General features: G+C 40.4%; 1 pseudogene; it reads left to right on the plus strand.

Annotated features, from left to right (window-relative positions):
- Positions 1-31,884: 31,884 nt before the first annotated feature.
- On the plus strand, positions 31,885-59,275 carry LOC146661634 (outer dynein arm-docking complex subunit 2-like; annotated as a pseudogene).
- Positions 59,276-62,816: the final 3,541 nt, after the last annotated feature.

Below are 62,816 nucleotides of genomic sequence, written 5' to 3' on the forward strand. Positions count from 1 at the left end.
ATGATCGCTCCTAATTGAACTGTAATTTGTACAAAGCTACTCAGGTAGAGTCAAGAATAAAAATGTGCAACTGGAAATGAGCAGAATAGCTTCAGCTTTAATTTTGACGATCGCAGGAAACCACAGTCATCGGGTACTCAAGCTGATTATCTCATACTGGATTGTTTCTAATCGGTATTCAGATTAGATGAATATAATTAAATTAGAAAAGAGGGATACAAACATGAATGCAGTGGAGGTTAAATGTAGTTTCTGTGGCCAAAAAAGTGTGAACGCTGAATCTGAAGATGACAGAAGATGTTGGCATTTGTACATAGTGAGCCAGCTTGAAATGAGATGGTGTTATACTATATAAAACAAATGGATTTGCAATAAGATCATTTAAAAAAAATAAGAAGAATGCAGTCTGTGTGCTTCTTGTGAGTGTGTGTGAGAGAGAGAGAGGGAGAGAGAGAGAGGGAGATGAGGTCATTCTTTATATGCCTTTATCCCTGCCCAGTAGAAAGACACATGTAATAAATTAGCTGGTGTTCGGTGCTGCTGTGAAGTTGACGGGTTGGGGGGTGGAGGTGTGAATGTGGATGATGGTTTTCCCAGCAGCATTGGCCTGGGGTTTTCTTGCTCGCGTGTCTCACTCACCACGGGTAACACGCCCGGGTCAGCCTGATGGGATACAGGAGGTGAGAAACATAAGGAGCAAGGAGAGCAGAGAAAGGGTCAGCAAAGAGATGGAGACTGACTGATGGCAACACTGGGGGTGTGAACCAGAGCTTGCAGAAGTATGACACTTTATGCAGCTGTAGCATCAAACTTTTGGGTTTGTTTTTTTTTAGACTATATATAAAGCAGGGCAGCACAGTGGCACGGTGGTTAGCACTGTTGCCGCACAGCAAGAAGGTCCTCAGTTCAGTTCCACCATCAGGCCGGGGTCTTTCTGTGTGAAATTTGCATGTTCTCCCCGTGTTTGCGTGGGTTCCCTCCGGGTACTCCGGCTTCCTCCCACGGTCCAAAGACATGCAGTTTGTGGGGAAAGGTTAATTGATTAATCCAAAATTGCCCATAGGTGTGAATGTGAGCGCGAATGGTTGTCTGTCTCTGTGTGTTAGCCCTGCGACTGGCGACCTGTCCAGGGTCTACCCCGCCTCTCGCTCTATGACAGCTGGGATAGGCTCCAGCGCCCCCCGCGACCCTGAAAAGGATAAGATGGACGCACAATCGAAATATACCAGCAGACATCTGAGCTAAAGGGGTCATTGTTTAGGAATGTAGAAATAATTTGAAAGCTAATAAAAAGCTAAAACTGACGTACTGATAGTTAGTCAAGTCACATCAACACAAAATATAATAGGATCCGACTTATTGAGGCATAATTTAGTGCATTTATGGGTAATAAGTGTTGAGGAAAATGCTAGAGTACAATACACTTTCACCTAGAACATGCAGTGAATTTATGGTTGAAGGTCAGCTTGTTAAACCTTGATACAGACACAGCATCAGCTTATATTATTCACACAGGTAAACATAATTCTGTCTCAGTCCGCTCCTTATTTCCCAGCTGGGTCTTGAGAACAATAAGCTTTAGTTGTCAGAAGCAATCTGGTTGTGAACAGTCTGTTGCAGTTTTAACATCCCTTTATTAGCTTCTGTTATTCTCTCATGTAATACAAATATACTTCTATAAAGCTGTGTGACAGCGGGCTGTATTTCAACCAGCTAACAAACAAAGTCTCTGTGTAAATGTTCATGTACACTGACAGAACCAAACCCATCTTATATTTACTATTAAATGAAGGGAAGCTGTTGTTGGGCAAGTCGTCCCAGACATTTTCAATCCAACGCTAGCTGTATTTTTCTTTGCAAGAGACAGGTCTGCTTTAATGATAAAGGCCAAGGAACAGTCGTCTCATTGTTTCAGTCGAGCTGGCTGGAAGCGTGATGTGAATACAAGCAAAACAATCTGATGTAATGCAAAATCCCAGCTGTAATGTGGTTAGCATAGAAACTGGCACCCAATCTGAAAGAACCACAGGCATTTCAAAGTGATTTGAGGAAATCTCTTTGGTTTCTGACACTTTTTTAAAACGCAAAGACAGGTGGGTTTTATTGGCACAACAAAGCAGGTGTCCAGCAGAGAACGTGGTTGCTTGTAAAAGAGGATACTGAGGCTGACACGTGCTGCTTCATGCCACTGAAATGCGTAAAGATTTATAGTCCTGTAAGGTAAAAGCAACAAATGTATAAAGGCTACAAATAAAAGAATTACAATAAAAACAGAGGGAACGTTCACCTAAACTGTGACTCAGTATTTAGTTGCTGTGCAATGAAATTTATCTATGCTGTTACAAAGTACTTAAAAAGGCACAAGATGCTACATAACTTCTTGTGGAAATTAGGCCACCTAATGGAAATAAACGAGTCCCGGGTGTGCTTTTTCTCAAGTTTGGTCCCCCAGAAGAGGCATCAGTTCAATCTCCTCTTTGAGGAGTGACCTGGAATTCAGTGCCAGACAATAACCTCGCTGAAGTTTCTGTTCACTCTCATTTTATTTATCTCTTCACCCCTTTCTTCCCAAACTAGTCTTTTCTTGTTAAGGTCTCTATTTTCTTTCCATCTCTCAAACTCAGCTTGCTGTCCCTAAAACAGCTTCCTGCTGTGATTAATGTTCTTTTTACCTGGAGGCAGGGACAGGAATGCATATAACCTGCACACCGTTTCCCAGGTTTGTTTAGGACAGGTCAAGGGGGTTGTATTTCTGGCACTGGACACAGTGGTCATCTGTAAGACTCCCTTCAACAGTGAAAGTCCTGTGGATGCTTCAGTACAGATTACCGTAGCTGCACTGTGGAACACATTGCTCCACAGGCCCACAAATCTTCTACGCGGGATGATAAAACCATCACATCTTTCTCACCAAGGACAACAGAGTGTAGGATAGTGTGTGGGTTTGTGTTTGTAAGGTAGATACATGGTAGACATCTGGGCAGAAAAAACAGACAAGGCTTTGCTGAATGTCACAGCGACTGAGGGTTTATATTTAGCTGCGCAGCTAATCCATTATGAAGCGGAAAACCACCAGAAACATTCTGAAGGAACTGCTGGCTGGAAGAAGCATCTCCAAAAACTGAGCCATTTAGGATTTTGAAACTTTTACGAGCCCGTGTTTATGTGTGTACACATCACATGTGCACACTCAGCTTGATCCTGCAAGCGCGCGTTTGTGTGTGTGAGAGAGGTTTTGAGCATGAATGTGCATCTGTGTATTTATAATTGTCTGTTTGGCAAAGGGGTTCACTATAAAACCCATATCTGTCCTGAAATCTAAGGTTGAGTGTTCCCAGTAAAAACATAAAGCTAAATCAGTGCAGCCACTTTAGACTGAGAGCAGAATCAGCCAGGACCCACACAGCTGAAACCAAAACGTCTCCAAGTGACTACCGCAGAGAGATACCTGAGCTCTTTCAGAACCCTCTATCTATGAATACAGGAGCCCCTGGTAGGCCATATTTACTCCCAGCCAGATAAAAATATGTTATTTTGCTGTTCCACACAGTTAGCACGTGGTTTTATTCTTTACACTGCATAGCTGATTTGCATATTGACTTGGAAAACTCTACATGCCCTTAAAGACCTCTGTGGAAGACTCCATGTTAGGAAGCAAAGATTTTAATACCGATACCTACAGTGTTTTGTTTGCTTTTTAAAGTTGTCACGTGCCCTCAACCTTACAATAAAGTCATTTAATGTAGTTTTTGTTGCAGTGTTGACTCTTAACAGTCTTTGTATCTACTCTTAGCAACCAAAATAAGAGTTTTTTAATGTGGGATAAAAAAAACAAAAAAAAAAACCAAAAAAAAAACAAGCAAAAAACAGGCCGTTGCCAACTGATCATAAATTCGTTTTCTTTAAAGATTAAAAAAATAACAGGAAAGTGCCTGAGTACCTGAGTTGGAGCAAATATATTAGGTGTGTTTCAAATGGTCTACTACTTGGTTACCGCTAGGAGTACCTGGATGGTGTTTCTCATAAAGATGTTGGAGTATCGTATGAATATGAAGAACATGGGTTTAAAGCAGGTCACACTGGCATAACGTTTTTACTACACTACACGGACAGAAGTATAGGGCTATACCTCTAAATCTTTCAGTCCAAGTGTTTTCAGTTCCACATGTTTGTAAAATCATGCACATAGACATGTAATTTGCCTTTCCGAAGATTTGTGAAAGAATAGGTGGTTCCACCAAGATCACTGAATTAGAGGGTGCTGCTATAACAGTTTTTTTAAATTTCTTCCCTCCACCAATCAACTGTAAGTGGTATTATTGCAAAGTGGAAACCTTTAGGAACCACAGCAACTCTGTAAAAAGTTTCAGAGCAGGGTTTCTGGGTGTTGAAATGCATAGTGCATAAAGTTCACCAATGCTCTGCTGAGTATGTGACTGCAGAGTTCCAGACCTCCTCCGGCACTAACATCAGCAGAAATTGGTGCACTGGGAGCTTCATGGCATGGATTTGATGACCAAGCAGCTCTTGTAAGATAAATATATTGAATGTGAGGGATGTAAGGCTACTGCATCATTTTCCATCGTTTCCATTCATCCATCTTTTATGCTGAAAATCGAAGATAATTCATAAACACCAAAGAGTCTAGTGTCTGTGTGGTTTGAATTGTCGTCTTGTAAAAGAATTTAGTATTCGATTTGAGGTCGGAGTCCTAACAAGTTTTATTTGCAAAATACTCAAGCTAATGGCCAAAAGTTGCTAACATAATTTCTGATACCTCTACAAAATCCACACATTTCCCAAGTAATGAAGCTGAACTTACAAAAGGATCTGAACTGAGACACAGTGACTGATCCTGATGCCTCAAGGTGACAATCCGCTGTCCGACAGCTATAGCTGTAGCCGGTGCTAAAGTTGAATTCTGCTCTGTCTGAGGCTAATGTTCAGAGCTGTGTTGTTGCTAACATGTTGTTTTAGACATTTTCGAGTAACAGGTCAGTGAATTCTGAATAAAACCACAACACAGCATAACAATTATATATGTATAAAAGACTTGATCCAGTGTGTATTTTTTCATATTTTTCATTTTTCACTTGGGGTCATGAATTCAAGAGTCGCTGGTGTTAACATCAAGGTCAAATCTGATGTTCACATCAAATCAAGTCAGATCCAGTACTGAACCCACAGTTCTGAACCATATCATTATCGCTTCCAGGCATATGCCTTCAAAAATAAAAAATTGCAGACTGAAAACCAAATCTGTACCATGTCCATTTTTGTCAGCTTTTACTTCAGTGTGAACTCCAGTAGAGTTGGTGAGCTGTGCAGGAAGTTCATACAGCCCAGACTCAGTGCTGTCCACAAGCTGTCATTTCCCCATCGTGCATATAAAATCCAGACTGGCAATGATGTATGTTTTACATGTCTGCATTTTGTAAAATGATGGTTATGTTTTGTCCTTAGCTTATTTTTAAGATATTTTCTTTTCTTTGTGAATTGGATGACCATGTGTATTTGGTGCAGGAAATAATGAAAATTCCTTGAGGTCAAGTTGTATGGAGAGGTTTTAGTGCGTGGTCTGTGCCAGGGTTCATGTGTGGGTGCCATGTCTTTGGGAGTTTATATCTGGTGCTTTGTGTTTATTGTGCGTTCAAGGTTGTGCAATTTGTGTTTACAGCATGTGAACTTATCCCCCATCTTGTTTACTATGGCAAGTGTTTTGTTTTTGCAGCAGATAGACTGTATGGGATTCTCATTTCAGGGTCTCTGCTTTTATATGTTTTGTGTTTTTAACTTCCATCTCTTTTGTCTCTTCCCTCTTTTCCCAGGAGGAAGACTTTCAGGAGATGGTGAACACGGCCCAGACAATGGAGACTCAGTACAGCCATCTCTTTGAGATGGTTATAGTCAACGACAACCTCGATGTTGCCTTCAGCGAGCTGCAGTTGGCACTAAAGAAAGTGGAGACAGAGACACACTGGATTCCAGTCAGCTGGACTCACTCCTGAGAGACATACTGACTGTAAAAGGAGAAAAGGGAAGTGCTTTGACAAAAATATGCAGGTTTTCTATCTTTTTAAAAAAATATTTGCCAGGGACGGTGTTGGGAAGTAAATCAGGAATAAAACAGTGCCTGGCTGCTGTGTCGCCATACCTGAACTGCATCGAGCTAAAAATAAGCTTCTGCCTGGGATCAGGTTGGATTTAGACCTCAGCTGTGGTCTGGAAGCTCCAGGTCTGACCAGATGTGATCGGGTTGTGGCTGCAGGCTTCTTTCCAGAATCTAAGACTTTGACATTGATCAGGGTCTCAGTCTGGGTCACACATCCATGGCCACAACTTGGAGCGCCTTGGTCCAAACCGGAATGTGGAACAAGTTTGGACCATTGTAGCACCAGCTGTCCTGCCAGCACATCAGTAATCCGGCCAACCAGGACTCCTTCTTTAGTGGTTTTATAACATTAGACCATTAGAAACCCAATGACTGATGTATTTCTTCTTCGTGGACAGCTTACATGTGTTTGTCTGTAAAAGAGCACAGCACCAGGGAAAGAGGAGAAAGGAAAACATACTTGCCTTCTGTCTTATTAGACTTTTGTACATCTAAAATCTTCCATGACTGTTATTTCAAGCAAAACACTGTCAGGTACACTCTTGAGAAAGGGCAATAAGTGTAATTTTATTTAAAAGAAATTAATATATTTTCTAATATCTGCTTGTAGTTTTTTTTTTTAAATACATTTCATATACAATTATTGTGATTTTAACATTATTCTGTTCTTTCACTAGAAGAATCTCTTTTTTCAATCTAGTGTTTTGATCACTCCAGTCTAGTTTTTTTTTCTTTTTCTTACAGAGCACACACAGTTGTGTTATTTGGTGTTGTAATGTCCATTCAACAGCATTGCATCTTTATCATTTGAAGTTCCAAAACTGGACACTCTTGGATGTCAGGTGGAAGAAAATATTCACAACTATGTTTTATTAGGGTGGAGTCCTTAGTTTTACTTACATAAAAAAGCTTGATCAAAGCTGCTAATACTGACTCCAAGTACTCTTCCAGGACTTCAACTTAAGTAGCTGGATCTGATTTTATGACTATTAGGAGTTTATTGTTAATTTGAGTCACTCTCTCTAGGCCTCCCTTCCTCATTTTTAAACTAGCACTTTACTTTGTAAGATTCATAGATTAACATAACTTTAACATCTGGGATATTGATTTCCAACATAGCTAGCCACTTAGTATGACTCTATTATCAACATTGCTACAACTCTTGTAGCTTCAGATTTTTCTTTCTTCTCAATTCTGGTATGAGCTGATTGCCCTTTATGTCTTTAAAATCAAGTGGACTCATTTAGCTAAATTTCAGCTATATTCTTTGTTTTCTAGAATATAAGTCTCAGGAAAAAATCCACTCATATTTCATTCAGGAAAACTCCAGGCAAGTGTAATCTATTTACACCCCAGCGTCCAGCTATAGATGTGTGCCAAATTACTAACTCAGATGTGACTGGACCTTTGAGAACCAAGGTTGTGAAAAGGTGGAGTCGGTGGGGGTGGTAAAGGGGAGCTCTTGAGAAGTTCAGCTAGCAATTCACTGGAGGATTCAGCAGGCCTCCGCTTGATGATGTTCCAAAGAAATCCCTCACAGATCCAAATCAGGTTCCACTAGCCTTAATGTTTCCTCTTTTCCACAGTGCTCACTTTGAGAAAAGAACAGAGCAGAAGGAGAGGAGGGGGCTGTTACGGTCATGGCGGATAAGGACACAGCAAGGTGAGGGAGGAGGAGGAGGTAGTGGGAAGGTCAGGAGAAGGTAATGGTACTTACTCAGGCCAAAGGGAGGAAGTAGTTAGTCCATACATTGCTTCTTTTAAATGACTTCCACTTACTTTTTCTTCCTAATTAGGATAACAGAGAAACATATCTACTCTAAGGCTGCTTTTATATACAGTAATATGACACTAACCCTCCATGCTCCCCAGGCTAAACACAGTCTCAGTGAATGAATGGGCAAATAAGCAAAGTTTTTCTCTCCAAAAGCTATCAAGTTGTCCAGGGTACAAATACTTAACTGTGATAGCTTTTGATATTCTGGAGGTGTTAAGGAAGTAATATGAAAAGCGCTCCAGTGCTCTACATCATTTTAGCAACCATCTCTAGGCTAGAGACTGTCACAGACTTGAAGCAGCCTAGCTGCTACCTAGCTTTTATCTAAGGTCTTGTTGCACGTCATGGTTTTGCTCGGCATACTCCAGTTCATGTCTTTATTCACCTACTATCTCATCTGCTGCAGGTTTTTCCAAATGTTTATTTGACTCTGCCTGACTTAAGGCTGACAAGCTATGTTTTGATAGCACTACAGTTCTCCTAGAAAGGAAAGTTGCTCCCCACACCCCCGAGACATTTGTCAGTAACAAACGATGAGCTCCTTGATGCTGTGTCATGAGAGGTAGTGACTGACATACTGTTTTGTTTCCTGGTTCCTTGATGCAGTTAGCATGAACCTAAAGGAGCCCACACCATTTTCAGAGTGATGAGGGGTTACATCTGCCCAGATGCTGTGCTTTATTCACTTCCAGCTCTGGAGGCCAGAAACATGTGTTCACAGATTAGGTTTCCCATGAAAGTGGATAACAAAGGGAGGAGAAACAGCCACATATGCCAAGGTACTTTAGAAGAGCGATGATGTAATACTGAACAATACTATGTATATACATACGGGTCTGCATATATGATGAAGGTAAGTGGCAGTGCAGTTCTGTAAGTAGTAGCAAAGAATGATTTGAGCTCATAAATCTTCATATAAAAATTATAAAAGTCTGCCTGTAGTCCCTGACTGATTTATGGTAACAAATCTTCTTCTTCCTCTTTAATCATCTTTCTTTGATATTCCTTGAGAAGTGAGCTGCCATGTGAGTAAAAAGCCAAGCAGTGCCTTCTCCAGCTCTCACATGAACTTGCTCCCTCTCTATTCCCCATTTAAACAGAACTTGTAATGAATCTGAGGATTTATAGGAAGCAAAGTTCTGCTTTTACCTTAAATCCGTAAGATTAATGTTGCTCTGTTGCAGTGCAGTAATATCTCGCAAATCTTTTGATGTACTTGATGTATTTATTTTCATGTCCATAAATCCATGCATTAACTGAACCCACTGTTTAGCAGATTATGGCCAGCGCAAGGAGGAGTAACATTGTAAAAGTCAGAAAGCCCATCCCATCCTGAGCCCAGCGATGTGTCACAGAGGTTCCTTGAACGTCCCTGATTCTGAAACTGTTAAAGCAAAATTTTTCTGCCTCGCTTTACGATATGTGCTGCAATCATTTTGATTTACTGCCTTAAAATGACTGTGTTGAGGCCAATATCCTAAAAGTGGCTCAATGAGATACGTCCTGCCTCTGTAACATAACAAACTGTACATCATGAGCATCAGAAGAATGCCGTGTGCGTAAGAAGGAAGAGGAGTCCCGCTGAGAGTCTCCATCCTTTTCCTGAATGAGCCTTTCTCTCTGGGTCTCCTTTTTCTCTTTCGTTCCACTATCGTCCCCGTGCCCAGTCTTTCATGTGGTGACTCAGTCCATCACCGCAGCTTTACCATAGCAGCCAGCCTGGGACGCTGCTCTGTTTTCCTCATCCCAAAGTAAATGCCCTTGACCATTGGGAGACTGTACTCTAGACTAATGGTGCTTCAGGCCAGGAGCTTCCGCCAACACTGTCTCCTCAGCCTAATTAGCCTCACCATTACCTCATGTCTGTGGGCAAAGGGTCTTTGGGGCATGCTACCGTTAGACGTATTTCTCAGTCGCAGTGCTTTAGGAACCTGAGGGTGGAGAGTAAGACGTGAACAGGGGATGCTCTTCATTCTCTTTTGGCATGAAAATGTGAGAATGTGTGGAAATCATAACAACATGTCTCAGTCATTGTGCAGTCGGCCATTCATTAACACAGGGCAGTGTATGTATACACTGATGATGGAGCTGAGCAGGTTAAATTAACTCTGCGCATGTTTGAAAATTAGAATAAGGGGTAAAAGTTCATCATGAGGGTTCTTGCAGATGAAGAATTCCTGCTACACATGCGGTGCGATAGAAGGGTCAAGGGACCAAGGCACTGTCTATGTTAGAGCTGTCCACTTGTATTTTCTTAAACTTTTGCTGTGGCCCTCCCCCAAGTCTTTTACTGGCCTCTGTTAAAGCAGTTTTAATTGCACTGATTTGGAAACGTAATCTTTAAGGTTAGAGTGCTCTTTGGGTCAGGAACTATCTTGTGTTTGCTACAAATTGGTCACAGTGTCACAATGAAGCATTCTTTTAGTAGTCTGTGTTATTCTGTTGGGTTTCTAGCAGCGTCCTCTTTTGAACAAGTTTGTAGAACCAAATATAAATTTAAGTAGCAAAACTGGTTTTCCATCTTCCAGCAATACATCACTCAAATGGAATGTAGCACCGTGTCCAGCTAGGGTATGAGAGCCCTGCAGCAGTAGCCATGCCGACCCTGTGTGACGATGTTAAGTGGATTACAAGAAGGCCACGGACACTGGTCATTAATACTAAGTCTTCTAGAGTTACATCCATGTGGCAGCAGCTATACCACAGGGATGGAGCTCAGGACCTCCAAGATGTGTTGTTCCATGTAGGCGCCTCAGATGAGGTTACAGGTTCACAGAAAGCTGTGTGGAATATTTTAGATTTTCATGTTTCAGTTTACAGTGATGGAATAATGATTCAAACAGCTTTTTATTTTAAAATTTTAACAAAAATCAGAACCTGACAGTCAAAACCTTTAACAAAGGCTGCTAAAGAACTCAACATTCAGTCTAAAAGAGAATTTTCATTAGTGAGCCCACATCTGAAGCAGACAAGCTGTATGTCACATGTGAAAAAGGCCAACGATGTCTTCATCTGACATTTTACAATCAATATTGTCAAATTGTCCAGTCCATAAGGGCCATGATGCATGGTATCACTAGTGACCTATTAATGTAGTTACAATATAGAAACATTTTAGTGATTAGATCTTAGGGTGGAGATTGTGCACTGAATCCTTTGAGCAAAACACAATTCTTAGAGCTAAGTGCTTATTTGCCCATTGCGTCACAGCAATTTTCACATGCACAAATACTTATATCCTGACAGGTCACTGCCTGTAAACTACATGAAGGCCACAAATACAGTTCTCCAAAGGCAAACAATTATAGGTAAAATTCCAAGTTTGTTTATATGTTTATAGATGGTAATGGAAATGGAAACTGCTGGTATACGAACAGGATGTAATTTTACTGATGAATTTTGCAAGCCTGTGGTGTTTTGTATGGGATATTTATATCCAACATGGTGGAAATGTTATTATTTGTTCCTGTTCAACCCCATGCTCAAATTGATCCATACAACATGGACAAATATTATTAAATCTATATACATACTTTACAAACCTGGTCTCTCAAGGTGAATTCAGAGCATTTCAGGTTTCTTGTTATTTGCAACAATGTTGGACTCAATCTGGTTCCTCTGGTTTGCGACTGGGTCACTCACCACCCACAGTCTGCAGCTCTCTGCTGCTGTATTTTCTTTCTCTGGATCCAAAAGAAGAAATTTTACACCATGGCAATGGAAGACGTAAGACTGCAAAACCTATTCACACTTGACTTTCCTGCATGCAGTGGAAGATACATGTGGTGACGCTGATGTATGAACCACTAAAGATTTCACCGCCGTTCTCTTCCTCATCTCTCGCTGTCAAGCAAGAGAAAATGTAGCATGAAGCCTAGATGAGGTACTGCAGTCTGACTCCACTAGGAGATAGAAAATGAAATGATTAGAAGTCAAACTGAGTCGTAGTTTGTGAAGAAGACTTATCAATGAATGTAGCTTGATTTGGGTTTGACAAACATTAAGTAAAACTGGATTTATGTTTTTCACATCCAATTGAGTTTTTCCTCAGTTGTGAGAGTTGTGTGCATGTGCACATGTGGCACAATAATTCATGCACCACACACACATGTATACTCTCCTACAGTCATTTTTATAGTTATCTAATTTGTTAACAACAACAACCTTCCTCAGGCTGAATCGTGAACCTTTTGTAACTGATAGGAGATTTTTATTTACTTGCAAAAGTCACTAAAGACAAATATTATTTGGTACATGTTTATCAATTTTCAGTTTACCTTAAGCATCATGACCTTTTTGATTACTAAATTAAAAAATAATGCAGTAAATGTTTGGCTCACAGGGCATGACTTGTCTTGATGATGGCTAATGTAATGACTACCAATTCGGGTGTAATCATTCTCTTAAATAGTCCACTTGACCTTCTCAGAATATTTATTTATTGCTAACATGATAGTGTTAGCAATATAGTGTTAGTGTTAGAGGAAATATTTGAGCTAATAGTATGACAGTTTAGGATTTCCCATAGAATTTTGTAGACATGTTTGTTTTTAATATACTGCTTGTTTTAAAACCCCACGTGCCTTTACGAAAAGAGAGGTACACGTACTGAAACATATCCACAGATGTAACAAGCCTTCTTGTGAACCCCTAGAGATTGAAAAAACGTATTTCTTTTCACCAGTGTGAATTCTTGCTGCACTCAAAGACCTTGTAACAGTCAGTCAGACGTCAAGTTGTTATTACATTGTTCTGGGAAACATGGGGACATGTCAGAAGCTTTTGGCATCTTTATATCAACATGGTGCAGGCCCAACATGGACTCATGACAATCACACATGTATCCTTCATCATGTTCTCAAAGCCTTTGACCCCGAGGCCATGCACTCTACACATCATGTTTTGACATATTGTCGTCCTTGTTTATGGATAGTTAGGCATGAAGAAGAGCACGTGATGGCTGCACACACTTCCTTTGTGCTTACTTTGTGTGTTTCTAATCAAGTAACTGCCCTGGCTTGATGGTCTTTTTTTTTTTGCAAACTGCATTTCGTTGCCCTGTACCTGTGACATGTGCAATGACAATAAAGTTGAATTCTGTTTTAATTTATTCTATTTTATATCATTTGGTGCGAACGCAAATGATAAAAAAACAAACAAAGGGACTTCCGGTTTATGTGAACATGGCGTAGGTCGCACCGAATGCAGCTCCTACAGTGTCTAGTTATTATCGAGTGTTTCCAGGCACATTTTGATGTTTTTTTTAAATATATCAACTGTTTTGTATAGTTCTGAGACAAAACAGTTTTTGCTTTTTGCGTTTAGAATGTCGCGTAAGGTTAATAAGAGCGCAAACACCTCTCAGCCGAACTTGCGGCCTGCTGCTAACACTGCATCCCCGCCTCGTGGTAAAACTTCGCCACTGCCTGGGTCGCCCGACACGCTGCTCGTCGATACGGAGAAGTTCACGAAGGCTGAACTCCTCTCTGAACTTCGTGAAGAAATTTCAGCACTGTTTAAAAAGGAACTGACGGCAGCGTTTGAGGAGAATCTCAGGTCTATTAGGCATAACGTCCATGCGGCAGGAATTCGCTGGCCTCAGAAGCACAGTTACGGAGATGGAGCAGTCTCTCTCTACATGCACGGATGATATTGTCCACCTCCAAGCCAAAGTGAATGCGATGTCAAAGGAGTTGGCCAAATTGGAGAATAAATGCAAGCATTTGGAGTCCAGGTCTCGCCGCAATAACATACGCATTGTTGGTTTGCCAGAAGAGAACATCCTGTCTGCTACAGATGTGTCCGTGCTGTTGATGGAGACATTTCAGCTTGGGAAGGAGCCGCTTGTAGACAGAGCCCACCGAACTTTGGCCCCCAAACCTAACACCGGTGAACGTCCCCGACGACACCGCTAAGGGCCCGTGCGGGCCCGTGCGGCTTTCAATGAGGTCCGTCGCCAGCTTCGTGGCATCCAGGAAGTCCGATTTGGGATCCTCTATCCGGCAAGGCTACGAATCACTTATCAAGGAATGCAGCGCGACTTCGTCTCGCCAGAAGAGGCCAAGGAATATATTAAGGCAATAACCACGCGATAAAGACATAGCGGGACAATGTTTATTTTGTTTGTTTGTTTGAAATAGCGAATGATCCAAATCCAAACGTCATTGTGGTAAGTTAAGTTTGTTACTCTGCCAAACACTTGTTTTGTTTTACCTGTCTAATAGTAAAATATAATTGTGTTATTTTTATTTTATTTGTGCCTTTTAATCCATTGAGAAATGACTCTGTTGGAGCTTTAGTTTGACACGGTCGCTTTGTAGTCGGCAGAAGAGTACAGTTTACAGCCTCTGAGATTAAAGCTGACAAAAACGGGAGATATTTGGTTGTTGTAGGCACCATGTACAATGTACCCGTCCTCTTAGTCAATGTGTATGCGCCGAATTTTGATAATCCAGGTTTTACAGATGCACTTTTGAGTAGTCTCCCTTCCCTTGATACTCATCTTTTAATATTGGGTGGTGACTTGAACTGTGTTATTGATCCTGCCTTAGATCGCTCGAATCCTCGGACCCTGACCCAATCCTCTATGTCCAAGTCTATTTCAGAGTTTATGTTCCAGGATGATTTTGAAGATCCCTGGAGGTTTTCTAACCATACTACCAGAGCGTACTCTTTCTTTTCTCAGGTACATCAGGTACTTTCTACGGCAGATGCTGAAAGCCTTTTACTTCGTGCGCATATTATGAACATGGTGATAAGCCCCGAAGGCCTCTTCTCGATTAATTTCTCAAATTAAAGATGCGGCAGGCAACTTGGTCTCTGATTCAAAGGAAGTAAATGAGGTGTTTAAGAAGTATTATTCCTCCCTATATGAATCTGAATCTGCTGCTGACGCCTCTGAGGTGGATTCTTTTTTTAACGGTCTTATAATGTTGATCCTGTTATGTCTGAATAATTAGATGCCCCTTTTAGGTTGGATGAAATAGTGCATGCCATCAAGACCATGCACAATAGTAAGGCACCAGGACATGACGGGTTTTCAGTTGAATTTTTTAAAACATTTATAGACAAGTTAGCCCCACTACTTCTTTCAGTGTATAATGAATCTTTTGAACGTGGTCTATTGCCCCCTACATTGTCTCAAGCACTAATTACTGTTCTCTTAAAGAAGGGTAAGGATCCTACGTCTTGCACCTCATATAGGCCTATTTCCTGCTGAATGTGGATGTTAAAGTCTTGGCTAAAATTTTAGCAATTCGCCTTGAAAAGGTTCTTCCTACTATTATTTCAGATGAACAGAATGGCTTTATTAAAGGCCGCCAGCTGTTCTTTAATGTTCGCACGCTTTTGAATGTCATTCTTTCCCAACACTCGACCACTAATCCAGAAGCAGATATCTAACTTGACGCTGAGAAAGCTTTCGATCGTGTAGAGTGGAGCTTTCTCTTTGCGGTCTTACAAAGATTTGGTTTCAAGGCTGACTGTTGTACAAGGCACCCCAAGCCAGTGTATAGACAAATGGTGTTTCCTCTGGCTACTTCTCATTGTCACGCGGCACGAGACAGGGTTGCCCCCTGTCCCACCTACTTTTTGCTATTGTAATTGAACCCCTATCTATAGCTTTGAAGGCCCTTCCTCATTTTCGTGGTATTTCCCGGTCAGGCCTTGTCTTAAAATTGTCTTTGTATGCAGATGACCTGCTTCTATATGTTTCTGATCCCTTATCTAGCATACCATCGATTGTGTCTCTATTAAACAAGTTCGGCTCTCTGTCAAGTTACAAAATAAATCTTCTTAAAAGTGAATGTTTCCCCATAAATTCTTTAAGTCTTACACTTAAACAATCTGACATTCCTTTTAGACTTAGCCCTGCCGGCTTTAAATATTTGGGAGTTAACGTGACTCGTACTTTGTCTTCTCTATACTCTTCCAATTTCTCCCCTTTAATGACTCAAATTCAATCAGATTTTCAGAGATGGAATTCACTACCTTTGTCACTAATTGGTCAGATCAATGCTGTAAAGATGAACATTTTGCCTCGATTGTTATTGCTGTTTCAGAGTATTCCTATATTTTTACCTAAAGCTTTTTTCGTTGGACCAGCTAGTTGTATCGTTTGTGGGGAGGGAAACATCCCAGGGTGAGGAAATCATTATTACAGAGACTGACGTTTGATGGTGGTCTTGCCTTGCCTAACTTTTTATTTTACTATTGGTCCTCTCATATTCACAAATTGACCCATTAGCTTCAATCTCAAGAACTGCTGTGGTGTAAACTGGAGCGCCTGTTGTGCACTTCCTCATCCTTAGAAGCTTTATTGTTCTCTCCACTACCACTTAAGCCTTCTCATTTCACGAAAAACCCCGTGGTACAGTGTAGTCTAAGGATCTGGTCACAATTCAGGAGTCATTTTAAGTACATCTCTGCATCAGTACAGATGCCCATCACACAGAATCATCTGTTTACTCCTGGCCTCATTGATGGTACCTATGTACAGTGGAAGCATCATGGTATTAATACCTTTAAGGATCTCTATAAAGATGGCACTTTCTTAACTTTTTTAGACCTGTGTTCAGAAACAAATCTTCTGGCTACCAATCTATTCTGTTATTTTCAGGCACGGCATTGCACTTCTGCTCTCTTCCCCTCCTATCCTCTTCTTCCAAATGTCCAACCGTGGGAGGAATTCTTATCCCTTAAACTGAATAAGAAGTCAATTATATCTTTAATATATGAACAACTTATGGATTTAAATGTCCATTTAGTTGTTAAAATTAGCAGGGCTTTGGAGCGGGAGTTAGGAGTAATTTTTTCGGATCAGCAATGGGAGAAAGCAGTATCCAATGTCCGTTATAGTACGTCCTGTGCCAGGTTGCAACTTATCCAGTTCAAGGTATTGTACAGGGTTTACTATTCAAAATGTCTTGTCTTTCTGAGGTTTACCCACAAGTGATGGATCAGTGTGAGAGATGTCATGCCACCCCATGGGACCTAGGTCATATGTTCTTTCTGTACCCAAGACTCCATGGCTTCTGGAGTCAGTATTCAGTTATTCTTTCCAAGGCTCTTGGGACCCAAATCTGCATGGACCCTTTTCTAGCTGTTTTTGGGCTTCCAGTCAACACTGGTCTAACCGACCCTACACACTTCAAAATATTAGCCTTTACATCATTTTTGGCTAGACGTTGCATCTTACTCCTTTGGAAATCTTCAAAGCCACCTTCAGTTTCTTTTTGGTTTAGAGATGTGATGTCATTTCTTAAATTGCAAAAGATAGGCCTTGTGGCGAAGGGCAAATACAGAGACTTTTATCGTATCTGGGGCCCCTTCGTAAACTATTGCAAGTCATTAAATGTTCTACCAGCTGATTAATATCATCTCCCCCCCCCCCCCCCCCCCCCCCCCCCTTTTTGTGTGTGTTTTGGGGTTTGTTGTTTGTTTTGGTTTTGGGTTTCTTCTTAGTTTTTGTTTTTGTTTTATTTTTATTTTGTTTTTTCTCAATTTTATATAAGCGTGTGTGTGGGTGTGCCTGTGTGTGTGTGTGTCTGTTATTGTATCTGTTCATGTAAGAAAAACTAACAAATATGTGAGGGGAACAGATTGTATTGTCATTGTAAACTAATGCACATTTGTCTCTCAATAAAAATATTTATAAAAAACAAACAAACAAACAATTAAAAGGGGACCAAATGAAAATAGGATGATAGACTTTCTTTTTTGTAAAGGAAAAATAACGACAAGTTGTGTGATTTTGTAATGGGTCATGTCCCTTTACGACGTGATGTAATTTCCAATAAAGAGCCATTGGTCCAGTGAGGATGCCAGTATATTATGTGTTGAGCAGACAGGAGACTGGGCTACCAATTCTTGTGCAGGCTAGATCTAGTGGACAGATGACAAAAATGTAAAAACGTCTGTTCCGCATGACATGTTAAACTGTCAAAGCAGTCATGACTCATATGAAAGAAACCATGTGGCGGGGTCTTAGGACAAACAAAGCCTAAAGCAGTTCACCTTTGGCAACTAATAATAGTTAGTTTTACACTCCAGTGTGATGACTTTCGGAACTCTAAGGCGAGTCTATGGAAATATAGCATGGGGTCAAAAAATCAAAAGTGGATCTAATGACATGTAGAGGCGCCAGGAACAGAAAAAGATGCTTTGGGTCTTGTTAGGCAAAGGCGGGAGATCAGAAGGGAGTTCCTTGCAGCAGTCAGCTGGAGCATATGTGTCATGTGTTAGCAGGTGTTGATGGCGGGGAGTGGTGCTGCAGTGGCTTGGGGAGTGATTGAGGTTTGGCTGTGGACAACATACCGTAATGAGTGATTCTTCAGAGAGGCTGTTTTACAGCAGCCAGAAGTTGAGAGAATGAAGCACCCTTTTAACTGAATCCATCTGAAAGGAGGAAATGCCCACGGTCCAAAGTCTGGCTGCCTGGCACTCAGACGACTCTGCTAAGAGTATCCTGCCTTCGAGGCTGAACTCAACCCCCTCTCCAGTCTGTGTAGAAGGGCTCACACGCAGGCCACAGACAGACTGATTAGTCCTCAGAGGTTTGTGATCAGCCTACATTGTTAGCACTGGAACAGCACTGGCTTTGACTACCCTTTCTTGGCTTGTTGACAACTTGTAAAGAGCAATATTTATTTTCAGAATTCTTCAACCTCAGTAGCTAGTGGAATACTTCCTAGATACAGTGGTCCTTTTCTTTGAGCACTTTAGCAGTAGAAATACAGAATGCTACAATAAGATATACCTATTAACAATCTTATAAGTACAGGGTGGGCCATTTATATGGATACACCGTAATAACATGGGAACGGTTGGTGATATTTAAGTCCTGTTTGTGGCACATTAGTATATGTGAGGGGGCAAACTCCTCAAGATGAGTGGTGACCATGGTGGCCATTTAGAAGTTGTATCTTGGATACAACTTTTGTTTTTTCAATAGGAAGAGGGCCATGTGACACATCAAACTTATTGGTAATGTCACAAGAAAAACAATGATGTTCTTGGTTTCAACATAACTTTATTCTTTCATGAGTTATTTACAAGTTTCTGACCACTTATAAAATGTGTTCAGTGTGCTGCCCATTGTGTTGGATTGTCAATGCAACCCTCTTCTCCCACTCTTCACACACTGATAGCAACGCAGGAGAAATGCCAGCACAGGCATCCAGTATCCGTAGTTTCAGGTGCTGCACATCTCGTATCTTCACACCATAGACAATTGCCTTCAGATGACCCCAAAGATAAAAGTCTAAGGGGGTCAGGTCGGGAGACCTTGGGGGCCATTCAACTGGCCCACGACGACCAATCCACTTTCCAGGAAACTGTTCATCTAGGAATGCTCGGACCTGGCACCCATAATGTGTTGGTGCACCATCTTGCTGGAAAAACTCAGGGAACGTGCCAGCTTCAGTGCATAAAGAGGGAAACACATCATCATGTAGCAATTTCAAATATTCAGTGGCCTTGAGGTTTCCATTGATGAAGAATGGACCCATTATCGTTGTACCCCATATACCACACCAAACCCTCACTTTTGTTGTTCCAACAGTCTTGGAGGGATCCATCCAATGTGGGTTAGCATCAGACCAATAGCGGTGGTTTTGTTTGTTAACTTCACCATTCACATAAAAGTTTGCCTCATCACTGAACAAAATCTTCTGTGTGAACTGAGGGTCCTGTTCCAATTTTTGTTTTGCCCATTCTGCAAATTCTGTGCGCCGATCTGGGTCATCCTCGTTGAGATGCTGCAGTAGCTGGAAGTTTGTAAGGGTGCCATTTGTGAGTAGCTAATATCCGCCGAAGGGATGTTCGACTAATGCCATTCTCCAGCAGTGTTGGGGAGTAACGGAATACATGTACCGCCGTTACGTATTTAAAATACAAAATATGAGTAACTGTATTCCGTTACAGTTACCGTTTAAAAAGGTGGTATTCAGAATACAGTTACTTTGTTGAAATAAATGGATTACACTGCGGTACTTTCCTGTTTCATTTTGTCGCGGGTCAGGACTGTTTGGGTTTTGTTTGACAGCTATGTTCTGTTGTTCCAGGCGGCAGCCTTATGGTTGCCATGGTTACAGGGCGACGCTCTCTCTCTCTCTCTGCGACTGTGTGTTTCCTGGGTGAGAGAGCGCCTTTTCGTTGTTGTTGTTGTTGTTGTGCTAAGCTAACAGGCAGAATGCTACAAGCATAGCTCTAAAGAATGTAGCATCATGGGCAGTGTAGTCCGTGTTGCAGGGAGAATGGACTGCCATACACGTTATGGGTCTGTGAGCGCGAGGAGGGAGAAAAAGGGGAGTGGAAAGGTACGAGTTGTCATCGAGCAAAAACGGGAGCTGGAAGCATGTAAATATAATAATAACCACTTCAGCCAAGAAGAGTGCCTGACGAGCCCAGTTGTAAGTAAGCTATTAAGACTCGACTGTACACCGTGTTCGTGTTTTCCTCCGAAAACAATAAGTTCCGTTGGAGCAGCCTTTCAACACCTCTCTCTGTCAAGAAAAGTTGACCCACACAACAAAGTAAAGCTATTTTTCGGCTACGAGCCGACAGGGACCCCGCCGTATTAGTCAGAGGTCCCTTTACTACAGTTCGGAGTCGCGGACCTTCAGTAATAGTAATAAATCACACAGCAATAGTACATTCACGTTGTTGTAAAAAGCATGATAATATATTAAGTAATCCAAAGTATTCAGAATACGTTACTGTCATTGAGTAACGTAACGGAATACGTTACAGAATACATTTTGGGGCATGTATTCTGTATTCTGTAATGGAATACATTTTAAAAGTAACCTTCCCAACACTGCTCTCCAGTGACATGCGAGTGGCGCTGTGGGCTCTTGCTGAATGAAGCTAGGACAGCCACTGATGTTTCTTCATTAGTGACAGTTTTCTTGCGTCCACATTTTGGCAAATCCAACACTGAACCAGTTTCACGAAACTTAGCAAGCAGTTTGCTAACTGTAGCATGGGAGATGGGTGGTCTCGTAGGGTGTCTTGCATTGAAATCTGCTGCAATAACCCGGTTACTGCGTTCACCAGATATCAACACAATTTCGATCCGCTCCTCACGTGTTAACCTCTTCGACATGTCAATGGCTGTGAACAAAGAAAAACTTGTAAATAACTCATGAAAGAATAAAGTTACATTGAAACCAAGCACACCATTGTTTTTCTTGTGACATTACCAATAAGTTTGATGTGTCACATGGCCCTCTTCCTATTGAAAAAAACAAAAGTTGTATCCAGATGGCCGACTTCTAAATGGCCACCATGGTCACCACCCATCTTGGGGAGTTTGCTCCCTCACATATACTAATGTGCCACAAACAGGACTTAAATATCACCAACCGTTCCCATGTTATTACGGTGTATCCATATAAATGGCCCACCCTGTAGTATAATAGCAATAGAGTATTAGAAAAATCATAAAAGATAAAAACAACCAGACTCAATCACCCTGATGGAAATAACTGTGTATCCCTTTTGCTAAATGATAGCCTGCAGTCATTTGTTGCAGTTTTCAACAAGAGTCACACATGCCTCCTGAGCATTCCCAATCCATTCTTCTTTGACAAAATGTCAAGCTCCTCCTGATTTGATGGACCTTGGTCTTCAGTTCACCCCACAGATTTTCAATGAAATTTAACTCAGGGCTTTGTGCATCTCAGTCTGGAGATAGTTCTTTGCCAGGAGTGACGTATGTTTTGGGTTATTATTATGTTGAAAGACTTCAGTTAGTTCTGTTTAAGTCTATGTTTCCCTATTTATGTTCCTCCCATGTCGGTGTCTTCCCTACTATGTAGGTTAGTGTTGTGTCTTCAGTGTGTCAGTCTGACCATGGGGTTGAGTGACCCAGTGACACTCAATCCCTCCGATGAGCTCCTAGAGGAAATAATCCAGACTGTGGAATCACTATGCAGTGAGTGGTTGGAGCTACCCTTCACGACCGGAAGGAAGTGAATTGCCAGTTGCATGGATGTATCTTAGGTTTTCCCTGGTTGATGGAGTCGGTACACCCCCTGGTAAGGGACTTCATATCCACCGCCTCGGCTTTCCCTCCACCGTCCGCAGAGATAAGAGTCAGCTCACTGAGACTCTCCCCATTCCCAGGCTGACCTGCTGCTATGTCCATGTTACTACAGCAAAGGGACACCTTTGTTATTTTGGAATAGGCTTGGTCTGCCTTGGGCCTCCCGTGATGCACTGAGCTGTTCTTCTTCACAACGTTAGTGCACTGTAGATCACTGTATTTTATCAATAGTAATTATCAAATTCAGGCTTTTCCTCCCATAGTGTGTCTTTTATTCTCTCTCTCGCTCTCTGCTCTTTTCTCTTTCCCCTCTCCCTCAACTGGTCATGGCGAATGCCTGCCCCTCCCTGAGTGTGGTTTTTCTGGCTTAACATTGCAGCTGCAGCCATGAAAGTGGATTCTTTGATCTGAGAAGTTGAAACCGTAACAATTAGGGCAGAAATCTAAGCACTATCTCTGTGGAACGACAGTCGATGCTTATGATCCGACTAGTCATGCTTACTAGTCACTACTGATCTAGATGGACAAAAACAGCAATTTCATTGAAGAAAACCTAAATCAAAGTGCACCCACCCGAAATTAGTGCACTGGTTCACTTTTTAATGTAACCAAAGCAGTCCACACAATCCAGAAGTGGCTCACCATCTAAAAATAATTGTATTCAAACAAAAAAAACCCATAGACTACCCTTTGATCAGACTGTATGGAAGTCAATGCTGATTTGTACTAAGGGGTCAGAATTGAAAGTTTTAAGTTAGTATTTACTGTCATATTCCCATATATCATTGTGATGTTGTTTATTCTATTACTCTTGTTCTCTTCTGCTTGCTTTCTTTTTTCTTTCTCAGCAGGTGATCCAGGTGATTGATATATGCATTTTTTTTCTCTGCCCGTTCTGTTGGTTTTTGTCTTTTGCCCTTCTCCCCCGTCCCTCTTCTCAGCTGTTTCTCTTTCCCTCTTTCTTTCTCCCCTTCTTTCCCCCAGTCAAGTCTGTCCCGTATTCAGTAAGTGAAAATAAAATAAACAATAAAAGGTGAATCAAATGGACCATTACGGCAAGGCTGAGATGGTCAGTTTGGTAAAGTAAATCCGTTGGGCATCTTTCTTTGCCTTTAGACAACAATTCTGATGGCAAAAGAGCCAAACGGGACAGGCCCAAAAAAAAAAAAAAAAAAAAAAAAAAAAAAAGAAAGTTTTAAGTTAGATCAGATGGATAGTTTCAGAAAAATTAAATAAAAGCTAGAAGGAAAATTACAAAGGCCAACTTTTATTCTGGGCTCAGAATAAATGATGTGATGAACAACAGAGTTGTCTCCAGGCAAAGTCTTCTTTAAATTCTATCTGTTCACAAGAAGTTCATATTTTTCTTTTCGTGGCCTGGCGGCGCCAACACTGGAAGCGCACCAACATAAAGGTCTCAAGCAGCACCTCCTCTAATGATGGGAGGACAGGAGACCAATGTTAAATAAGTTGCCCTCTTTGTCTGTTGTCGCTCCTTTTATTCCTCTCCTCACCTTTTCCGTTTACATTTTCCATTCAACATCTATCTTCATCTCAGTTCACGTCTAAGTTTTCCTCAACGTGTTCTTCTTCCCAAAAACAAGCCGACCACTCCTTCACTCTACCCTTCGGTCATTTTATTACCTCTTGCCTAGCCTATTTTCTCTTTTTCAACACCTCAAACTTCCCATCTTTCAAACACAGCAGAGGGACAGAACAAATGTCCTCTGATGTCTATAATGCAAAAGTCAAATTGTATAATGATTAGATCCCCAAGCATTAACAAGTGTGGCAATGCCAAACAATGATGGTCTCTTAGACTGCTGTCTCAAAATGATAATTATAGTATAAAAGATGAAGTGAGGGGAACAGAGGAGCAAGGAGGCAAAGGGAGTAGGAAAGGAAGAGTGAAGATCTGTGTTTCTATTTAAGTGTTCTGAACATTTTAAAAGAGTAGAAGCAGCTGCTATCTGCAGGCAAAAAGAGGCAATCAGTCCAACAAAATGGATTTTGGCAGCTCAAGGTTACTCATAGGACTTTATGAACAGGTCAAGGTGGGGGCAACATAACCTCACATGAACTACACAAAAGAAAACCATTATATTAGTTTTTTTGTTCGTTTTTCAGTTTGTTTGTTTTTTGTTTTGTTTTTTTTTAACTTAATTTAAAAAAGGCCTTTTTTGGAGCATTTTGGCTATTACCTTAGCAGACAGACAGAAACAAGGTAGAGGAAAAAAGGCATGCAACAAAGATAACCAGACAAACTTGGACTGGGACAGCTTAATCTCCAAGTGATTAGAATATAGCACACATAGCCACCACTGCCGAGACCAGATTAATAACTGGCTGAATCAGATAGCTGCAATTAGCCCACTGATCTGGACATTTGATTAACTGCATTTTTTTCTGTGAATTTATACAACTTAATTATAACATAAACTAATTAGTGGTACTCTGGCAGAGAGGCTCATAATTCAATGTTAATTGTTTTAGTTTACTGGAATAGGGTTTTGGGATTATAATTTAATATAACTTAACTTAATATCAGTTGAAAAAATGCTGTTGTCTGATGTCAGAAGAGAATGGCTATATGTCCAGTTGCTCAGAAACACTGGAACTTAAAGCAGATGAACTACAGTAGCAGAAGACCAAGTCCGCTAGTCCTCGGCGGTCGACCTGCCATGTCTATGTTGTGTTTGATGTCCTTCTCTCTTGGCATCTCGTTTCCTACTGTACATGTTTGTATGTGTCTGTGGTGGCATTCGCGTTTCTCTGCAACATCAAGCCAGAGAGTGTTTCCCATCTTGGAGCCATACACCTGTAGAGCAATCACACTCACCTGTTGCTGATCAACCAATAGTGTGCTACTTAACAGAGTAGCTGAGCTACGGGCAACGCTGGATCTTTGAGAAACACAGCCAGTTTTCCAGCTAGAAGGTGAAAGTGTTTTGCGTTGGCCGGTTATGTGGATTGTACTAACTGCAGTTAAAATACAGTTTATTTCTGGAAAACATTATTATTTTTAATTATTATTATGGGGTGTTGTGTGCAGAATTTTGATGTGAAAATGAATTTAATCCCGTTTCGAATGAGGCTGTAACATGACAAAATGTGGAAAATGTAAATATTTTTCAGATGCATTGTATTTTTTTTTTTTTTTTTTTTTTTTTTTTTCTAAATGACATCAGAAACAGCAGTATGCGACATTACGTGATGGCAGAGCTTCAGTTCATCCTTTGTCATTTTTTTTTTTTTTTTTTTTTTTTTTTAATAAATAGGACAGGGGGAATGAATGAGAGAGAGAGGGGGAGAGAAAAAAAGAAAACCAAAGGGGAGAAGAGACGGTGAGAAGGGGGGGGAAGAGAGACAAAAAAAACAAAACAAAAAAAACAAAACAAAAAAAACAAAAAAAACAAAAAAAACAAAAAAAACTCCTGGGTCACCTGTATGGAGAAAAAAACAAACAAACAAACAAACAGAGGAGACAGCAAACAACAAAGAGCAACATAATAATAGAGAAAACAAAGCACCATCACAATAAACTAGCTAGTCATAGATATCAGTATTTACTAAGTAATAAACGATATTGTGCAGCACGCAAGATAGACAGCGCACAGTGTGCTTTGAGGCAGCAGCCAAGAAAGCTTTAGTCCGCGTCTGTGAATACCCATGTGTGCATACCTGTGTGGATCAGCATGCTTGCATTTCAAAGGTTTCTCCATGTAATGATCTGCTAGGGAGTGTGGGGGGGCCTCAGCCCCGTCCTCCAGGGTGTGAAGCGGGTATGGAGGAGATCAAAACTCCAGACATCCAGAGGCCCCCAGAACACAAGAGACCATGGAAGACCAACAGAGGGGCAGCCGCGCCACTGTTCCAGTAAGAGCTGAGGAGAGTCCCAGATGAGGGCTCACTCAGCAGCCGCGGAGCAGAAGTCAGGGGGAGTTGCAGTGACGCGCCCGTGAGCTCCGCCGGCCCCCAGCTGCGCCTGAGTGACCGAGCCCTAGGCCGAGAGGCCGGGGGCACCCCACCTCCAAAGGGGGCCCGGGCGAGCCCCAGGCCCCAGGCCCCGACAAGCGGCCGCCAAGGAGTGAGCCGGTGTGTACCCGGACGCCCACCCCCAGACACAAAGAACCACCAACACACCGACACCTGAGGGAGTCCGCCACCGGCAGGGGAAGTGGTGGTGGGTGGAGATAGGCCTCCAAACCTTGGAGGGCCTGAGGTGTCCCCAGAGAGGTGGCGTCTGATACCCAACCTGACATATAGACACAGACATACAGGCACACACAGACACAAACATCCATTCCCACCCTCATGCTCTCATATGCACTCACTCCACACTCAACCAACGTGGAGACAGACATAAAGAGACGCTGTACACACAATCACACTCCCCAAGCGTACTCTACAATCCGGGTCTAGGTACCCTTGCCCCTGGAGGGGGGAATTGCACCCAGACCCAGGTGGTGTTACCCTTTTCCCTGCGGTGGGGAGAGGCAGACCACCCCGACTCCGCAGCAGCAGGGAGGCCCCACACCCCAGACCGCAGTCGGACGGCCAACTCCTCCTACTAGCCCTCCCGCTCCAGCAGGCCGCAGAGAATGGGGGTGGGAGAAGACTCCAAACCTCCCTCCACCCGCTCATTGTAGTGTTGATGCATATGTGTTCTAAGGTGCAATTAAAACCCAGGAGGGCATGGAGCTACCTGCCAAGGAGCAGCAGGTAAGCGCATAGTCCCTCCTGCTAACCCTCAATGACTAAGTGTATTTAAAATTGAGAGGTGGGCAACGACGTCAGGGGTGGGGTGTACACCCTGATGGTGATTTGGACTCCGTGATTGTGCCCACCCCCAAGATCCTATATGTATGTGTAATGAGAGTGTGAATAATGTGAATGTCTAAGTTGTGGGATAAAATTGAGGCAGAGGCAGCCAGAAGGGGACGGGGGGGGGGGGTAGCCTCCTCTGCACCCTGGTGACATACCCCCACTCCAAGGCCCTGCATGTGTGGGTGGTTGTGGAGGAGCGGGAAGAGGGAGGCAGCTGGAGATGGGGAGGGAAGGAAGGGAGGGGCATTGTAAATTGCATTGTAAATTGACTCACTTTTCAGGAACATGAGAGAAATGTGAGAGCAGATAAGGTTGCAGTATTCGCCCAGGATACCCAAAATCTGCTGCAGGGAGTTTGCTTGGAGCTTCACCTAGCTACTTGGCATGAAACACTTCATATATGGATAGTTCACAGAAAATACCATGGATATGTATTTTACAACATGCTTACAAGCTTACAACGTGCAAGACTAAATGTTAAGTATGTCCAGTAGTGTTTAATATAGGTCACATATATAAGAAAATGATTGAAATTCTATAATTATAAAATTGAAATCCAAACAGTACTCGTGATCTGTTTTGCACAGCACAAAACTATGCTCATGACATCCATGATGTTAACATGGCCTCATATTTGTCCTACTATTTTTACATTAAATGACAACGTGCACATTTAAAGCAAACACTACATACCCATCAGCCAGTCAGTGGGTCTGAGAATATTCTAGTTCAGGGTGATATGATTTTCCTCAAAGATATGTTTTGTGGTTGCATACGCTCATTCAGCCTCTTTGGAAATACATAAAAGTTCGAGTAAAGTCCCTCAATGAATTCCTAGAGGAGCCAAGTGTCGCCTTGCAGAATTGCAACCTAAATATACAATATATGCTTTAAGTCATGTAGATGTAGACTTTGTCATTGGTTTTCCCCATAAAGCCTATGGTCATAAATCTTGTATTACTTCTATATTTGACAAGAGTCTGTTCATTCCAAAGAAAGCACTGGCACTAAGCGATAGCCACTTGAAATACATACTGTACACAGTATTTGGAAGCCACAATTGCAGGTTTATGTCCATAAGAAGCTCAAGCAATGACATAGTTTCAAAAAAATACAATTTCTCAGCAGTATCGGATTATGTTTGCTGAGATTCGTTTGGAACAGATTTTTGATCATTTTCATGTAGTGATTGTTATGACTCCAACGCTTACCTCACATGGTTCAGGGGCGTTTCCAGGATTTCTGAAAATGGGAATTCACAGGGATAGGGGGCAGTCAAAGGGGGCCTATTAAATTTATTTGAATATTTGGTGAGATACAATTATTTGATGTTTCAGCAAATATACTGGTTCCATTTATTCATTGGGCAATATGGCTGCACTGCCACAATAAAAAACAAAATTAACATGGAAGTAATGGAGCTTGGAAAATAAAGGGAAAAAAGCAGATTATAACTATACTATTACTATACTATAGGCAGTTGAGACAACCACTGTGAAAAATATAACAGGAGTTGGTTTTTCAAAACTTCTAAAATGCATTGTTTCTCATCTATAAATAGCACAAGATAAATATGCACTGTCTGTGCATATTTATGGGAAGGCAACTAAAGTCCTTCCCATCGTAGGCCTGTGTTGGTTGGTTTTGCCTGAATTACCTTTATTTCAGTCTATTGTAACATCACAATATGATTGTTTAATGCGGGTAAAATCTCTGTGTGTGCTGAGGCATAATTATGTTCAATTTTCTTTGGCAGTGCTCTGTTTGCTTCTATCACTGTTCTTTACAATGTAATGGGGGACTAATGCATCTTTCCATTGGCCTCTTGCACTAGTGCCTATTTAAACAGTCAATAAGTCAGGCAGTTCTTATAGCCACCAAATGACCTCACCATTGTCTGTCATATTCAAACAAGATAACCAGAGCAAGGCTGCTCAATAGAGTAGTACATATGTGCCATGAACTGTTCCTTGGGGAAAAAAATTATATGACATGTCTTCAAGCTTCCTATCAATCATAAGTCACCCATGCTGAATCCAATTTAAAAGCACTTGCCCGCTGTTCTCCATGCCTAAAAACACAGAGGATTATGGGAAAAAACAGACAGGCTTCTGGAGCTTTTTACAAGTTGGGGATGTGGTCACAGCCTCTTCTTAGAGTCCCTTAAACTGTTTTCTATTTCAGAAACTCACATGAATTAGTGAGACACATCTCGCAGGTGCTCATTACAATGACCAGTGTCACCCTTTTCCTTTCCTGCTTTAACCGCACAGCTATAAGCTGCGCTCAACTGGATTTGACAAGATGCCTGTAAAAACATCAGAGCTCTTGCCTGAAAAACAAAGAAAGAAAGAAATACAGGAGACACGCTTTTCCAGCTCTTTTCAAACCAGGAGCAGGAGCAGGAAGGAGTCTGCGCACCTCCACATCATCACTCTTGTTACGCATGCACAACCTTAGTGTATGTTTAATCTGGGTGTTAATGGAGTGTTGTGGCGGCTGGACGAACAGTGAGCGGATGCAATCACGATGTCAGTGTGTACAGACACAACTTTGACTTTCTTAGTGTGTCGTCAGTGTGTTTCCATGCAGTCCAATCAGTAACTCAACTCACTCTGCAAAGAAAAAGCACAGAGAGCAGTTGTGTTTATTGTGCTGTATTAGGTTTTAGTCTGAGAAGATCTAAGAGTGAGCAGGTGCTTCTGAGCACAGTGTATATTTGTTTTACTTTGTAAAAGACCCAGGCTGTGGGGAACATTTCATTTAATCCCCTTTAAGGAACAGCAATTAGGCAAGTTAATGAGACCCTGAGTATTAAGACCCTCATTTATCCTTCTTTTTCCTTCACTGTTTTCTTTTAGTCTTCCATCCGTCTTCACTAGATTTTTTTCTTCTTACTGCCTTACACACAGTTGCATGTGGTTAATGTCAGAGTTGGTGTCTGAGCTTCATTGCCTGAACCAACTCTCTAACTCAAGCAACATTGGAAGTGTTTTTAATGTACAAGCTGTCTAAATTAAAAACACTTCCAAATGTGATACCTGGAGGGCAGCAAATCATAAATCCACAACAACAACAACAGTGAGAATCCTCTCTCTTGATGCACTCTGAGGCTCTCTTCTCCTGAGAGACTCAGAGTGATTTGTTCAATTCAACTCACCCCAATGGTGTAAAAATAATTCCACTTTATTTAGGTAGGCATTGCACCAAGGCTGTAGACATGCTGGTTGGCTACCTGTCTGACAATGAAGACACAATTTGTTCCCAAAGACAGATAATTGCCCACCTATGAATCACAAATAAAGCACCCCAGGCAATGGAAAAAAATGCCTGGGGTGCTTTAAAATTTGACAAGAACAGCAGAGGTACTGTCAGTCTACACATACAAAGGTAGTATTTTATCAGAGTTCACATACCTGCATTGACAGGCATATTAATAACTTTGAGTGAATTGCGTGAACTTATTTGCTGTGCCTAAATACAGCATATCCTCTCAAATAGAATGTTTTCACTACCCAGTGTTTGCCTGCAGTACAGTGCCAAACCAGTACTGAGAGAGGAAATAGGCTCTCAAATATGCGGTCATGTGGACACTCTAAAAAGGAAAGCATACAGGGTTTTTTTTTATTATTGTGACAACATTTGACTTGACATTTTAGAGTCTCTCACAATTGCAAGTCTAACTGTAAAGTTAGACTTGACACAGGTAAAGTACCACTGCTGATAGTGTACACACGCACACGCACACACACACACACACACACACACACACACACACACACACACACACACACACACACACACACACACACACACACACAGACAGATATGCAAAGCTGTCCTTAGTTTGGATTTGGTAAGTTTTGACTTAGCTCGTTTGCCATCATGTTTACCAGTATAGTGCAAAAAAAAATAAAAAAAAGAGGCAGAGTAAACTGTGTCAAAACAAAAACATGCCTTTATTTGTTTTGAATGAGTCCTCATGGCCAGTCTATTATCACCAGCAAAGTTTCAAATAACGACGTCAATGTATGTAAGGCAAAAACTCAGACTTCAAACTGCACTAAATACCCAGGTTAGGACATTTTTCTACTCTTGGCTTTCTAAATATCAAAGGCCACATTCCTAATATGGACATCTAAATGAAGCTGTTATGATACCAAGCACAGTTGACTATGCACATAAAGATCAAACCTTTATAGGGGAACGTCAATCAGGAGAAAGATGGCTTGAAAGGAACCAAAATCCACACAGTCTGAACATGTAAAGACTTCAGTTCCCTTTTAAATATGGTAAATGGCCTGTATTTGTATAGCGTCTTACTAGTCCCTAAAGACCCCAAAGCGCTTCACACTACATTCAGTCATCCACCCATTCACACACACATTCACACACTGGTGATGGCAAGCTACATTGTAGCCACAGCCACCCTGGGGCGCACTGACAGAGGCGAGGCTGCTGGACACTGGCGCCACCGGGCCCTCTGACCACCACCAGTAGGCAACGGGTGAAGTGTCTTGCCCAAGGACACAGCGACCGAGACTGTCCAAGCTGGGGTTCGAACCGGCAACCTTCCAATTACAAGGCGAATGCCCAACTCTTGAGCCACAATCGCCCCCAATATGACAGTGATATAGTTCACATGATATATTTCTAATCAGATTAATTGTTTAGAGCGAGAAGACCCTGGTTGGCGAGGCTGCCTGCATCCACGAGGTCTTAAAAGCTCTGCTATATAAGCCTGTCCATGTAGAGCTCTATGTTTTTATGCTAATAGTAGAATTTTAAAGTAGATTCTGAATTTCACAGTGAAGGGAAGCAAGGTTTAATATGTGACCGCCGGATATTTCCGTTAGCAGCCTTGCTGCTTTGTCCTGAACTAACAAGCTATGGAGGACTTTGAGATGCTCATGAAAAGTGAGGCAGGAGAAAATTAAAGTGTGTATTAAAAGTCCAAGAACACCGATTGACAGTAAAGGTTTGAATATGAAACAGCTGACCTTTATGTTTTTTTTAATGAAGGTCCACATGGGGCTCCAAACTCGGAAACGAAGAGCCATGCTGAATCTTTAAGAACCACATGCTGTTAATGTTAAGTTTTAGAGTATCCCAGACACAGCGATGGGGATATCATTGACCAGGGCTGCCCAGTGGACCATGGCCAGCTTTAGTACTGGCAAACTGGCATCCACACCAATGAATGAGTCCTTGTTGAAAGAAATCCTGCACTTTGTGGAGCGCTTTAGTTCCCAACACCCACAGGAAGCTGAACATGTGTTTGAGGAGCCACTCCAGTGGAGTACCACTTTAGTGGCGTCTGATTTCAAAACAGACTACGACATCAGGTTGGTCTAATCATGAAGCGGGCAGCTGGCTGGCTCTCAGTATTATGTGTCTGTGCAGGATTTGCTGTCACCATGGTCTCCAAATGTTTTTACCTTAGACATACTCAAAGCTGCATGTGGACTGTAATTAATTGTTTTTCAGCTTCAGTAAGATTGAGAACGTTCCACTGTATTTCATCAGAATGTCTGCTCTACTTTAAGTGTGTGGTTTCCTTTGTGTCTCATAGTATGAACCTGGAAAAGTACAAAAACAAAGACTCAGATCTCCATTAAGCATTTCAGGCAATTAAAGTTTCTTTTTTGTTTTATTTCCTACTTTGTGACTCAGATGTTCAGTCCCACGAAAGAGATAGTGAGGGCCATCCACTCCTGCAGCTCTCTCCACCGACTGTTTATGTACGCAGCTTCAGCCAGCTCTCTAAACTGCTTCATCTGGCAGATGATAAGAAGTTGGCGGAGGTTCGGGCATGTCTAGAAGGTAAATTTGAGTCCAATTTGCATCCTAAGCAGTCCAACCACCAGCATTCCTCCATAACCCACAGACTTAATTTGTTTGTCCTCCTTGTTACTCTATACAGCCATCCAATTATGCCGCCATTGGTAATTCTTTACAGATATGCATTTACTTTAGGGCCACTGCCAAGAAGAGATAAAGTAATATATATTTCTTTGACAGATGGATACATGATGAATATAGTAATACTTATTTCATACTGCCAGTGGATTTGTTATGGAGAGATAATATTAGCTTAGCTTGTAAGAAAAAACAGAGTACATTCAAGACCAGCTGTTTTGATAGATTAAAATGAATCCAACTCACCTCTTGTGTTGTCAGAAAACAGAGAGCTCGTGGTTAGGATTCTTGGTAGGAGCTTTGCCTTTGGCCTGGAGAGAGAAGCCCGTGCTGATGCAGTAAGTGTGGTAGACAGAAAGGAGGAAGGCCTAGCCAACGACTTGGGGGTCAAGGTCAAACTGTTTCTGTTGTTCCAAAACGTGGACAAACAGATCCTTGAAAACCTTCTTAAAGAAATATTTGATATTTATTTGTATTCAGTAATCAGTTATTACACAGACTATGTAAAAACATTTTTAAATATATAAATTACCCTCTCACCCCTGCGTGCAGTCTTTTATGCTTCAAGCTTGGGTCTTCTGCCGGCAGCCTGGGAGCTTGAAGTTCCCATGCAGTATCTTTGCTGTTCCTAGGACTGTGCTCTTCTGGAGAGAGATCTCAGATGTTGTTCCTGGGATCTGCTGGAGCCACTCCCCAAGCTTTGCCTCTGTGCTGTCTTTCAGTCCAGCTTTGTCCAGCCACTGGTAGGATTTCTGGATGTCAGCCACTTCCTCTAATTCATTCAGTTTTTCATTATATTAATTCATCATTGAGATTCAAACTCATCCAAGATTTTTAATAGATACATTTGTGGTATCAATTTCAAACACCTACATGGCTTCGTTCTTGAGTTATCACATCCACAAAATTGGGTGTCCGCTTAGCCCAACCACTGGTCTGATGGGGTGATGACAATACCTCAGATTTTTTTTCCCATCTGCGTTTTACAAAGGGTAAGAATAAAGCACCTAGGCATGCAGACTGCTTCTGCAAAGCAGTCTGTGAAAGAATGTGTTGCTCAGTCTTTTCCAGCATGCTACTGGATGCTATATGTGGATAGTCAACTGTGATTGGTATTATAACAAACTGGAAGCGATTGGGAATGACAACAACTCACCCATGAAGTTGCAGGGCATGTAAAATCCCAGAGTATGGTCAGAGAATGCTGAGGCACATAATGCGCAAAAGTCACCAACTTTCTGCAGAGTCAATCACTAAAGACCTCCAAAACCATATGTGGTCTTCCATTTACTTCAAGAACAGTGCGTAGAGAGCGACATGGAATGGGTTTCTATGGCTGAACAGATGCATCCAAGCACATGTTGATGCAGTGGTGTAAAGAATTTCCCCACTGGACTCTAGAACAGTGAAAATGCAATATCTGGCACAAATCAAGTGACTGGCGATTTGATAGATAAGTCTGGGTTCAGCGGTCACTGGGAGATCAGTACTTGTCTTACTGAATTGTGCCAAGTGTACAGTTTGGGGGAAGGGAGGATTCATAAAAGGAACTCTTATGCTTCAGTATACCAAAACATTTTGGACAATTTCATGCTCCCAATTTTGTGGGTACAGTTTGGGGTTGGCCCATTCCTGTTCCAACATGGCTACCTGTGCACAAAGCAAGCTCCATAAAGACATGGATGAGTGAGTTTGGTGTGGAAGAACTTGACTGGCCTGCACAGAGTGCTGACCTCAATCTGACAGAACACCTTTGGACGAAATTAGAGCATAAACTCTCAGTCAGGCCATCAATGTCTGATCTCACAAATACACTTCTGGAAGAATGGCCAAAAATTCTCATAAAAACTCCTAAGCTTTGTGGAAGGCCTTCTCAGAAGAACTGAATCTGTTGTTGTTCCAAAGAGTGGACAGAATAGGTGTATCTGTTAGGCAATATAGGTGTATAGGTGTATCTGTTAGATTCCAGTTTTGCAAGTCATTTTTCAGTCACGCTATTTGCTTCATTGCAGCGGATTTATCATGCTCATAAAAGCATTCAGCAGCATTTATCACACACCAAGTGATAAATGCAGTCTATGTCCTGTGTTCTCTGGTTAAAGTGACACCCTCTACTTCCAAAAAAAAGTACTCTCCAAATCAGCGTTGAAAGATGATGTTGTCACTACGTGGCTTAGTTTTTTAGTGAATGATTTATATTACAAGGAAAACCATGGCTCAGCCTTGGGCTCATGCTGTTCTCCTTCTCCTCTTTAGCAGACCAAACACGTGATGATTTCACCTTTTCCTTTTCCTTCCTTCCTTGGGGACAAATCTGTTGTGAAATGATATCATGCTGCCCTTCATAACTTAAACAATTTAGTAGGAGTAGTAGGAGTTATTTTCCTGTTTATTTTTATTCATCTATTTATTTATTTATTTATTTTTGGTGGGGGTGGGGCTGTGGTGCACCATCTTGACAGGTGCAGGGTGAGATTTGCTACCTTGTGATTGAGCCCTGTGACAGTGCAGCACAGCTGGCACAATGTGCTAAAACTATGTTTAAAGGCATTGTGATCCACATTTTGATCTTTTATATTTCTATCCAAACCTACAACATAGTCACATTTTCACACAAAGCCAGAAAGCAAGGAAACCAATTACACAAATAACACAAAACCTTTAAATTATTTGCCTTCAGTGACTGTTGGTCAGTCTTTCACATCAGCTTGGAGGAATGAAAGTGCAGCTGTAACTCCAGGATGTTGATTGGGGGGTGGTGCGGGGTGGGGGGTGTTATATCAAATTCTAATTTTATTTGTCACGTACACAGTCATACACAGTACGATATGCAGTGAAATGCTTAGACAACTGCTCGTGACCTAAAGAAAAAAAAAATCAACTTCTTGAAGTGTTTCCACATCATTTCTGTTGGTTAAAGATCAATACTTTGACAAAATACAAAACATTTTCTTCATCCTTCTTTGACTATTCTCTGGCAAGATGGGATTAGTGCCTAGATGCTTGACCCACTTTCTCTTTATGTGTAATTCAAGGAGAACTGTCTTAAAATTTTCCATTAGAAATCACTGATGCAATTCAGAAGATCCAAACTTTGATACTTCCACCATATTTCACAGTTACAGTGAAAGTCATTCATTGCAGTGCAGTGTTTTCCTTTCATGGAACAGAATGATTTTCATTTAAACCAGCAGGATCTATTTTGGCTTTGCATTGTTCCAGATGTCTTCTGGCTTGTCCATGTGACCTTTCAGAAACTACAGTTTCTCATTGGGGTGAAGTCGCTTTCTTCTTGTGGTCATGAAATACAAACCATTGTTGTTTAGTGTTCTCCTGATTATGGACACATGGACACTGGCCAGAGCTAAAGAGATCTTTAGCCATTTAGAAGTTACTCTGGCTTCCATTTTTACCTCCCAGTCTACCAAAACCCCCACTGTTTAAATAACCTTGGTCTGTTAACCACTTCTGTGCAATAGAAGATGGGCTTCAGTTTCTTCCATTCATACACAGACTGTCATCATCAAAACAGGGTGATCACTGACACCTGTTTGTCATCCCATTTATTGCAATTGATAATTCAAATTTTATCTTTAAATTTGCTAATTTTCCTTCTGCAAACACTGGATTTTTTTTCTGGATTTAAAAAAACTGTAATTTATAAAATCTTTGTCTCAGTTCTTCAGTTGTCTTCTATTTAACTCATTTTAGAAGTCAAGTAAAAATTCTGTGATTGGGTTGCATTTAAACAGAAATTGTCCACAAACTTTAATGCTCTATTATTATTAGACTTTCCTTTGATCTAAGCAGAAATATTTTAGTGAGTTTAACACAAGACTGCAGAAAGTACATTATTATAGCAACAAACAAACAATGTGTGTGACACATAGCAAAAGAGCTTAGACAATATTAAGTTGGGATGTATAAGCAGTTTCTAAAACTACCAGAACAAAGCAAAGACAATAAAGAAGCAGATGCATTCAACACAAGTGCTATTTTCCACACCATTAAAAACTGACACCACCAGTAATCTCTTCTGACATTTTTAAGTCCCTCTGTACATTGTTCCAGCTGGAAGAGGCAGCATATTGCAATAAAGCACAGTGCAAACGTATAATCAGATATGAAGCACTGTGCTATGCTGCATCTTCAGACAAGGCTATTCTGTAAGAACTGATTAAGACAGAATTAAGACATTTTAAAATATATTGAATTGCTTAAGACAACAAAAAAACTTACCACTGTATTTGGATGCTGGAACTATATCTGTTGCTGTCAAAAAATCATGGACTCTGTGGCTCCTTTAAAAACCAGGCAGCTTAAGGCTAAACCTGAGCCTTGGTTTAATGAGAGCAGTCGTGCTGTAAAGAGGGAATGTCGTCGAGCAGAACGGAGGTGGAAAAAGGATAAACTGCATGTATCATTTCAAATTCTCAAAGACTGCTGGCATCGCTACCAGAACACTGTTAAAGAGGCAAAAAGGGAATATTTTGCAAATATTATTTCTTCCAACTGTCATAACCCACGTGTGTTATTTAGGACCATTGACACTGTTCTTAATACTCCTTTGAATGTCTGTTTGGAAGTTTCTCCTGAGCTTTGCAATGATTTTCTGAACTTTTTTATTGAAAAGGTTGTCACCATCAGGGCTCTTATCACAGCTCCTGACTCTGACCCCTCTGTCTCTGTCCCTTGCGCTGCTGTTTTCACTCAGTTTGAGCTTGTGACGCTCTCCTCTTTAGAGGATGTGGTTCGCCATATTAAGCCCACAGGTTCCCCACGGGATCCTGTCCCTCCACAATTCTTTAAAGAAATTTTTCCTAGTATACAACAGTATGTCCTTGACATTATTAACAGCAGTCTGTCTTCTGGTGTGGTTCCTGCAAATTTCAAACATGCAGTAGTACAGCCACTGCTTAAGAAACCTGGCCTTGATCACACAGTTTTAGCGAACTATAGGCCTATTTCCAAGCTGCCTTTAGTCTCCAAGGTTTTAGAGAAAATTGTTTTTAGTCAACTGAAAGATTTTCTAGATGAAAATGGAATCTTTGAGGTTTTTCAGTCAGGTTTTAAAACCCTTCACAGCACAGAATCTGCATTACTAAGGGTTTTTAATGACATCCTTCTGGCATGTGATTCTGGTAACCATGTTGTTCTTGTCTTGCTTGACCTAACTGCTGCCTTTGACACAGTAGACCACAATATTTTAATTTCTCGATTACATGATGTAGTGGGTATTGGTGGCACTGCACTCAATTGGTTTAGGTCTTATTTGTCAGATAGAACTTTCTCTGTCAGCCTTCTCGGTTACTTCTGCTCCTCTGTCATGTGGTGTCCCACAGGGCTCAATTTTAGGGCCACTGCTCTTTTCTCTGTATCTACTGCCTCTGGGTTCTATCCTTAGAAGGCATGGGATCTCATTTCACTGTTATGCCAATGACTGCCAAATTTATTTGACACTAAAACGCAAGGATGCCATCTCCATAAAACCTCTCTTGACATGTCTAGATGACATTAAAGCTTGGTTGGCTCGAAACTTTTAAAATTTTAATAAAAAGAAAACAGAAGTGTTGGTGTTTGGACCCAGTGGTCCCTGTGAGTCCTCCTCTGTTGTTTTAGGATCCCTGGAAGTCTATTTTAAATCTGTTGTTACTGACCTTGGTTTTAAGTTGGACAGTGATTTTAAATTGGACCACCAAATCAGAGCAGTGGTGAAGTCCAGTTTTTATCATTTAAGGCGACTGGCAAGACTAAAATCTTTTCTTTCGAGGCAGCACCTTGAAACAGTGATCCATGCTTTTATTTCTTCCCGCCTGGACTACTGTAACTCACTTTATGTGGGGGTCAGTCAGTCATTGCTCTCACCTCTGCAGCTGGTTCAAAATGTGGCTGCACGACTCCTAACAGGAACTCGAAAAAGAGAGCATATAACCCCCGTGCTGGCCTCTCTGCACTGGCTGCCTGTGTCTTTTAGAGTTAATTTTAAAATTCTTATGTTTGTTTTTAAATGCCTACACAGTCTTGCCCCGCCTTACCTCTCTGAGCTTCTTCATCCCCACATACCCTGTCGGTCTCTCAGGTCAGCTGACCAGCTGCTCCTGGAGGTACCGAGATCCAGGAGGAAGCTCAGAGGGGACAGGGCCTTCTCTATTGTGGCTCCAAAATTATGGAATAATTTGCCCATGCATGTTAGAGAGGCCCCTTCACTGTCCACTTTTAAATCACGTCTTAAAACCCACTTTTATTCCTTGGCTTTTAACCTCAGTGAGACTTAGTTTCTTTTTTTAATGCAGTAGTTATTTAATTAATGATTTCACTCTTCTTTTATTTGTTTTTTATTTATATCTCATGTAATTTTATTTTACAGTTCCAATGTACAGCACTTTGTGTCAGCTGTGGTTGTTTTAAAGTGCTTTATAAATAAAGTTGATGATGATGATGATGATAAACACATCAATGTGCAAAGTCTTGCTCCATCCCTGACTTTTTAAAATTTTCATTATTATTACCAAGAAGTCAGACTTGTGTTTGTTTAGAGTGGCCTTGAGGAGTACTTCTCCAGCCCTTTTAAAGTTTTTCTTTGGACATTGGCTGCTTCTTTGGTCATTTTAGTCTAGTTCTTATCCCTGGCCATTTTTGAGTAATTGTGTTTTGTTTTGTGTATTGGTAGGCAGCTCGACACACCACATTCAGAAAAGTTAGGAAGGTGAGAGATGTCATTATGGAGGCAGAGAGGTATAAAAGTGAGTGTATAGACATCTTAAATAATGTACTTCCATGTATGTTTGCACAAGTTACATAGATTTCCTATGTCCTAGCAAAATATGAAGAAACTGGAGACTCTCGCACACAGGAGTCTTGCACAGTACCCTGTCTGGTGAAAATATTGACTTATTGGCCTCCCACAATGCAACTCCCTCTTATCCCGTTATTGTAAAGAGAGCTTCTTTCATGCTTTGCACTCTTTTCTATTTGAGGATTTTACATGCCGCAACACCTTTCACTCCACCAGTGACTTAGCTGACAAACTTTAAGACTCCTATTACTGTTTCTTCAACTGAAAATGGTTCACACAAGTTGAAAAAAGTCCACTCTGAAACTGAAAAGGTGACATTGATGCAAATGAAACCTCAAAGAGGAGCTTTGTCATAACCGAATTCAGCAACTTGTATGATTTTACACTTCCTCTGCTTTCAGATACTTGGAGCTTCTAGCCTTAGCTATTCCAGCTGACATGTGGGCCACATTAAAATTGTGGTTTTTAGAATTAATGAAGCTGTTTTTCACTTTGTTTTCACAGGGCATAAAACAGCAGGGGCAGGAGCATGGATATGAGTGAACAAGTGATACTTACAAAGACCTGGTAACACTTCTGAAGAGCAGATCTCCACACTTTGCTGAGAACACAAACAACCAGGTGGAGTGGAATATAAGCAATTAACATCAACACATTAAGGCTTGTCTTTTTATTTTAGCTGTGAATAATAACTCTCAAAGCAAAAATGTGTGGGTGCTGAAACGCCTCTTTGTCTTATGAACAAGCTCCTTCTCTCTAATACTTCGATTTGATTTCTGATGCTGTGTGACTCATATTCGTAAACAGATTGTGTAATCAGCGTCTGTGCTCTTCCACGCTAGTGAGCTAGTGTCTGGTTGTCACTGTGTTGAAAAATTTCTGAATTGACCTCCTCCCTGTTCCAACATCAAAACAGCAGAGCCACATCCCTCCCACCACCTACCCCCTTCACACTCACACACACACACACACACACACACACACACACACACACACACACACACACACACACACACACACACACACACACACACACGCACACACACTTGCTCATTTCCAGACATTGAAATCTGTGTGATTTATTCAGTAGTGCTATTTCCTGCTTTAGAAATTTGACGACATAACAAATCGCCTCAATAATGGACTCCATCTGCTCTCGAAAATCTGTTAATCATTTAAAAACATATTTTTTTTCTTGCTTGAGCTGATGTTTGTTGGAAAATGTGGCATCATCACAAGCTCATCAGGTCCTTTGAAAAGCACTTACTGCTTACTGTCTGCTTTGCATGGATATCAGGTCTGTTTGAGGTATTTCATCACTGTCTAGTTTTTTGTTTGTTGGCTGTCATTCTTATCCAAATAAAGTATGAGTGTAATTAAGAACAATAGTATTTGCACAGCTTTTCAAAGCAAGAATCAAAAGTAGATCAGTATGAGTAATAGCATTTACAAAAGATCAAACAGAATTGACATGTAAATGTATTTACAGTGTGGTTTTGCAGCACTGTGATACATATAAACTACATTTGAGATGAAAGCTGAAGTCATTTTAACAAAACAAAATGTTTCTTTGAATAATTTTTAATTTTTAATGTCGGGATTTATTTGGATGTTTGCTTTACATCTCATGCTTCGAACTGTCATTACCAGGTATTAATACTAATATTAGTATTGCTTCATAGAAATACTACACACTGGCAGCATGGCTCTGCGGATGTGGTGGATGTTTGTTGTCCGCCACCTCTTTCTAAATTTCCCAACGACTGTTGGACGGATTCCCTCAAAACACTTTACAGACATTAATGGTATTCATATGGATAATCCAAATATCTGCACTGACTTTAGCACAATTCTGTTCAATATTATTTATATAAAACTAACAACAGGCTTTTCAAGGTACATTATATTTATGACAAAAAGCCTACAATACTAGAGAGGAAAGTCCAACAATCAAAAAATCCCCCATAAACAAGAAGTCGTGATAGTGGGGAGAAAGAACTACCGTTTAACAGGAAGAGACAAAACCACACCCAGGGCAACAATCTACTGTGAAACTGTGAGGGGAAATAAGGTGAACAAGGAGATGAAGAAAAACACAAACTATGGTGAAAGAAGGCAACGCGTATCAGAACCTTCAGCCTTTTATTTATCCAGTGAAAAGATGTATTTGTTGGACTGGAACAAAGTCCCATCAGGCTAAGCTCACTTTCTCATTCTCTTTGGTTTTCATCTTGCATCACATTCACGTCAAAATTCTTCTCTTTTTCAGTACTTTGTTTCAAGAACAAATACCTGCCAAATTCTTTAAATTTCCAACAGACTCTGTTGCTCTTATCGTAAATATTAGCACTGGAAGCAGATGGTTACTCTGATACACTGCATTGCCATTACCATTAAACAGCTGTTCATGTTTGTAGATTTCTAGGCTACATCGGCGCAGTATCGCAAAAAATGGACACAGTTTTAAACACAAGTTTGAAAAGTGATCTAATGTGGAAGTGTCTTAGATCTGCATTGTTTCTAGCAGCCAGCAGGAGGCAGCTCTTCTACAAGCCAGGAAATCTATGGGAAAACATTCTTTTGCTTTCTCAATTTATGACCTCACCGAACACTTTCCTGATGTATTTATGGTCTTAACTGGTAGTTTCACCTCTTACTGAATAAAATATGATGTTCATTTTGTAAATTACAATTATTGTTAGAGTCCAAATAAACGACAAAGCAGGGTCTGCTTTTGGATATGACTACAGTGTGTTTGGGTGGTTATGGCATGAGCCTGCAGTGTCCCTTAGTTTGTCACATCCCACCAGGGTTTGCCACATTCAGTTTTTTGAAGTCACAAAGACAGTGATGTGACAATGCTTGACTCCTCTCTGAGGTCTCAAAACCAGACTTTGCTAATCAGTCTAGGATCTGCACTTACTCTCAGTTTACACCAGCGTGGTGTTCTCTCAGCTATTTTAGCTGATTGTCAAAGTGTGATATTTTGGGGGGCTAAAGTGCATTTTTGCCTTTAAGAGAAGAACTATATATTCAGTGTACCAGTCACTTTTCTGAACAGTCATACTTTCTTTTGTGTTGAAATGAAAATATAAGTTAAATTCTACACGTATTAGGTAAGACTCAAAATATCAATCATTTAGATAGTTTTAGTCTTCATAGCTTTCCCTTTAAAAGTAGTTTCTTCATATTTGTGGCATAGTGGTGATGTCTGTATGTTTTCATACAGTAGGCAATGTAAAGATCTAAAGTGTTCTACGAAACCCATCATAGGGTTTATGATGACTACAATAAACCAATAAGAAGTATGGGGCTGACCTGTGTGAAAGAAAAAAAATTTATAACAAAGAAAGTTATATACACATATTCAGGCTTTTATGTTTCATGAGTGCTCTGTGAAGAATGATGCCTTTAGTCTGAATGATCTAAAAATGATGGACAACAGCCGTATAAATAGCTGTGAATAAGTGTGTGGAGGCACAAATCACTGTCAAGGTCTTTTTTCTCTTGGATTCTTTAACTCCTTTGATATGTGCAGCATGCAGTGTCCTGTAACTTTTGTCTAGATCTCTCTGCCTCTACTTCAGCTAAACCTTTTCATGTGATGCGGCTAGAATGCATCACATTGAAATCCATTTGACTTATTGCTGACAACATCAATCAAATCTATATCATCCATACAAGATAGTGAATAATTGTAGTCCTTCTTGTCAGTCTGGCCCATTGCAGTTTTAATTTGAGAAAGCAACAGTCAGGAACACAGTCTTCCACTGCTCCGCCTCAGTTCCCTGATTGCAGAATGGAGCCCAAACCCAAAAGACGAAGTCAAAGATAACAACACCTAATCTCCAAACATATCTGCTCATTTTCAGTCTGAGGAAGCAGGTCTTTTTTAACAGTTCTATTAGATTGGACAGCCTCAATCAAATGAGCTGCAGCAGCCAACGGAGATGGTGGCTGCAACGCAGGGAGGAAGCAGACTAGCCTTCTCTGTTCAGTGTTGCGGATTCATTTTGACATCACAGCGTGATTGGAAATGGAACATGCTGTGTGTATGCATGCACAAGATGCTTACTGAAAAACACAAAATCCCTGGGTTGTCAATTGTTTTTGTTATTCACATCCTGAAATTAATACAGACTGCCTCACTGCCATAACCATTCACCAGCAGCTGCTGGAATTCTCACACTGACAGATGTTTTATGGCCACTGGCTTCACAATTTGTTGCCCTGCTGATTTTCCATCAGTATGGATAAAGTAATTAGATACAAATCTGCCCCAAACACATGTAAACATTTGGGGTTTAGGTTTTAGTAGTCGATTGCTTTATGAAAACGACAAATGAAGAAACTTGGTGGTGTAATGTTACATGCTATAAAAATATTTTTTTAACTTCAGATTTCAGGCGTCAGCCCTGCTTAGCATTTGTCTCTGGACCTGTACTGGTTTAAGGTTTTTTTTTTACTGCAGCATGTTAAGAAATGTCGAGTGTTCCCTTCTGTGTAAGCAAATGGACTTTGTCCATTTCACATATAATGGAATTAAAGAAAGTTGGTTAGTCTAATAAAGTCAGGATGTGGGTCTGTGGTTGGGTGTATTGACTTATGTTTCCAATAGAAGGTCACTTTGTGTTTTATGAAAAACAAGTCTTTGGAAAAGTGATCAGGCAACTTGGCTCCAGTTTGTGCATGAACACAACCCAAAGAAATACGTTTTAATTCTTTTCCCCTGCCCTTAAAAATCTCAAGCTCCTAACAGCCAATGACAGACTGAGCTACTTCTGCAAAAGCAGGTGTCTGTGATTAAAAACTCTCATGCCTGCAAACCTTTCATATGTGTCTTACTGGCGTTTGTGTGTAGGTTGTAAAGTTTGGTATAAAGACCTTGAAAACTTTACCTGAATAACAGTGACACAAAGGCGTTACTTAGCCTGAGCCAAGCTGTAAGGTTTTAGGTGAATGTCGAGAAACAATGAACTTCTTGACATTGTTCAGCCATTTAACCAAGAGAGACCTCTTCTGTGCAAAGCAATGAGAGTTTGTTATTTTATTTCAATACCTCAATAATGAATAATATTGAGAAAATAAAGATTTTTTCAAGTCTGCATAGGATTGAGAAGGGGCTTTTATGTGAATTTCATGTTTTTATTTGCCACATGTAGGGTTTTCCAGTATTCGCCTTCTGAGTAGCATGAGCAATTCTTTGTCTGACATAGATATGCGATGACTTTCCGATAATGAGACAAATCATTGCAAAGCGTAAGTGGAAAATACACCACATTGACTGATAAAAAGTGAAATAAATGCGAAACAGATTAATCAGAATAGCTATTTTTGTTTTAATAAGCATAAACTTGACAAATTTACAGCCAGATTACAAAGCACTTCACAATCAGATTTTGCTCATTCTGTTGCAAATTGGAAGAGGTATTTACACTCAGTCTTCAGCTTCTGGCTTTCCCCCTTACCAGCAGGATTCTGCAGTTCAAGAACTATCAACACAAAAGATTCAGCATGTGGAATCGGTTGATGGAGAGGAACAAGGCCAACCCCAGAGGTCTTACGAGCAACAGGAAAAGAATGTGCATGAGAAACTACAGCGTACACTCTACAGGGTAGACCGCGAGAAGATATATGAACCATGTCCACGATGGAGTGGACTTAGTGTCTTTTCTACATGTGGGTATGTGATAATTCCTCACGTAAGAAGTGTCCTGAATTTTTGTTGCATTGCAGAGATTCTTCTTGAATAGCAGATGAACTTTAGATGACTGTGATGCCAGGCCTTCAACACATGTGCTTAGTGCATCTGCCAGCAGTCACACATTATAAAGAGATGGTTATATGGTTTATAAATTTAAGGGCAAGTGCAAATATTCCTCATTACACAATAGTCAGAGTTAATAAATTCTCCATATAATAGAAACCCTTTCTGCTCAATTACAGATGCAAAACTTGGGGAAAAGTATGAGAAAAAATATCCCCAAAAGATCTATCACATATGGTCTTTGATTGATAAATAGATCTAGCAAGGGCTGAGCTGTTGCAGCTGTACCTTGTGATAACTGTACCCATTTGAGGAGAAACTGGCTCAAGATAAAAGTATCTCAATTGCTAAAAAAAAAAGAAAAAGAAAAAAAAAGTCTGCTGAGCCCTGTCTCGAATTGTTAAATAATGATTATGTTAGAAAAATAACCATTTTCAAAATAGAAGCAGGCATAATGACTCTTATTTTACATCATTACAGTAAAACAGAGGAAAATAAAGGCCGTAAGAGCTCTGAAGAGGATAAAAGAGTCTAGGACAAGGGGCCAAGAACAAGATGAAAACAAAATTCTCTGTGTCTTCTTCACCTGCACACATGTCCTCCCAGACATGGTAAGATAGTTCTGTTTTGTCAGAACCTATAGAGGTTCCTTCTTGCACTGCAGCTGTGGTAAATTAAACTCAGTAGAGGTTAGAAGTGCAAGGAATCTGATTGTATGTCTAATTAAAAACAAAGAGCTTAGAGATTAGTTTGAAAATACAACCAAGATAAACGTGTCTCACTGGCTAAAAAAAAAATCTGCTGAGGTCTTTTTTGAATTGTTAAATAAAGATTATGTTGAAAACTAACCATTGCTAAAATAGAAGCAGCCATAATGTCTCTTATTTCACAGCATTACAGTAAAACAAAAAGTGAATGCCATAAGAGTTCTGGAGAGGAGAAGAACATTCTGAGACAGAAAAGCCATGACCAAAATGAAAGCAGAGTTTTCTGCATCTTCTTTACCTGGACACCAGAAACTTCCTTTTTTCTGAAACTATAAGGATTCGTTTTTGCTCTGCAGCTGGGGCAAATTAAACTCAGTAAAGGTTAGAACCGTAGAAGTTCTGATTGTACGTCTAATTAAAACCAAATAGGTCAGAAGTACAGGCAACAAAATGAAACAAATGTAAGTACACCTGTTGCCATGGTAACAAAAAGGAATAACACATGTAATTTCTGATTGAGGGTAATTACAATTACAAATGGAGTTATAAAGTGACCCATGAACAGCACATCTCTCTTATAATTGTCTAATGCAACGTGACTTACCAAGTAAGAAACCAGACTGCCATCCTTGATGCAACAACAACGGCAGGTGACTACCCAAGAGTTACATCTCTGACTCTGCAGGTCTTAGATAACATTTCTTAGATAACAGGCTGCAAGAGAAGGGCATTTCTCTCTAAGTTGAAAACACTAAAGCTTGGCCCAAATTGGTAAAGATGAGATTCTTTTAAAAATCTAAAATCTTGGCTGAATTTTTATTGTGACTTCATTCTACACTTAAATGCATTAATATTACATGTGGTCTAAGTTAAAGAATTTTGACTTATTAACCATCCGTTTGCTATTTCAATATTGACACAGTTTGTTATATAGTCATATCCCCCCTCCCCACCCCCCCAGTGAAAACTGAATTAACTGGATGTTTTTCACCATTTGTGACTTCTGCTTTAAAAACTGTCAGCTGCTAAAATTGTTCTGAACAAGAAGCTAAGTAAAAGGTTTTTCCTTGTTTGGCTTTTGGCAGGTACAGCACATAAGCCATCTCCATACTTGAATGTTGTCTGTATACAAACTGCAAGTGTAATAAATCATTAAGTCACTGACATCAATCTTTGCTGATCATCATTTTCTATACATGCAATAAAGACTCCGGGGTGCGTTCACTCAGTCACACTCATCACCTCACATCAGTGTAGGCCTGACAGCCACAGGAAGGTCTTGTTCAGTGTTTATCATACTGTGTAGTGGAAAAAACCCCATCTATCAGCCAGCCCCGTCTGATAATACGCTCCCCTGGAAATGCTATTTGCATGTACCTGGGAACTGCCTCTCAGTGGGCCCATTTGAATGTGTACCAGATTTCATTGCTCTACAGTGCCATATTTTCATGATACATTCATCCAAGTGGCCCATGCAGCTTTAAAACACCATCTGCATTTCTGTTTGCATCAGTATACAGCAAGAACTTTGACTCTGTATGATAACGGCTCCATTCCCCTCATGATATTGACTCCAATTTTATTTTCCTGCTACTTAAATTCTGTGAAGACTTGAATTTCGGTCTTTAATGGATCTTCTTGTGTGGGATAACCAGCTTTATTTCCTGCTTAAAACACCAGACAAGAGATTTTATGATCTTATATTCCATCCCTCTATTTATCTCTATTGTCTGTCCCAAACGTTTGGTGTTGTAATCTTTAGTCCAAAGCTGGAACTTTCCAGTGAGAGCTCCACTGAGAGTGAAGAGGAAGAAGAGCAGGCATATCGCCATCCAGAGACTAACACAGACCTGCCCTATGAATACTGGCAAGTCCAGTATTCAACTGGTCAAGTATCTCAAGGTATGAGAAGTTCACTCTGCACAACAGTGTTTCCTTCCTCTCATGGATTTCATCCAAAAACAGTGAATTGAACTGAGCCACAGACATACTAGATCTTTTCCTGCTGTCTGTACAAGAATCTTGATGTTGACCTGAATCAGCATACAAATTTCCACAAACTCTCCACAATTGCATTTCAAGGAAAATAATATTTAGCCATGGATGTGCACCAGAACTTATAATGGGATATTTTCCTTTCACATAATTCCACCTGTCTGTTTTGTTCAATCACATCAAGGCACACTCAGCGACAAAAGGGATGTCAGATGAAATGTTTAACACGTAGGTCGCTCCCATTTAAAATGGTGCTTTGCAGGGAGATGTTTATTGAAGTGGTAGACTCGGCTCGTGGATTCCTGGTTTCTGACACAGGCCTGTTTGGTTGCACATGCGAGCCAAGTGCACAGGGGGAAAGAGCTGTCTGACGGCAGCAGCTGCATGCATCGTTTGCCCACACCGCAGAAGCATAAAAATGAAATGCACTCGTGATAGGTCTGACGGGGCATATGGTGAATATTAATGTGTCAAAACATGGAAGGAAAAGAAAAAGAGGACAGAATGACAATGGCCCAGACTGGCTGTGAATACCTCCGACCGCTTGACTTGAGCAATTACCCTGCCTCACTCAGTGGGCCCAGTTATCTGTTTATGTGCACAGCATCATTCAGACAGATGATATTCAAGGAACGTATTTTGCTGCATGCCTGTCCTTTGGTATTTAGCCGTAACAATACCTCAAATGCTGTTTCAGTTGAAAGAAAATGAGTGTTATTTCAGTGTGTAACATTAGTCTAGATTTCATATTTTTACACAGTGTGGGATTTCCTGATGTTGCTGATTTGGCTTCCGAAGCACATAGCTTGGTGCTAAATAAGATCATTCACAGTGCAAGTAAAACTTTTATAGAAAACACTGCCATAAAGTACAAGCCCTGGTGAATATTTTTAGCTTAGCTAAACAGAATATAATGGAAGGAAATTCCCACTCTAAAAGCAGGCTGTTGCTCCGTTCCAGAAAAAAGAAAAAAAAAGATGTAAACGATATGAAATTCAGATTTAAAAAAAGAAAAACAAAAAACTCTCTGGTTTTTAGATTTTGTGCTTTTCAGTGGGATTGTGGCACGAGCTTTAGGGTTGTGTGTGCAATCCTGCTTCAATACAATGCAACAATGCCGTAACCAACATGTCCCAGCTTTCTATCTGTCTGGACGCCACACAGCACAGTTATTTATGGGGTTTGTCTAGTCGTCATTTTATAATATCATTACCATCAGACACTGAAAGCTACCATGAGCCAAGTTAAATATCTGTTTTATTTTAGGAGGAGATCTTTTTTCTCCTTCTCCTTCGCACTATAGACAGCCATTTGTACTCTAGGATGTTTAACACGTTCATAAAGTGACACATGGATGTTCTGTTTTGTGTTTTAATGATATTTATGTAAGAATATTTGCCGATGTGTTTGTTTTTGTACCCGCATAACGGTGACCTGTGGCTATGCTATGGTAACATGATTGTAAGTGTGTATAGATGAAAACTTTAATTTACGCTCCTTATTCATTAGTTGTAAACTACCTGTATCATAATGTGTTTATGCTTATAAAGGCTGTGCATGCTAGGACAAGAATTCTGCGAATTATTATAAACGCACAGGCTATGGAAAAAATGCAGAGGAGTCAAAAGAAGAGCTGCTTTACTTATCGGGACTAAGCAATGTTAAACAAATACAAATACACTAGCTGCTATCAGTGATGTTAGACATGTGGCTTTCTAAACACAAAACAACAACAAAACAAACACACTCTCACAAAATATTTTGTCTCATGTAAAATATGTTACCAGTTCACACATAAACTTTGTGCTGTAAAGATTTTAATAATTGTCATTTTAAAACAAGAAAATTTGCTTTTTCGTTTTTTCTTAACTAAATGTTTTTTGTCATCAGATTTTTAAAGTTTCTAAGGTGTCACTGTTAGAGCAGACTTTCTCCTTAGCTTTAAAATACATCACATCACACACACACACACACACACACACGCACACACACACACACACAACATTGTGCTCAGCCCTCATTATGGTTTCTCCCCCTCTGCTGGGCAGTCCCAGTACTACCAGCACTACTGCCCTGTGCTCCTCCTGCTAATGGCTGCACTGAAATTCATCTCCAGTGTGCAAAATCCCAATGTCATGTCATTTTCTCAACAGCAGTGAATTTGGAGTTAATTATGTTGTACTGTGAATAATTATCTGTTCCTGATGCTGCTTTTAATAACTGCAGCACTCAGTTAAAACAATTGTGCTTTTAGTGCCTGTAATGCATTTATAGCATGCCTAATGTGGAGATTTATTTTTACAAAAAAACATTGCATTGGTTCCTGAGTCAAGCAACTGTTCAGCTCAACTGGGCAAAGACCCGAGTCTTTGCAACCCAAAGACCCGAGTCTTTGCCCAACATGTACTGTGCTCATTTTATGACTGCCAACCCTATTAAGTGATCAGGTTTAATATTACAGGAGATCAAATATGAGTCAAGAAACAACGTGTAATCAGTCATTCTGTCCTTTTAGTACTCTTCCCATGAAAGGGATGGGTTTGTTCTCTCTATGTCTGCTGTAGACTGCACAGAAGTATGAAAACTGCTAAGTCTGAATCATTTTGTGTTACAATAATTGGTATGAAACACTCTGAGTGGCCCAAGTCCCCCTGTCTCCAATCAGGCATTGCTGAAACATTCCTATGTATTTGAGCACCATGCTTAATATGCATGTTAACCCCTGCTGAAAGGATGTTCAGGTAACACACACAAAAAGAGAAATATCCCACTGAGCCCCACACACACACACACACACACACACACACACACACACACACACACACACACACACACACACACACACACACACACACACACTAATACACAAACATACACACATACACAAAATGTCTAAATGCCTGAGGTCAACAGGCTATCATTGACAGCACTGTTAACCCCATCCCAGCTCCCACATACTCAGTGCTGTGATTTATAGACCGAGAGAGGCTCAGCCAGGGCAGTCTGTGTCTGCAGTATCTAGTCTGCTGCTCCAGAGGAAACCAGACTAGAATAAGACCTCCATTCAGTACTGTGGAGGCTGCAGCTATTTAGTAGCTCAAGGCCGAGACACCTGCAGTAAAGGAAGAGAAAAAATGTGTAAAGCATCTTTATGTGGCTGATATCAAGTTCACCATTGGAGCTTGTGAATGCAATTGGATCCTCTACTGCCTAATCCCTTCTTAACCCATTTTCTACTGCAATTCATCAGACATTATTATTATTATTACAATTATTGCTATATGATTATTAATGAAGCTTATTAATTACATGGTGACAAATCCAAAGTGTTCTTAATAGGAAAGTGGTTGGGATGTATCTGTCCCTGGTATTTTAATACATTAACTAAGCTGTACAGTATATGTAGTATGAATTTATTTGTATTATGATTTTTTTTTAATGATTTTTCCCTAGCCTCACTGTATGGCTTTAAACAACTCAATGTCAAGGCAAGTTCATTGCCAGGTTGACCAAAGAGCTGTGCAAACTAAAAAAGGCACTTTTTTCTTTCTTTTCCATAATTAATGCAGCTAAAAGGATTCACAGTAATGATACTATCAGAAGTAATTCACATGATATCGTGCTTTGATAAAGTGTTTGCCGCTCTCTGAGTTTTTTTGTTTTTTTTTTTTTGGGGGGGGGGGGGGGGTTTATTTTATTCTTTGCATATTTGCATATTACAAACACGTAACCTGTCTAAATACAAAATACAGTTTTTAAATAAAGATTTAATTTATTAAGGGTAAAAAAAGTTTAAAGGGACCCAGGCCTATCTGACAAAGTATTTCACACAACATTGCTGTAAGAGTGCATTGATGACTAATACAAAAAAAAACAAAAAAAAAACAGAACAGCATGTGAAAAACTTCAGGCCTCACTGGTTTCAGTCAAGATCAGCATTCATGATTCAGCAAAGACAAAGACACTGGGCAAAATGTTCCAAGCCAAAACAGCTGAAAGGCTCATCTCACATTTAACAAAAACATCTTGAGACTTCTGGGAAAATATTCTGTGGTCTGATCAGACAGAACTTTTTGAATGGTTTATGTCCCGTGACATGTGGCATAAAACTAACAGCACTTCATAAAAACTGCATCATACCAACATTCAAACATGGAAGTGGTAGCATGATAGTCTGGGGCTGCTTTGCTGCTTCAGGACCTGTACAATTTTACGCTATTGATGGAACCATGAATTCTCCTCTCTACCAGAAAATTATGAAGGAAAACGTTGGCTCATCGGTTTGTGTCTCAAAGCTCAAGAGAATTTGGGTTATGCAGCCGAACAATGACCCAACAATACACCCGCAAGTCCATCTCTGAATGGCTCAAAACACAAATTGAAGGTTTTGGAGTGGTCCAATCCAGACTTGAATCCAATTGAAATGCTTTGGCATAGCCGTAAACAGGTCGTTCATGCCTGAAAACTCTACATGACTGAATTAAATCTAGTCTGCAAAGAAGAGTGGACCAAAATTCCTCCACAGCGATGTGAAAGACTTGCCGGTTTGCCATTTATCACAAATGTTTGATTGCAGTTCTTACTGCCAAGGGTGGCACAACCTCTTGTTAGTATTAGATGTTGATTACTTACATAATGCCAGGTAGGTTTGGATAGCTTTTTTCTCTTTATAAATGAAATCATCATTTAAAAACTGCAATTTTGTGTTTACTCAAAGGCTCAGTCCTTAAAGAAGTTAAATAACTATTTGTAGCAAAGCAGCTGAGAAACATGCACAATGTTATTTCAGTCTGGTAATCACATAGAGGCAGTCCACCAAATCATTAAGCACTTAAAGTAACATTATTCAGTATAGACACTGAAAAATCACCCTTCCACAACACAAACTGTTTTGGAATTCATACAACCTCTCCCATTATTATGCAGACTCAGCACAGAGCATCATGTAAACAGATTTGTAGTCGGACACATCAATGTAGTGGCAGCCAGCCTCTTTGAGCCATGTTCAGAGTGGTAGGAATCCTATAAAATGATAGCATCCATATCAATATGCTATATTTAGAAGAAGTATAAGTAAAAATATAATGTTATAATAATTTTTATAAGAGAAAGTTGACCACAGGACAACACACTTCTTACATTTGTGAAATCCTCATCATCAATGAATGTGGGTAAAATGGAAGCTACAGCTTTATAATTTTAAATAAGCACCACTGATGTGTGTCATGAAATTACCTCAGCATCTTCTTTCTGCAGCAACAATGAAAGTTATTAGGGTAATGATAAAAGATGCTGCTAAAACACCAACACCTTTTGTGTGAGAGACTTTAACATGATATCAATCTATCCTGTACTGTCGTTAATAGGAAAATTAGGAAAGTCTAACATTTGAAGATAATTACAGAAAATAATACTAAAATAAACTATTGTTAATACTCTTAATAGTTATCTTTAGGGGTGCTCTGATAAAAAAAAAAAAAAAGGGTCTTAAATCGCCTATGGCTTCTAGTCTTTGATATTAAAGACCTTTGCAGCCTACTGGTGAATCATGTAGCAGAATTTGCGTGACGGCTGTTGTTACACATTGTTGACTCACTTGTCTTTGCCCCCTCCAAACATGCAAACACTCACCAGGCCTCATGAAACAGATATTAAACTTGCTGGAACTACTTTGAATTTCTTGTTCTGAGGTCGAATGGTGGTTGAATTTGTTCCATCTTGGGCATCTGCCTGTATCACGCTTGGAGAAAGTCAAAGATCTTTCACCATAAAAGATTGTCAGATGTTGTCGGTATTTTAAAGAATGTCGACAAAACTTCAAGACCAAAGCTACCAAAACTGAAAGCACATGATCTGTTTTTCTCCCAGCTATCACTCCTAAACACAGCTTTTTTTGTTGTTTTTACAAGGTACGAAACTCGCCCGCCGAACCCTTTGAAGAGTGAGAGTGAAGGAGACAAAGGAAGCAGTAGATCCACTGCTGTTAATGGACAAATGGTTCACATTTAGGCTCGCGTCATGATATGGGGAACACATGTGCCTGTTATCCTGCTGAGTACTGCTTTGTGAGCGAGATATGATCAAACACTACTTGAGACCATGCTATAGGCCTGACCAGATCAGCCAGCCCCTCCAACAGCTGCTTAAAACTCGCTGGCTGTTTTCTACATATATGGGTAGCTGTTAGCAGAACATGATAGATTCATGTCCTGTTTTTGCGTGAAATAACTCGTGAAGTCTCACAGTTGTTTGTGCAAAGTTTGCCTTGGAATCATAGAGGCAGCCTTGAAGTTACTATAGGAGAATCTATCAGTGCCATGTTTTAATCAGTGCAATAAAGGGAGCAATATTTGATGGTTCACTTGCCAGAATATTTTAGACTGGACGTTTCAGTGACATGCCTGACCCCCAACCCTAAGCCTCCCTGAGCCTGGTTCTGTCAGAGGTTTCTTTTGGTTAAAAGGGATTGTTTATTCCCACTCGGGCTCATCTGGCTGCTGGGGTTTTCTCTGCATTGTTGTAGGGTCTTTACCTTACAATATAAAGCGCCTTGAGGCAACTGTTGATGTGATTTGATGATATATAAATAAAGCTGAATTGAAATGAATGTCAAAGCTGAATAAAACTTTTGCATTTTTTGCTGTGAACACTCAATGTCATGATGGAAAACATTGTATGTGAACCAAGTTTGTTACATAACTGCATGTGATTCAGACTAAACACAGTCATAAAACACCACCACTGCCTGCATTTAACCATCACAAAGCAAGAACTGTAACGCTGGTATTTCAAGTGCTGTAATGCTGTCATCATCCATCCACAGCTAGGACATTATGTGGATTTATGTAAAGAGTATATGAAAAAACCAACAAAAACTAGTATTTGGACTCTAAATTTAAGGAAAAAACAATAAAATAAAATTAAGGTTCTGCAACTGCGGCGCATGACAGCATTTGACCACACATGCACTATTTTAAGTCCGTATTGTTTCTTTCTTCTTTTTTCTTTTTTTCTGTTTTTTGTGAACACATTGAAGTTAAGTGGCAATAAAATCTAATCAGTTCCATTTCCTCTCCCATATTTGTCGAGGGGCTTGAATTTAAATCAAAGACCAGACTTTCCTCCCTCAAACCACTTGTTGACTGAGTAGTGTTGTAGTTACTAAGTTGCTAATCACTGGTCTAAATTGATTTGTGTGTATATAGCAACTGACAAAACACACAACTTTTGAATTCTAACTTAAAATTAGTGTCAGGGTTTCAGTGTTAATACTGTCCTTTTTTGCATGAAACCAGAGCACCGTGCTCTTTGTTAGCAAATTATTTCATTCCATCAGTGTTAACCACGACAACGCTAAACACATACAGAACAAGACCATGGCATAAACAAAACAGCAGGAGTAGCATTATAAAGAGAAACAACACAATGAGTGTAAGAGGAAGGAGAAGTCCGAGGGAATGGAGGGAGGCTTTTCTTAATGTTCAGTTATTTCCTCCTCTCCTACTTTTTAATTCATTTGTGTTTGAAATTATTGTTTCAGGATGGTGACCAGACTGTTGACACTCTTTGTGCCATGATGGACTAATTTGATGCAGGAGTCATGCCAAATGGCTATCCAGGACACAGGTGGCCTTAAAGTCCTCCTTAACTTGCTGGATACAGATGAACACAAATGCAAAGTGAGTTGCCATGGCAAAGTTGGACCTGCATGGCCTGCTGGCATGAACAGAGCTGGCCATGTGTGCCAGCCTGTGTTTTAGTTTCAGAAACATGAGTGCAAGGTAGAAAGCATGCTGTTTAAAAAATGGGGTAGCAATTATTCTATAGCATTCCTAATGAGATGTGTGGGTTGGTGCTTTTCAACTGGGTTGTACTGCAACATTTTATCTACTTTTAGTGGAAATGAATATTTGGCTGCTTAAAAAGTTTCTCTGTCATAAAACAAATTTAATTTTTAACTATCCATCCATTCGCTTATCCTTTTCGCTGGGGCGCTGGAGCCTATCCCAGCTGTCATAGGGCGAGAGGCGGGGTACACCCTGGACAGGTCGCCAGTCTGTCGCAGGGCCAACACACAGGGACAGACAACCATTCACACCTAGTGACAATTTGGATTATCCAATTAACCTATCCCCACAAACTGCATGTCTTTGGACGGTGGGAAGAAGCCGGAGTACCCGGAGGGAACCCATGCAAACACGGGGAGAACATGCAAACTCCACACAGAAAGACCCCGGCCTGATGGTGGAATTGAACTCAGGACCTTCTTGCTGTGCGGCAACAGTGCTAACCACTGTGCCACCGTGCTGCCTAACTTTTAACTAGTCATATTTAATATTAATGTGTGTTCTTGTGATTAGATTGGATCTCTAATCCATCGGGTTATTGTTGACATGAGAGGCGTGCAGAGCATAGTGAAGATCCTGGACTCACCAGTCAAGGAACTGAAGGCCTTAGCTGCCGAGACCATCGCTAACGTGGCCAAGTTCCGCAGAGCAAGAAGAAATGTCAGGTTATATGGTGGTATCAATAAACTGGTGAGTGTAAGCAGAGTAAAATGTAAGTTCAGAGTGAGACATGGCTCAAGCTCTACAATCCCATGGTGAGGAATGCAGCAGGAAAAAACACTGCAGATTTGAGCCTGATCTTTCTGTACTGGTAATAACGAAAAATGTCCAACAGTGGCAGATTTTCCTTGAAAACACAGGTCAGCTTATTTATGATGTAGTACTTTTTTGTACTAACTTCAGAAAACTTGGACACTTTTGTGAAAATATGTGTTTTATTCTGATGAAATCTATATATTAACATAGTTCAAAGGGTAAAAAAAAATTTGTTGTTGTTTTAGCTTCCTTGAATCAAAGAATTATGTTCCCTTTTCACACAGTAAATGCCCGATAGTGGTCATCCAGTTTTTTTAAATTAGAAAGTGGGTGCTGGGTACCAGATAGAATGTCTCCTACATCCTCTAACCTGCATTTATGTTTGTTGATGGAGGGACCTTTGATTAAAGCCACCATGCCTTGTATATTTTCCTCAGCCCCAAATCGGATGTTCTCATGTGCAAGTTGCTCACGGAGGCAGATTAATTTCACGCTATGCTACAAGACCACCTTTGAACTGTGCAGTCCGTAATAGCTTTGCCTGGTCTGTCTTGCTGGCCAGGAACTATGGATTAGAACACAGAATGATGGCCATAAATGGTCACACTGGGCTTTTCAGACCTAACATCAACATCTATCCTGACAGTTTTCCACTCCTAGCATCTCTGGTGTTTTCATCCTCTCAGACCCAGTGGTAATAGAACTTTAATTACACCTGTAATCAGGGCCAAAAACTTGCTATTTCCATCTGGAACCATCAATTATTACCCAAATCTTGCAGACAAACTTTTCAGTTTAGTTCCTGAATTTATATCAGTCTCACTGAGTTTCCATGTAGAGATTTTACTCGGCTTTAACTGTCTATCTACATGTAAGTTTAGGGGCGTCTATATCTCCAATCAGGTGGACTGCCTTCCTAATTTAGCCAGCCTGATTCCCAACCAGGAGGACGATATAGAGGTGGCCTGTTGTGGGGCTTTAGCATTATGAACCATTTGTAAGGCTGGGGGTATCCCTCTGCTGGGACCCCAGCTCAAGTCTCCACTTCAGAAAATGCTTATTCCAGTGACTGGCAACCTACAGGAATATGCATCAGAGGTGAGAGGGGCCTATGATTGATAACAATTTGTCAAGTCATACTCTGCACAATAGTGTGATTCTATATTGAATTAACCATCTATTAAAAGTGTTAAAACATATACTGCAAAGGAAATGAGAAGGCTAACCATTTCCCTTGATTTTTTTATTGCACATACATTTATTGAAAGTCCAGAACCAACAATGAGCTGATCCTACTGACATGGATTCTATGCCCAGAACTTAATGTTCCTAATCCCTTTATACTCCTGAGTTGCAGTGTCATCAAAAAATAATGTAAAGACCTAAGCTGCATGTGTGACTTTAACATTTAACAGAATCTCTGTACGACTCAAGTGCTCAATAATTTAGATGTGAACCAATGTGCCCCAAGTAAATCTGTCTGAATTTCACTTTGGACCAAAGTGCAGGTGTAATCATGACCTACTCTAGAAGAGGTTGTTTTTCTTTTGCAGTCAGTAGCAGTTCCACATCAAAAGCAATACTTTTGCTTCTTTGCCTGCCTATCATTAACTTGTATGGAGCATGGCATTGTTTGAACCTACCATCAGCAAACACTACTATAGCATCAGTCAGCTAACTTGGATGATGACATGCTGAGAATCTTCATAGTCCTGGCTTGCTGTAGAGACTAGGCCATCACTCTGGTATTAGCTGATTTGGGGGTAGTGCAGCAGGTGCAGCAACAAGCGCGACTCTGAAAACAAAACTTGGTGCATCTCCTGTAAATTCTGTTCTCCAGTGGTAGTTTGACAGAATTTCATCTGACATTGCGTTTGCTGTTTTGTTCATTGACTTTCTTTGAGATGATTGAACAGAGCACACAATAAGACACTTTATAAGAAAGAAAAGAAAAAGAAAAAGATACAAACACACTCAATGTTCAGATTAAGTATGTATTAAGTGGTGAAATTGTCTGTCAGACGGACATGCTTCTGACATCAAGTACATCAGAAGCATGAGTCAGCAGCTTGTGTATAATAGCTCTGACTCCCGGAAGGAGAGCACAGATCTGGAATCTTCCATTTCTGTCTTTGCTTGAATTAGTAAGTGCAGGCAGTATTAAGAGACGATGATTCCATGATTGTTGGATACGGTCTTTCCATGAAGTTTTATTGATCCCCATCTAAACACATTTTTGAGACATATTAAAATACTCGGCTTTAAATAATAACTCCTGTCTGACAGGTTATTTCACAAGAAATCCCCGTTTTGTTTTTTATTTCATTAATTCTGCTTATATGTAAAGTTAATTGAAAAGTGCTCCCAGTGTGTGGTGGATGTTTCAAGTTTTCACATTACAATCAGATAAGGTGCCTTTTGGCACCTTAAAAGTTTAAACTATTGTGATTTCATTATGCTTGTACACTTTTCTTCTATTAAATGCTACACATCTAACAGTCTAGACAGTGAAACTAAAACAACCAGTGATATAAGATTAACAAATATATATGAGCTGAGCTGCGATAATGATAATAAAAGTCAAGATTAAGTTCAAAACTTAAGACCGGTGGTATCATTCATGGTTATGTGATCTGTTTATTTTTGTCTAACTACAGGAGAGCTACAGGACTGACATTCAGACTTTAGGCATGATCAAGGAAACCTAAGCAGTGACAACAATTAGTATGACTTTGACAAATCACTTGATGACCCTCAGTGGAAAAGCTGGTTGATAGCAGTAAACCATTGCATTATCCACATGTGCCCATTACTTTTGGATCATATGTTTGCCAGGAAGATGTTATTAACAGCAGTCTGTGAATACATCAATAGCAGCGATGGATATAGAGCACCAACTTGCGTGCATCAAGGATGTTATACCATCACCACATGTTATTTTTATGGGGGCTTTCACTCATTCACGACTAGCTGTGTCACTTTTTCCACTCGCATGCTGTTGTCATATCTCTCCTTTACTATTGTCTCTCCTTGAAGTCATTATTTGTATAAAATGTAAAGTTTTTGTATGGATTCTATCCGCTCTGATCTTTTATGTAAGTCTTTGCGTTTAGATTTCAGTCTTTTCCGCTGCTAACAAAGGATCAAGCGTGCGTGCTGATTTTATAGACATAAGTGATGTGTTGGTTAGGGCCTTTTAGAAATGAACCAAAAATGGGCATACTGAAAGAATCAGCTGCAGACTGACTTTCTCTGATTTTCTAATGTCAGTAGATGCAGGCTGACAGGGCCTTTAATCATTTGTCTTGATAGGCAGGGGTTTGTTTAATTGTCATCTAGCCTGGTTCCTATAGTAATGACATTTGTGCGATGGTTTTGGACTTGCACTTTAGTGTCAGATCATTTTTAAATCAGTAATTTTCCCTCTTAAATAAACAATGTCCTCAGAGCATGCCCTGGCAGCTCAACACATTTCCACTAGTACTCTCTTAAAAGAACAATTTAGTTTTATTTATTCTCTTAGTCACTGTGAGTGTGGGACTATAATATACAGCAAGCAGTGACTTAACACCTTGCTACCACATTAATCAATTCAGAATCAAGTCCTTTCAGTTTAGCAAAGGAGCTGATAAACTAGTCTGTTTTAATAATTGCTATGATAAAAAAAAAAGTACTATACGAAGTTGAAGTCTTTTTCCAGAGGTAAGATTATGTGAAAATCCCTTTTTTCTTATGTGTAGTTCCGATTTCAGTGGAATTCTAAAAATAACAAGAAAAAGGGTTCAGTAGCACTCACAAGGCTTTCTGCACTTCATATATCATAACTGACACAATGATATCCTGCATTTAAAGTCTAGGTTAAGTCCTCCCAACTGAAACTGGAGTGTCTGCTGCCACACTGAGTTAGCATGAATACCTTCACTTGAAGCAAAACTACGAGAATATTATCCTTTTAGAACAAGATGGACAAATCAGTATCTCCTTAACACACACTTTATACTTAATGATAGAAGCATAACTGCTAAAGAGAGAAGTTCCCTCTTCATGGAACAAAATAAGGCTTTCAGCGGACGTCTTAGTCATTTCTAAACAAATAAGGCTTTAAAAAAACAACTAAAATTGGGAACCAGGCTAACTGCAGCTTGGCATGGTGATAAAACATCCTAACTGCCATGAGTAATGTGGCAGCTTAATACACTTGCTGCCAGTACAGGCTCTCTGCCATACTTAATGACTTGTCACACTGTTACTATGTAAAACAGTTATCCCGCTACTGATAATAACAATAATAGAAGTAATTATAATGATGACATTAATCTTATGTAAAGCACATTTAGTGACACTTCATTTACAAACACTAAAAAACACTTTGGTTGCCCTCACTCTAAATTTAACATGTCACAAAGGTATCTTAGTAAGAGTATCAACAGGCCGTAATATGAATAGAGTTCTCTCATTTTGTGGTTTGGTTCCCGTGTGTGTTGTGTTATATTTTGTTTTTTGGATGACATGCACAGTTGGATATGAATGAAGGTGAAATTGGCCACCTCTTCGGGAGGAAACCAGCGTGATGCACAGCAAATGTTTTTAATGCCCACTTGAATCTGTAAGTGGATCTGTTTTTTCGTACTCTCTCAGGCTTATTTGAATCACTTAAAATGTCTAGGTCAGGCAAAAGCTTGGAATGAAGCGACAGAGCCATTACTGTCAAAAAGGAAAGGCTGTTAATGGTAACAGGGTTTTAGGGGCATTTGCTCATTTCAGAATCAATCAGAGGCTGAGTGGCGTACTGAAATGAAAATCATTTTGGAATATGTTTTGTTACAGCAATAATGAGAGGCAGAGTCTGTTTTCTTCTCTTTTCTTTCATTAAGTTCATAGTCAGAGGAAACAGAGCCTGTGGCCCACTGCAAACAACAGCACTCTTAGCTACTTTTTCATTAAGTCAGCTCCCTTTTGCCTCCTGGTTGTCTTGGTCTCGTCTGTGTTATGTCACCCTCTGTCTCTCTCTCTGCTCTCTGCGTCCCTTGCTCTCGATATTTAGTCAGTCTCGTCTCAGTGTTTCTTTCCCCATCTTCCTGTGCCTGAGCCATAAGCTTCCTGTTTTATTGTGACAGTCTCTTGTACTGTGTGCATTATGTTCAGTTCTATTTCCCTTTCTCGTTAGTCTGATTTGGTTCACCTGTGTTACCTTGTGTCTCCCTGATTGCCCATTGTGTTTATTTAAGCCCTCAGTTTACTTAGTTCTTTGTCACATTGTTGTTGGTCTTCCTGTCACTCTCTGTGTTCTGTTCGTAGTAATGCCCCAGTTTGTGTAGGATTCTAAGCATATGTAACTCAGCAATAAAGCTACACTCCAGTGCACGTCTGTCTCCAGAGTCTTGAGATGGGGTTCTCACGCCGTCTGCCACACACCTGGATACAACACTGTGACTGATGCTTTGCATGCTCTGGACAGTAGAGAATGAGGCAGGGAGGACTTGCAATCAAGACAAGGAGCAGCACTTATTAGCCATTTTCTTGATTAATGATGGATCAAAATGAAAGATGATTGATGTCCTGAAATATAATTAAATTCATAATGTAAGTGCGTTTGGAAAAAAGCCACATTGCCATAACCTCATGTTATTCATAGGAGTACCACGATGCCTGGGTCAAAGCTATATGTATGAGGAAAACCTTAGTAGAAAGCCTGCTTGGAAACACTGCAACATTATTTTGTGCAGATTTATGGATGCATCCAGATGTGGCTCCTTGAGTCTGTATGCTGAGGTGTTATGGACACACAAAAATCCTGTAAAAAGCCTCAACAAAAGGGTGAGGGAATAACTTTGCAATGGAAAGTCACAACTGCCAAGTTGCGGACTGTGTTTGCCAGAGCAGTAATGCTCGGGGTCAAGATTGTGGGGTTCGCTTCCAATTACTGACTACCCCTCCATCTTACCTCTGTTCCAGCCCTGTGATGAGCAGACCATAATTGCCTGGCTAAATGATTCTTCTCCTTACCTCACAGACACTCTATGCTCACCTAAGTCATTCAATGCTCTACAACATTTTTTTTTAAAAATAGATTGATTTATCTGTTAATTTCAATCTCAGCAGATAACTTTCTCTTTCTAAGTTCATCATTCCTGTAATATCTTACTTTCACTTCAGCCTGCCTAAAAACTCTATAAAACATCTATAAAGCACAATTTCATCTTTCTCCACTTGGTTAGACTTGGTCACTTGGTTATGACTAGAACAGATGAATGAAAACAGGAAAA

This window comes from Rhamphochromis longiceps, linkage group LG9 (assembly GCF_057381845.1).
Source record: "Rhamphochromis longiceps isolate RC_006_pf linkage group LG9, R_longiceps_female_GT1.1, whole genome shotgun sequence".
NCBI lineage: Eukaryota > Metazoa > Chordata > Actinopteri > Cichliformes > Cichlidae > Rhamphochromis > Rhamphochromis longiceps.